This window comes from Mya arenaria, chromosome 5 (genome assembly GCF_026914265.1).
Source record: "Mya arenaria isolate MELC-2E11 chromosome 5, ASM2691426v1".
Taxonomy (NCBI): Eukaryota; Metazoa; Mollusca; class Bivalvia; order Myida; family Myidae; genus Mya; species Mya arenaria.
In genome coordinates this window covers 61,512,491-61,584,579 of record NC_069126.1, presented here as the reverse complement: position 1 = coordinate 61,584,579, position 72,089 = coordinate 61,512,491, and the positions used below count along the sequence as shown (strand labels likewise).

The window sequence follows — 72,089 nt, the reverse complement described above, 5'->3', positions numbered from 1 at the left end:
AAAGAATACCACTTCATAGTTGAGACTGGTCTATTGAGACTCGTAGGAGACAACAGGATTCATGATGCTGGTCCTTCAGAGATGTTTGGGATAAATGGATTATGGATGCTGGTCTATTACTAGATGTAGGAGATAACTGGATTCTGGATGATTGTCTATTTCGAGATGTGGGAGACAAATGGAATCATGGTGCAGGTCTGTTAAGAGATGTGATGACATTGATTTTTGATGCTTATCATTTTAGAGATGTAAAAGAAAAACGTATTCTGTATGTTGGTCTATTAAAAGTGTGGGAGACAACTGGGTTATTGATGCTGAACTGTTTATATATATTTAAGAGACAATGAAATCATGATGCTGCTTTATTTAGAGATGGAGGAGACCAATTGATTAGGGGTGCTGGTCTACTTAGATATGTGAGAGACAACCGGATTCTGGATGCTGATCTATTTATATGTGGGAAACAATTAATTTTTAAACGCAAGTCTATTTAGAGATACGGGGGACAACTAAATTTTGGAGGCTGGGCAATTTTGAGATGAAGGGGAAAATGAAGCTGTCCTATTTAGAGATGTTTAGAGACAACTGGATTCTGGATGCTGGTCTATTTAGTGATGAGGGCGATGACAGGATTAGTGATGCTGGTCTAAAAAGAGGTGTGGGAGACAAAGGGAATCATGATGCTCAGGTCTATTGGAGATTTTAGAAAGAACTGGAGTCTGGATGCTGGTCTATTCAGAGATGTCTGGGAAAACTTAATTCTTGGTCCTGGTCTTTTTAACGATTAGGGAAACCTGGATTCTTAATTGGGGTCTGTCTATTGGAGAGAGAACTGGATTCTTGATGATGGTCTATTAAAAGATGCTGGGGAAATTGGTTTACTTCATGCTGGTCAATTTAGAGATGTGGGGGAAAATGGATTTTTGATGCCGGTCTATTTGGATTTTGGGGGGAAAACTGAATTCTTGATGCTGGTCTATTAGAGATGTGGAGGAAACTTGAATATTGATGCTGGTCTTTTGGAGATGTAAGAAAAAACTGGATTTTTTATGCTGGTATATGTAGAGATTTGGGGGGACCTGGATGCTGGTCTATGTTGTGATGTTGTTGATGCTCACACTGGGAAAAAAAAACAAATGCCCAATAAATACTGTGAATGGTAGGCAGTTATTTTGTATACATTAGTGTCATTTGTTTAATGTTAAATGCTCCTACTGCACAAAGAAAGGACACTTGAATATGTCAAAAAAGTTTTCCTAGTTTAATGTGCATATATATATATTTGTTATGCTGTCTTCTCAATTCAGGAGAAACAAAATTTGGAATTTCCAAATCTGATGTTATTACTTTTGATTGAATATAAACATACACGTATTCAATAAAAGATTCATGGGTAGCTTATACAGAAAATGTTGTTGCAATGATAAAAGGAAACATTAGGGACATGGACATGCCCACTACCATTTAGACTCAGTTGAATATTTGAGGCAAAATTCATTGTCAGAGCAAAAGGGAAACCACAGTTGTAATTTTATAGTTTTAACTGAATTCAAGCTTTACCATCAAAAGGAACATATGAAAAGGGCCAATCCAAAGTCATTAAGTGCAAACATTTTGATACCTGAACATATCAAAAAGGCAAACTAAGGGTACACATAACTATTCAATGTTTTATCATGACAATCAACAGCAAATTGCCTACCTCAAACAAATGGCTCTAAAACCAGTACATACATAAGGCTGCCAGCAAAGAGTGCCAAAAAAACAACAGAATTGTTCAAAATCACATCATTCAGAGATCATGGCCATCAAGAAAACATGAACAAACTAAGAAAACAACAGATAGATTCAAAGTCACCCAATACATATATTATACCTACCAAAGAAACGACAACCCATAAACGTATCAAAGAACATAATTCTTCAAAATCGCTTAATACAATTAGACGATGGACACCGCAAAAAGCCAAAATAAAATATAATTACAACATAATTCTTAAACTTCTTAAATATAGAACATGTTTGATAAAAGAGCAAAAAACACACTCACAGATTATACATATACCGTGGCTACCAAATGAAGTCAGTAAAAATTAATATAATCTCTGCCAACAATGAGCCCAAAACAACACTAAACACATATAACTAATAAAAAACTCTCTATAGTCACTACACACATATCCCTTTTTTTTTGGGGGGGGGGGGGGTTACATAATCCGGAATGAAAACAAAATAACAGCACAGCTGAATTGCAAAAATTAAATGGAAACATATAACAGCAAATGCAAAAACAAGTTAAGGTTAAGCTGTTTTTTTCAAAACCACTTAGTATTTAAAACATGGCTAACAAAAAGAGCAGAAAAAACAACAACAAAAATGTTAATTTAACTGATGTTTTCACATTCACTTAATACATATATCATAGTTACCAACAAAACAGGCTTAAACAAACAAACAATACAACATAAACTTCAAGTTACTTAATACGTGCAGGATGTCAACCAAACAAATACCCCCATTGCAAACTTACAGTACAAGATATTACACATATACCATGGCTAACAAAAAAAGCACAACACAAACTAACAGTACTTAAAATATACATACCATGGATATACATATACCATGGCTAAAAAGGCACAAAACAAACTTACAGTATCAGATATTATACATCGATATACAATGGCTAAAAAAATACAGCTAAAACACTAACAGTACAAAATATAATACACATACCATGTCTTACAAAATAGAGCATCATTCTAACAGAACAAAATATTAAATATATACCATGGCTTACAAAAAGCGAGCAAAGAAAACATCAAATTACAAATCACCATATAATTCTTCAAAGTTACATATAACATGGCTCATGGCTACCAAAATAAAGCCAACATAACACTATTAATAAAAAGGACCTCTTCAAATCATGTAATGAAAAAAATATTGCTACAGAAAAAAACTTACAATAATAAAAACTCATTCTAAAAATCACTTAATTCACAGACAACGACTAACAAAAAAGAGATTAAAAACACATGACACATGACTCTTAAAATAAAATTAATACATGGCCACAATAAAAAAGACCTTAAAGAAATACACTTTATACATGGCTGTCATAAAAAGAGTCTCTTAAAGTACACTTGATACATAGCTTCCATATAAAGAGCCTCTTACAGTACACTTGATACATGGCTGTCATAAAAAAAGGCTCTTAAAGTTGATACATGGCTGCCATAAAAAGAGTACACTTGATACTTGGCTTCCATAAAAGGAGCCTCTAAAAGTAAACATGATATATGGCTTATATAGAAAGAGCCTCTAAAAGTACACATGATACATGGCTTCCATGAAGGAGCCTCTTAAAGTACACTGATACATGGCTTCCATAAAAAGAGCCTCTAAAAGTACACATGATAGATAGCTTATATAGAATTTTAGAGCCTCTAAAAGTACAGTGATACATGGCTTCCATAAAAATTGCCTCCCAAAGTAAACATGATACATGGCTTATATAGAAAGAACCTCTTAAAGTACACATGATACATGGCTTATATAGAAAAAGCATCTAAAAGTACACATGATACATGGCTTCAATTAAAAGAATCTCTAGAAGTACACATGATACATGGCTTATATAGAAAAAGCCTCTAAAAGTACAGTGATACATGGCCTTCATACAAAGAGACTCTAAAAGTACACATGATACATGGCTTCCAAAAAAGAGTCTCTTAAAGCACACATGATACATGGCTTCCATGAAGGAGCCTCTTAAAGTACACTGATACATGGCTTCCATACAGAGAGCTTCTTAAAATACACTTGATAAATGGCTTCCATAAAAAGAGCCTCTACAAGTACACTGATACATGGCTACAATAAAAAGAGCCTTTAAAAGTACACTGACACATGGCTTCAATAAAAAGAGCCTCTTAAAGTACAAATGATACATGGGTTTAATAAAAAGAGCCTTTTAAAGTACACTGATACATGGCTTCAATAAAAAGAGCCTTTAAAAATACACATATACATGACTGTCATAAAAAGAGCATCTAAAAGTAAACTAATACATGGCTTTCATAAGAAAAACCTCCACAATACACTGATACATGGCTTTCATAAAAAGAGCCCCTACAAGTACACATAATATATGGCTTTCATAAAAAGAGCCTCTTAAAGTACCCTGATACATGGCTTTCATAAAAAGCCTCTTAAAGTACACTGATACATGGGTTTAATAAAAAAGAGCCTTTTAAAGTACACTGATACATGGCTCCAATAAAAAAGCCTTTAAAAATACACTTATACATGACTGTCATAAAAAAGCATCTAAAAGTAAACTAATACATGGCTTTCATAAGAAAACCATCCACAATACACTGATACATGGCTTTCATAAAAAGAGCCCCTACAAGTACACATAATATATGGCTTCCATAAAAAGAGCATCTAAAAGTACACATAATACATGGTGTGAATAAAAAGAGCCTCTAAAGTACACACAATACATGGCTTCCATAAAAGAGCCTCTAAAGTACACATGAAACATGGCTTCAATAAAAAAAGAGCCTCTAAAAGTACACTAATACATGGCGTTCATAAAAAGAGCATCTAAAAGTACACATGATCCCTGGCTTCAATAAAAAAGAGCCTCTGAAAGTACACTAATGCATGGCTTCCATAAAGAGCCTCTAAAGTACACATGATACATGGCTTCCATAAAAAAGAGCCTCTAAAGTACACATGATACATGGCTACAATAAAAAAAGACTCTAAAAGTACACATGATACATGGCTTCCATAAAAAGAACCTCTAAAAGTACACTTATACATGGTTTCAATAAAAACAGCCTCTAAGAGTAAACATGATACATGGCTTCCATAAAAAGAACCTCAAAAATACACAAGATACATGGCTTCCATAAAAAGAGCATCTAAAGTACACATGATACATGGCTTCCATAAAAAGAGCCTCTTTAATTACACTGATAAATGGCTTCCATAAAAAAGAGCCTCTAAAAGTACACATGAAACATGGCTTCCATAAAAAAGAGCCTCTAAAAGTACATTTGATACATTGCGTCCATAAAAAGAGCCTCTAAAAGTACACATTATACATGACGTGAATAAAAAGAGCCTCTTAAGTACACAGGATACATGGCTTCCATAAAAAGAGCCTCTTAAGTACACATGATACATGGCTTCAATAAAAAAGAGCCTCTTAAAGTACACATGGTACACATGATACATAGCTTCCATAAAAAGAACTACGTAAAGTACACTAATACATGGCTTCAATAAAAAGAGCCCCTAAAAGTACACATGAAACATGGCTTCCATAAAAAGAGCCTCTAAAGTACACATGATACTTGGCTTCAATAAAAAAGAGCCTCTTAAGTACACATGATGCATGGCTGCAATAAAAAAAGAGCCTCTTAAGTACACATGATACATGGCTTCCATTAAAAGAACCCCCAAAAGTACACTGACACATGGCTTCCATAAAAAGAACCTCTTAATGTACACTAATACATGGCTTCCATAAAAAGAGCCTCTAAAGTACACATGATACATGGCTTCAATAAAAAAGAGCCTCTAAAAGTACACATGATACATGGCTTCCATAAAAAGAACCTCTAAAAGTACACTGATACATGGCTTCCATAAAAAGAACCTCTTAATTTACACTAATACATGGTTTCCATAAAAAGAGCCTCTAAAGTACACATGATACATGGCTTCAATAAAAAGAGCCTCTTAAAGTACACTGATACATGGGTTCAATAAAAAGAGCCTTTTAAAGTACACTTATAAATGGCTGTCATAAAAAGAGCATCTAAAAGTAAACTAATACATGGCTTTCATAAGAAAAACCTCCACAATACACTGATACATGGCTTTCATAAAAAGAGCCCCTACAAGTACACATAATATATGGCTTTCATAAAAAGAGCCTCTTAAAGTACCCTGATACATGGCATCCATAAGAAGAGCCTTTAAAATACTCTTGAAACATGGCTTACATAAAAAACTCCTATAAAAGTACACTAATACATGGTTCCATAAAAAGAGCCTCTAAAAGTACATATGATACATGGCTTCCATCAAAAGAGTCTCTAAAAGTACACATGATACATGGCTTCCATAAAAAGAGCCTTTAAAAGTACACATGATACATGGCTTCCATAAAAAGAGCCTCTTAAAGTACACTGATACATGGCTTCAATAAAAAGAGCCTTCAAAAGTACACTGATACATGGCTTCAATAAAAGGAGCCTTTAAAAGTACACTTAATACATGGCTTCCATGAAAAGAGCCTCTTAATGTACTTGATACATGGCTTCAATATAAAGAGCCTTTAAAAGTACACTGATACATGGCGTAAATAAAAAGAGCCTCTAAAAGTATACATGATACATGGCTTCCATAAAAAGAACCTCTTAAAGTTCACTCATACATGGCTTTAATAAAAAAGAGCCTCTAAAGTACACATGATACATGGCTTCCATAAAAAGAACCTCTAAAAGTACACATGAAACATGGCTTCCATAAAAAAGAGCCTCTAAAAGTACACATGATACATTGCGTCCATAAAAAGAGCATCTAAAAGTACACATAATACATGGCGTGAATAAAAAGAGCCTCTAAAGTACACATGATACATGGCTTCCATAAAAAGAGCCTTTAAAAGTACACTGGGATTATGGCTTTAATAAAACAGCCGCTAAAAGTACACATGATACATGGCTTCCATAAAAAGAACCTCTTAAAGTTCACTCATACATGGCTTTAATAAAAAAGAGCCTCTAAAGTACACATGATACATGGCTTCCATAAAAAGAGCCTCTAAAAGTACACATGAAACATGGCTTCCATAAAAAAGAGCCTCTAAAAGTACACATGATACATTGCGTCCATAAAAAGAGCATCTAAAAGTACACATAATACATGGCGTGAATAAAAAGAGCCTCTAAAGTACACATGATACATGGCTTCCATAAAAAAGAGCCTCTAAAAGTACACATGATACATTGCGTCCATAAAAAGAGCATCTAAAAGTACACATAATACATGGCGTGAATAAAAAGAGCATCTAAAAGTACACATAATACATGGCGTGAATAAAAAGAGCCTCTAAAGTACACAGGATACATGGCTTCCATAAAAAGAGCCTCTAAAGTACACATGATACATGGCTTCCATAAAAAGAGCCTCTTAAAGTACACTGATACATGGCTTCCATAAAAAGAGCATCTAAAGTACACATGATACATGGTTTCAATAAAAAAGAGCCTCTTAAAGTACACATGATACATGGCTTCAATAAAAAGAATTTCGTAAAGTACACTAATACATGGCTTCCATAAAAAGAGCCTCTAAAGAACACATGATACATGGCTTCCATAAAAAAGAGCCTCTAAAGTACACATGTTACATGGCTTCAATAAAAAAGAGCCTCTAAAAGTACACATGATACATGGCGTCCATAAAAAAGAGCCTCTAAAGTACACATGATACATGGCGTCCATAAAAAAGAGCATCTAAAGTACACATGATACATGGCGTCTATAAAAAAGAGCCTCTAAAGTACACATGATACATGGCTTCCATAAAGAGCCAATAAAAGTACACATGAAACTTGGCTTCCATAAAAAAGAGCCTCTAAAAGTACACATGATACATTGGGTCTATAAAAAAGAGCCTCTAAAAGTACACATGACATATGGCATCAATAAAAAGAGCCTCTAAAGTACACATGATACATGGCTTCCATAAAAAAGCCTCTTTAATTACACTGATACATGGCTTCCATAAAAAGAGCCTCTAAAAGTACACTGGTATTATGGCTTTAATAAAACAGCCGCTAAAAGTACACATGAAACATGGCTTCCATAAAAAAGAGCCTCTAAAGTACACATGATACATGGCTTCAATAAAAAAGAGCCTCTAAAGTACACATGATACATGGCTTCAATAAAAAAGAGCCTCTCAAAGTACACATGATACATGGCTTACATAAAAAGAACCTCATAAAGTACACTACTACATGACTTCAATAAAAAGAGCCTCTTCAAGTACACATGATACATGGCTTACATAAAAAGAACCTCATAAAGTACACTACTACATGATTTCAATAAAAAGAGCCTCTAAAGTACACATGATACATGGCTTCAATAAAAAGAGCCTCTAAAAGTACACATGATACATGGCTTACATAAAAAGAACCTCATAAAGTACACTACTACATGATTTCAATAAAAAGAGCCTCTTAAGTACACATGATACATGGCTTCAATAAAAAGAGCCTCTAAAAGTACACATGATACATGGCTTCCATAAAAAGAACCTCATAAAGTACACTACTACATGGCTTCAATAAAAAAGAGCCTCTAAAGTACACATGATACATGGCTTCAATAAAAAAGAGCCTCTCAAAGTACACATGATACATGGCTTACATAAAAAGAACCTCATAAAGTACACTACTACATGATTTCAATAAAAAGAGCCTCTAAAGTACACATGATACATGGCTTCAATAAAAAGAGCCTCTAAAAGTACACATGATACATGGCTTCCATAAAAAGAACCTCATAAAGTACACTACTACATGGCTTCAATAAAAAGAGCCTCTTCAAGTACACATAATACATGATTTCAATAAAAAAGAGCCTCTAAAGTACACATGATACATGGCTTCAATAAAAAGAGCCTCTAAAAGTACACATGATACATGGCTTCCATAAAAAGAACCTCATAAAGTACACTTCTACATGGCTTCAATAAAAAAAGAGCCTCTAAAGTACACATGATACATGGCTTCCATAAAAAAAGAGCCTCTAAAGCACACATGATACATGGCTTCCATAAAAAGAGCCTCTAAAAGTACACATGAAACATGGCATTCATAAAAAAGAGCCTCTTTAAGTACACATGATACTTTGCGTCCATAAAAAGAGCCTCTAAAAGCACACATGATACATGGCTTCAATAAAAAAAGCCTCTTAAAGTACACTAATACATGGCTCCAATAAAAGAGACACTAAAAGTACACATGATACATGGCTTCAATAAAAGAGCATTTAAAAGTACACTGATATATGGCTATAAAAAAAGAGCCACTAAAAGTACTAACAAGAGATGTTTGTCAAACATTATGCCCCCCCCCCCCCCCCGAGCGCCATGTTGTCAGGATTATTTGGACAATTGAATGAATGGACCTCCAAGTCAAATTTAAGGGCTATGGGTGCAGGCAGTGTCAAGTTATCACACAGACAAGCTTTTCACATTCAAGGTCACTGTGACCTTTACCCTATGACCCCTTAAATTAAAAGGGGTCAGCTACAGGTCAGGTCCAACCCCCTAGTCATGTTTGATGATAATAGGTCTAGGCATTGTTTATAGATCACTCGGAGAAGCTTTGTTACCTTTTTCATGTTAATGGTCACTGTGACCTTGTCCCGATGAAACCCAACATCAACAGGGGTCATCTGCTGGTCAGGCCCTATCCCCTGTCAAGTTTGATGACCATAGGTCCAGGAATTGTCAAGTTTGGCACTCAAGGTAACTGTGAGCTTGACCTTTGACCTGATGTCCCCAAAATCAATAGGGGTCATCTACTGGTCAGACCCAAACTACAAATCAGTTGCCATGGGTGCAGGAATTGTTTTGTTATCACTCAGACAACCTTTTATCATTCAATGTTAATGTGACCTTGACCTTTGGCCCGATCCCCTAAAATCAATAGAAGTTATCTACTTGTCAGGCCGAACCTCTAAGTCAAGATTGATGGCCATGGGTGCAGGTATTGTCAAATTACCAATTGGACAACCTTTTATCATTCAAGGTCACTGTGACCTTGACCTTTGACCCAATGTTTCCTAAAATCAATAGGGGTCATCTACTGGTCAGGCCCAGCCTCAATGTCATGTTTTATAACCATAGGTCTATCTGTTATTGATTAAACACTCAGACAAGCTTTAAAATCCTTTTACCACTTAAGGTCACTGTGACCATGACCTTTGACCCGATGACCCCTAAAATCATGTGCAAAGCAATATACCCCTCTTCTTTGAAGGGGGGCATAAAAATAAAAGGCTTCTATAAATAGAGCCTCTAAAAGTACACATGATACATAGCTTTTATATTAAATGAGCCTCTAAAAGTACACATGATACATTGCTTCCATAAAAAGAGCCTCTAAATGTACACTTGGTACATAGCTTTTTTAAAAAGAGCCTCTAAAAGTACACATGATACATTGCTTCCATAAAATGAGCCTCTAAAAGTTCACTTGGTACATAGCTTCTTTAAAAAGAACCTCTTAAAGTACACATGATATATGGCTTCCATAAAAAGAGCCTCTAAAAGTACACATGATACATGGCTTTTATATTAAATGAGCCTCTACAAGTACACTGATACATTGCTTCCATAAAAAGAGCCTCTAGATGTACACATAATATATGCCTTCAAAAAAGAGCCTCTTAAAGTACACTTGATACATGGCTTTTATAAAAAGAGCCTCTAAACGTTCACAGATACATGGCTTCAATAAAAATAGCATCTACAAGTACACTGATACATGAATTCCATAAAAAGAGCCTCTAGATGCACACATAATACATGCCTTCAAAAAAGAGCCTCTAAAAGTACACTTGATGCATGTCTTCCATATAGGGCTTCTGAAAGTACACTTTGCACATGGCTTCCATAAAAAGAGCCTCTAAAAGCATGCATGATACATGGCTTCCATAAAAAGATTCTCTTAAAGCACACTTGATACATGGCTTCCATAAAAAGAGCCTCTAAAATCAAAAAGCATAGCAAATGACACTGATATCATTTGGGAGAAACAAGGGTGCATTTGGTTATATCAGAAAAGACAAAGTAAATTGTTGCTAAAGCATAGCAAATGACACTGATATCATTTGGAAGGAACAAGGGTGCATTTGGTTACATCAGAAAGGACAGAGGAAATTGTTGTATCAGGAAAAATCAGAGGGTGTCTGCAATAATATTTCGAAAAACGGAATATATTTTGCTGGAAGGCACATGCTGTCTGTGGTTATGTTTGAAAGAACACAGTAAATTGCAGTTGGCATGAATAGGAGCCCATGGTTATTTTTTTGGAAAAACAGAGTTAATAACTGTTGCCAGGCATACAGGCACATGGTTATATTTGGAAGAACAGGGTAAATTGCTGTTTGCATGAGTAAGAGCCCATGTTTATATTTGGAAGAACAGGGTCAATTACTTTTGGCATGAATAGGAGCCCATGGTTATATTTGGAAGAACAAAGTCAGTTGCTGTTGGCATGAATAGGGAAACATGGTTATACATGTATTTGGAAGAACAGAGTAAATTGCTGTTGGCATGAATAGGGACACATGGTTATATTTGGAAGAACAGAGTGGATTACTTTTGGCATGAATAGGAGGAGCCCATGGTTATATTTGGAAGAGCAGAGTAAATTGTTGTTGGCACGAATAAGGGCCCTTGGTTATATTTGGAAAAACAGAGTAAATTGCTGTCTGCATAAATAAGGGCCTATGTTTATATTTGGACAAACAGAGTAAATTGCTGTTGGAAATAATAGGGGCACATGGTTATATTTGGTAGATAAAGTAAATTGCTGTTGGCATAATGATTTGCTAATGGTTATATTTTGAAGAACAGAGTAAATTGCTGTTGGCATGAATAGGGGCACATGGTTATATTTTGTAGAACAGAGTAAATTGTTGTTGGAATAAAGATTTGCCAATGGTTATATTTTGAAGAACAGAGTAAATTGCTGTTGGCATGAATAGGGGCACATGGTTATATTTTGTAGAACAGAGTAAATTGTTGTTGGCATAAGAATTGCCAATGTTTATATTTTGAAGAACAGAGTAAATTGCTGTTTGCATGAATAAGAGCCCATGGTTATATTTGGAAGAGCACAGTTAATCACTTTTGGCATAAAAAGGGGCCCATGGCTATAAAAATATTTGGAAGAACACAGTAAATTGCTGTTGGCATGAATAAGGGCCCATGTTTACATTTGGAAGAAGAGAGTAAACTGTTGCTGAAATGCATATGCTGCCTTTGATTTTATTTAGAAGAACAGTCAATTGTTGCTGACAGGCAAAGGGTGCCTGAGATTATATTTGGAAAAACAGAGTAAATTAAAGCTTGCAGGTATATGATGCCTGTGATTATATGTGAACAGTGTAAATTAAAGCTGGCAGGTATAGGATGCCTGTGATTTTATGTGGAAGAACAGATTTAATTAAAGCTGGCAGGCATGGGTGCCTGTGATTATATGTGGAAGAACAGAGGTACTGTAAATTAAAGCTGACAGGCAGTAGTTGCATTTAAGAGAACAGAGTAAATTGTTGTTGGCATGAAGATTGGCTAATGGTTATACTTGGAGTAAATTGTTGCTGAAATGCATATGCTGCCTGTGATTTTATTTAGATGAACAGTCAATTGTTGATGACAGGTGCCTGTTATCATATGTGGAAGAACAGAGTAAATTAAAGCTGTCAGGTATAGGATGCCTGTGGTTATATGTGGAAGAACAGAGTAAATTGAAGCTGGCAGGTATAGGATGCCTGTGTTTATATGTGGAAGAACAGAGTAAATTGAAGCTCAGGCAGGTATAGGATGTCCGTGATTGTATGTGGAAGAACAGAGTAAATTGAAGCTGGCAGGTATAGGATGCCGGTGATTTTATGTGGAAGAAAAGAGTAAATTAAAGCGGGCAGGCATAGGGTGCCTGTGATCATATGTGGGAGAAAGGGTAAATAAAAGCTTGCAGGCATAGGGTGCCTGTGATTATATGTGGGAGAACAGCGTAAAATAAAGCTGGCAGGCATAGGGAGCCTGTGATTATATGTGGAAAATAATAGTAAGTTAAAGATGGCAGGTATAGGATGCCTGTGGTTATGTTTGGAAAGAAATCTTTATTGTGGTTGACATGCATATGGCGCCAGTAGTTGCATTTAAAAGAACTGTAAATTAGTGTTGGCATGAAGATGGGCTAATGGTTATACTTGGGAGTCAATTTATGCTGAAATGCATAATTATGCTGCCTGTGATTTTATTTAGATGAACAGTCAATTGTTGATGACAGGTGCATGTTATCATATGTAGAAGAACAGAGTAAATTAAAGCTGGCAGGTATAGGATGCCTGTGATTATATGTTGAAGAACATAGTAAATTGAAGCTGGCAGACATAGGGTGCCTGTGATTATATGTTGAAGAACATAGTACATTGAAGCTGGCAGACATAGGGTGCCTGTGATTATATGTTGAAGAACATAGTAAATTGAAGCTGGCAGGTATAGGATGCCTGTGATTATATGTTGAAGAACATAGTAAATTGAAGCTGGCAGGTATAGGGTGCCTGTGATTATATGTTGAAGAACATAGTAAATTGAAGCTGGCAGGTATAGGATGCCGGTGATTATATGTGGAAGAACAGAGTAAATTAAAGTTGGCAGGCATAGGGTGCCTGTGATTATATGTGGAAGAACAGAGTAAATTAAAGCTGGCAGGTATAGGACACCTGTGATTTTATGTGGAAGAACAGAGTAAATTAAAGCTGGCAGGCATAGGGTGCCTGTGATTTTATGTGGAAGAACAGAGTAAATTAAAGCTGGCAGGCATAGGGTACCAGTGGTTATATGTTGAAGAACAGAGTAGATTGAAGCTGGCAGGTATATGATTCCTGTGATGATATGTAGAAAAACAGAGTTAATTAATGCATGCAGGCATGGTGTGCCTGTGATCATATTTTGAAGAACAAAGTAAATACAAGCTGGCAAGTATAGGACGCCTGTTTTTATATGTGATAGAAGCGGTAAATGAAAGCTGGCAGGTATAGGGTGCCTGTGATTATATGTGAAAGAACAGAGTAAATTAAAGCTGGCAAACATAGGGTGCCTGTTATTATATGAGGAAGAACAGAGTAAACTAAAACTGGCAGGCATAGGGTGCCTGTGATTATATGTGAAAGAACAGAGTAAATTAAAGCTGGCAGACATAGATGCCTGTGATTATATGTGAAAGAACAGAGTAAATTAAAGCTGGCAGACATAGGGTGCCTGTGATTATATGTGGAAGAAAAGAGTAAACTAAAGCTGGCAAGTATAGGGTGCCTGTTATTTTATGTGGAAGAACAGAATAAATTAAAGCTGGCAGGTATATGATGCCTGTGATTATATTTGGAAGAACTGAGTAATTTAAAGCTGGCAGGCATAGGATGCCTGTGATAGTATGTGGAAGAACAGAGTAAATGAAAGCTGGCAGGCATAGGGTGCCTTTTATTATTTGTGGAAGAACAGAGTAAATGAAAGCTGGCAGGCATAGAGTGCCTGTGATTATATGGGGAAGAACAGAGTAAATTAAAGCTGGCAGGCATAGGGTGCCTGTTATTTTATGTGGAAGAACAGAGTAAATTAAAGCTGGCAGACATAGGGTGGCTGTTATTTTATGTGGAAGAACAGAATAAATTAAAGCTGGCAGACATAGGGTGGCTGTTATTATATGTGGAACAACAGAGTAAATTAAAGCTGGCAGGCATAGGGTGCCTGTTATTTTATGTGGAAGAACAGAGTAAATTAAAGCTGGCAGACATAGGGTGGCTGTTATTATATGTGGAACAACAGAGTAAATTAAAGCTGGCAGGCATAGGGTGCCTGTTATTTTATGTGGAAGAACAGAGTAAATTAAAGCTGGCAGACATAGGGTGGCTGTTATTATATGTGGAACAACAGAGTAAATTAAAGCTGGCAGGCATAGGGTGCCTGTGATAATATGTGGAAAAACATAGTACATTAAAGCTTGCAGGCATAGGGTGCCTGTTATTTTATTTGGAAGAACAGAGTAAATTAAAGCTGGCAGGCATAGGGTGCCTGTGATTATATGTGGAAGAACAGAGTAAATGAAAGCTGGCAGGCATAGAGTGCCTGTTATTTTAGGTGGAAGAACAGAATAAATTAAAGCTGGCAGGCATAGAGTGCCTGTGATTATATGTGGAAAAAAAGAGTAAACTAAAGCTGGCAGACATAGAGTGCCTGTTATTTTATGTAGAAGAACAGAGTAAATTAAAGCTGGCAGGCATAGGGTGCCTGTTATTTTAGGTGGAAGAACAGAATAAATTATAGCTGGCAGGCATAGGGTGCCTGTTATTTTATGTGGAAGAACAGAATAAATTAAAGCTGGCAGGCAAAGGGTGCCTGTGATTTTATGTGGAAGAACAGAGTAAATTAAAGCTGGCATGTATAGGGTGCCTGTTATTTTATGTGGAAGAACAGAATAAATTAAAGTTGGCAGGCATAGGGTGCCTGTTATTATATATGAAAGAACAGAGTAAATGAAACTGGCAGGCATAGGGTGCCTGGTTTTATATGTGGAAGAACAGAGTAAATTGAAGCTGGCAGACAAGGGTGCCTGTGATTATATGTGGAAGAACAGAGTAAATTGTTGTTGTCAGGCATAAGGACATTATTCACTAAATTTGTTATCATTTTTAGTTCATGTAACTGCCATCCCTTTAATGAATTAAAAATAACAGATATCACTCAAAATATTGCATTTGAACATTTTCAGAAAATTAATTTCCTATAACCCAATGTTTTGGCAAAACAAAACATTCATATTTTTATCTCCAAGCACTGGTGAAAGGCAGAATTTGACCAAATAACACCAAATTAATAGTAATACTTTCAAATTCAGATGAAAACACATTAAACCCTCTTCCAAATTAGCAAAATCTGATTACCTCATTTTCAAGTGAGCATTTTTTGAAAGAAAATTGTCAAGAAAATCTATCTTTATATATTGTATCATTACCACCTTACCTTTCACATGTTACTTTAGATAAGTACATTCATACGTTTGATGACTCATACCATAGTTCATGGTTACCAAATTGGCGACAGTTCATGGTCAGATTCATGTTGTTAGCCTGGCTCATGTTGTCCGGGTCAGGTACTCCTTGTGTATCTATGGTTGGTTCTGGAAGTACTTCTGGAAGGCTGGAAACAGAACATAATTTGTCATGCTTCACTTTAAACAATGCAACGTTAATGGGAGAAATGCAAAAATTAAACTGGTGATCAATGTTAACCTAATAATACTGAAAACCTTATGACCCCTGAGCACAGCTTTGTCAGAAAATTTGCAAGATCCATTTAAGATGCATTCTTTGAGAAGAAATGCATTGGCAATTACCTCTGACCAACTGAGTCAAACAGCAATATGGGTCATCTTATAATTGTTTGAGAACAAATTACCTACCTATGAAGATTCATGGCAGTAAATCAAGCAGTTTTCAAGTAATTGTGTAAACAAAGTTATCAAAACATCATTGGCTGTGATCTTGAAGTTTAACCTATTGGCACTGTCTGTGTCATTTGATCTTGAAGTTTAACCTATTGGCACTGTCATTGACACATCAAGATCATTTTTCTACTTAAGTATCAGTGACCTTGACCATAGGGGCCCCAAACGCAATCCCATGAAAGGTATCGCTAATCTTTTCTTCTAAACAAAGTTTGGTCAAGATATGTCAACCCTAACTTAAATTATTCAGCTGCATATGTGAGTTTGATGCTGCCTGTCTGCCCGGCCAACCACCTGCCCAAACAACAACGTACGTCATTCTTATAACCAGGTATTACTATGTTTATATCTATCTATTATATACATTTAATATTACTTTTTTCCTATATTTCTTTGTGGGTAATCCTCACGTTCAACACATCATTTTACATTTCAAATGCACGTGCATTCGTTTCAATTGGACTTATAAGCTTATTTAAAAACACCTAAATGTATGGTCATTTCCAACACACTTGAAAACAATAAATACAGCATACTTATTAAACAACATGCTTACTGTTTATGCAAAGATTTCTTTTAATTCAAACGATTTTGAACTCATGTCAACAGTCGCCGCCATTTTCTTTTTAAAGGAAATATTTAACGAATTGACTGTTCGTAATCGTCTTCTGGATGTGATTTCCGCTGACAAATAAAAATGTATGGCAAGAACATATAAACTAATTATTTCAATATTTATTCTATCAAAATAAGTTTCTTGTTAATGTCACCACGTATATAATTCAAGCTAATTATAAGTGTCTATATTTCAACAGATTTATTTTCTAATTAATTTCTCATCCTCTCTTAAGCGTTGTAATCATATCATATGGTTGTACCATTCACTGATTATGAATTAGTCATCATCATCATCATCATCATCATCATCATCAATCATCATCATCATCATCATCATCATCATCATCATCATCATCATCATCATCATCATCATCATAATCATCATCATCATCATCATCATCATCATCATCATCATCATCATCATCATCATCATCATCATCATCAATCATCATCATCATCATCATCATCATCATCATCATCATCTGGGGCAAATTTAATTATGTCCAAACTATGGTCACGATAACGTCAAATCCCAGCCCCGTTTCTGAGTGTTATTTCTGTCTCACTATCAAATATGAAAAAATATCCAATGAAATGATACAATATGGTTATTGATACTGCGTTTTGATCCGGAAGGTTGAATTTGAATCGGGTGGAAATGTTGAGGTGCTAAGCGCATAAGGGCACGCTTTCAAATTTTCCAAGAATCGCTAGCACGCTTCATGGACTAAACGCTCGCGTGATCTCTCGCGCACATATTGCCTGAAACACGAACAAATGCGACCGATCTTTAAATGCGTGTTTTGATTAAGATTGGATTGAAAACTTAAAACATCAGTATATAAATAAAAATAATATTTATTAGAATAATTATTCTTAAGTATACTTTATTCACAATAGCCTTTTGACCAATATTATGTATAAGAAAATGCACTTTTCAAAAGAGTAAAGACGCATATGATTGGATCATTTAATGCAGTTAAGTGTAAATATGGTGATAATGGAGCCTGACGTGCAATGTTCCATTTGGATGAAAGTATATTATTGATCCGAAATGCAGTCAGGGAACATGCAGATATAATTGACAAATACTTAATAATCCAGGACTGACAACTGTCATCAAGCTAATTGTGCGATTATTTTTTCAATAGTGTATGATTTCATATAATAGCATGGTAACGTTACATACACATGTACGGCACGAGCATCGCTATTTTCCGCATCGTAAATTGACGGGCGTCATATTTCGCAATCATACAATGGAGTGGGAAGCGCTGTCAGGGCCGTGTACGCCAAGGGCACGAACATTTAGAATATTCAATAACGTGTTTGCTCATTTGATATGTTTAACCATCAGATGTATTCGTTCTACTGAAAATACCAAGTTATGCCAACGCACGTTTAGTTTTCTCAGCTGATCACGTGACCAAACTAGATCTACAATTCTGGATCTGGACATGGAACGGTACATTGCAGAGCCTTTCAGCTCAACGCAACGGGAGAGAGTGGGAGTCTAGTCTCAGCCCAGTAAACATATTATGTTGGGTTAACGTTAGAACCCAACAATGGATTATGGTTGGATTTGAATTTTTATTAGAGGCCATACCACAACGTTGGATCACCATCGGGGAACAACAATAATCAAACCATTTTGCCAACGTAAATACAACCATTACCCGATGTTAATCCAACCATTACCCGAACCAACCATTACCTGACGTTAATCCAACCATAATCTAACCTCTCCTAGTACTACTATCTGCTAAACCATTTCACCATCAGTCCACAAGGTATGCTCAGAGTATCTGAATTTGGTCAATAAATGACATAACTAGACATGACGTAAACAAATACATATTTTTTATTTAATCTTTGTTTTCTATGGTATTAAGAGTCAACATAAGACTTTTAAGTTTCCCTGAACAATAAAATGGATGGGCATTATTATTCACATACATATACATTTCCATTCAATTCTTGATACAATAATTCTGGTATACACGATTTTTTTAACAGAACTAGAGCTATTACTGAATGTGATGAATGGTGGTGGTGTGTAAGCTTATTTATACTCTCACTCGGGCCTTACCCATTCGGCGAGTGCTCCGTTAAGATTGTTAGTCATTTTAGGTTGTTGGACCATAGTGCACAGACAGGATGTAACACTGGTTAGAGCTACTCTGGTTCTTTAACGTGCACCAGTGTATAGCACTGTTACACGGGACCCCAATTTAACGTCCCTCCCGGAAGACGATTAGTATTTTAGTGATGCGACGGGGAATCGAACTGCGACCCCGTATCTGGATTGATAGTCAAGTGGGTTGTACCCCCATATAGATTTATAGATAGTGGAGGACAGCTTTTCTGGAGCTGTCGGTTGTAGAAGCACATACGATACTATCTGTCAATTTATTCCAGTCCATTCTAGTATTTGGTAAAAACGAATGTTTGTATCTTATGGTCTTACACTGCACTTGCATAAAGTACTCAGTATTATAAACAATGTGTCTCTCGATAATGTTATCTGAGCGGAAGTCACGGTAACTGTACGTTTATTTTGGCGGACAGTTTTTAAATAGTCGATAACCGCACGGCATGGTAACAGTCCCTCGACAACCTTTTAGAAGAAGTTCAAGCGATTCGCCCTCCTTCGATCTTGCAGGGATGGGAGCGTCAGGTCTTGGAGCATCTAGGTAACGCAGCCGGAGTGTTTCGTGGTATTTGTTGTTTCTGATGGAACGGTATTGCAAACAGTCGGCAAATAATCGTACTGTGGACTTGACCGACTCCTGGAGGTCGGTGTTGAGGCAAAGAAATAGTAATGGACTCAGTACTGGGCCTTGTGGTACGCCGAAATCGATATGGGCTAGCTCTGATTCTTCGCCTTCAACAACAATATTCATAATCCTTTTGGTGAGGAAATCGCTGAGCCTGTGGTTTAAATTGCCTTTGACGCCGTATTGTTCAAGTTTGTGTATATAATTCGGTGGGGTACGTTGTCGAAAACCTTGCTAAAATCCAGTATTGCCATGTCTAATTGAGTACCTGGGTCAGTCTTGGTAAGTAGATCATGGCCTGTTGTTATAAGTTGGTTTTCACAGGAGTAGCCAGCCCGTGATTTAAAGAAGTTAGGATGTTATTGCGTTCAAGGTTAGATAGAATATGTTTACATATGATGTGTCCTAACTTCTAGAATTTCATAGGTTACAAAAGTTTTGGTTTACGTCATCTTTCTTGTGAATTTGACAAAAGCATTTCTCCAGTCCAAAGGGCCTTCCAGTGTCTAATAGTGGGTGATACTTATTGCAAGTGCTAGCTGATGAGCACAGGTCTTTAACACCATGTTTGGAATCATGTCGGGTCCCTGAGCTTTGGCTGTGTTGGTCGTAAGCAGTCAGTTTCTCAACGCCTTTAGCAGGCCTTTAGCAGTAATGTTGAGGGCAGTAATTTTGAGTCCTCCTTCGCATTGTTGTGATAGGGAACTGTTTGTTTCCATCGTCCTTGGTGAACACTGACCTGAACTGGCTGTCCAGGATTTGAGCCTTGTCCTTGTTTCTGTTGTTGACAAGTCTGCCGATCTTTTTGAGCAGGGCCACACCAACACTATTCGGTCTGTGTGACTTGACGCGCCTCCGAAATGGATTGTTTTTCTCGTCGAGCAACCTCTGATTGTGTGGTAGATGCATTTTATCTCTGCTTTCTTGAAGCCTTTCTGCACTCCCTCTGATATAACTTGAAGACACCCCACTGGTTTGTCTTCCTCGCATGTTTGTTATTTCTTGATTTACATCTGGGACAAATAACAATATCTTACTCCCAGCTTACATGCACGTCTGGTCACTCTTCTCAAGTCTATTAAGCCAGGGTAGTGTTTGGATGGAATGTGCTTGTCAATGGATATATTAATGATTGATTTCAGGGTTTCTTAGAGTTTTTTGGTTACAGGGTGTTGATTGTCGGTGTCTCTGGTGATCTCCTCTGTAGATACATGTAGCTATCTTTTTATTAATCTTAATGTTTGGATATATATGTCAATATGACCCATGATACAAAGAATTCAAAACATACGTGTACAATGCAAATCAAATAATTTAATATGGATGGACGTAGTGTGTTCTTGCTTTAATTGCATTTGGAGACTTGATGTGACCGACCCCAATATCATGGTTTAAACATTTCTTTGATGCAGTTATGACTTCGCTCTTTAAATGCACACATCAATATTGCATGTTCAATTGCAATGCACTTCATGCTAATTTGAACATAAAACTTACTTTGTCTCGATTAAACAGCAGTGGATTCCATCAGGTGTCGCTTATTTATAAGCTAATGTAAATTGATTCAACTTTTAATCCCAGCATTTATTGATAAACGACTTGTTTATATTTAAACAAATTTTATATATCTTGATTGTCACTTGCAGTTCTAGTCTATTGGTTTGTCCCAGTAGCTTCCATTGCATGAGTTGTTCAGTTACAGTATCAAACGTATAATTCATCTGTAAGGAACTGACGAGAATTGTAGCAAATGTTCGTAACCGTCCGACATAACAGCAACTGTTAGGAACTGTCCAATATTATAGCACTGTTTGGCGATTAAAGCAACTATTAGGAACTGTCTGGCTATTACAGCAACTGTCTGACGATAACAGCAACTGTTAGGAACTTTCCAAGAAGTACTGAAACTGTTAGGAACTGTCCAAAGAATTTCCCATACATTTCTTTTTTCTCAAGCATTGTCTTTACATAGCACCAAGGATTTTTTTAGTCAAGAAGTTAATGGTATTTATCAATTAAATGTACTGCATTATTATCAATCAAACAAGCTGTTTGGGGCCTGAAGCCATAACTACATATTTTTAATCATATTATATTTAATCAAACAAGCGAAGACAACAACATAGCACGTTCGTTTGCAAGGAACTGTCTGACTAAGTCTTCCACCGACTCCTCGCTTCGCCGGACCTGCTTTTCCATCATAACCTTGAAATCTTCCGTAACTCCTTTATTCACACCTCGAGTCACTGTCCGCTGTCTGAAAACAATACATTCATAAAACAGTGTTAACTTTTAGAGAATAACAATATGTATTGATTTAAAATTAAGTTTGAATCAACTTTATTCCATTGTGACACAATCTTTATACTATGTACAAGACAGTCTTCAACAATTTTTAACTTCATGCCCAGGCCAAAATTTCTCGAAATATCTCAGGTCCCTCATAACAGGATTAAGGTAAGCTGACTGTTTTGGGTTTGGTACAATTTTCTTAATTCTCTCATTACAAAAAAAGTTGAGACTACTACAGAAAGTTTATTCTATTAGATAATGATGCTAAACTACTTTTTGTTATGCAAAATAAAGTATAAGCAACTTGTCTTAATAAAGTAAGGAATTTAAGACTATTATGCTTAAGAAAGTTCGAGAAATTTTGGGCCTGATTTCAATCACCTTATTGCCATTTGGCTAACATTCCAATAAAGTTTCATGAAGATTAGGAAGAACGTGTTGCATCTATGGACCTATATTTGACATGGCATGTGTTCGAACGCATCTAAGAGTTCAAAGGATACACCTTCAGAACAAATGTTGAACATTTGACTCCAAACAGTTCTCTTTATGACATATGTCATGTTCCGTCAAGACCCAGTTTTAAGCTTGTCTACGATATCATTGAAACAAACATTCTGTTCAAGTTTATCAAGCTTGAATCAGAGCCTCCAAAGTGATAAACTTATTGTGGATGACAGACACCAACAGATTCATACTTCAAAGTAATTACAAAAAGCTAAAGGCCAAAGACTAAATTCATCATATTAACTCTTCTTGGAATCAGATAAGTCCAAAGTTTCTCTTTCAATGTAAATTTTAAGAAGGTCATTGTTTTAGAAAAAACATGTGAACATGAATAACTAATGATGTCAAGATCACCTTGACAAGTCACATATGAGCAACTGGGGACAGTTAAGGTCATTATTAAATAATGATGGAATCACTCCTAATTCATCTCATGTATAATGAGTTCATGGATCACTGCCCCACTGGTTGAAATGTACAGTGTTCAACACCATAGAGGGCAGTAAATCAAGGGAATGGGAGTCCATCAAGTCTTCCGGTTGAATGGACAATTATGTAGGTTAATTTTACCACTTCACATAATTCTTCATTATAGATGATAAATCATGTGTAAGTAGCTCCTACAGAATTATTGGGTTGCAACTGTTGATGTGCAACCATCCCCCTAAAACCCAAAGATATATAGCTTAAATATTATTGAGCCAGGAGGGGGATGGGAGCTTGGGGTTTCCCCTTACTCAATCTACTATCAGTCTTATGAACAAAACCAGAAGTTTTAAGGCAGACAGAAGTAACAGACATGAAGCAAATAATATTCAAAGAGTTTTTACTTGTCATGGGTATTTGTAGAATTTACCGCTACACTATTGAAGAATATTGATTATCAAGATACTCAAAAAAATTATTTGATGGAGGTTGGAGAGAACTCAATTACCTACAGATAACTTCAGTTGAAACTTGTTACGTCAAACGTATTATCTCGAAGTTTTTCCCCCAGAGGTCCGAACTATTTCGAAATAAGGAGTTTTGGCTGTATGTATAAGTACACTTACTGAGCTATTGTGGAAGTTGATATGGGTAAAACATCTAGATTCACATTGCCTCCCTCCATGGTCTTCAGCAAGCAAAACTCCTCCAACATATCAACATCTGAATTGATGATTAAGGGGGAACATGTGTGAACAACAACCCTGGTCTGTTTTATTTGCCGGCAAACAAGAGCAATATGCCTGATCAATTATTAAAAGATGAGTTATTGGTCTTGCTATGCATGTTCGGATTGTCTCCATCAGAATATGAACTAAGTTTCATTGGAATATCTTGTTGTTGTTTTTAGTTATAGCTGAGGACATGACAATATGTTAACTTGTTTTCTTCAGTACCGGTGAGCTAAAAATGAAATCTCAGAATATGATGCCTTACGTTAAGTGTGTTTCAACACTTTTTATGGTTATGTGCTTAAATGTAGTACTAGTAAGAACAACTTTCATCTCTATGAATGATATCTTTACAAACACCTAAACATACCTTAAGGTCTAAATAAGGTCAATATACCTAAGTATTGAAGACATTTATAAATATAACACTACAGTATGCAATGCAGTCAATAATAATGGCAAAGATAACATGAAAATAACCAGGTCACATAGCAAAACAAATTCACTTTATTATTCAAAGGATACTGATCATATAGTTGAAGAACTGAGTATATGTGAATGAGCCCTGCTTTTGTATCTTCTTCACAATCTGTGCGAAGAGTTCTTCGTTTACCGGCCAATCAAATTGCAGTAAAACTAACATGTGACCCAGCAGTGCATCTGACTTCCCAGCAAACGCTTTCTCCTGCAAAAATATTGCAATTATATGTTAATACAATATGTGTTCTTGATAACACTAAATAGTAAATATGTATAAGAAATGTTGAAGATTTTTTTCAGAAGTTCAGTTTCTCTTCAATTTCTAGACCAGAAAAACAACAACAGTTGTGTCATATTCATTACTAGACAGTACATGGTTCCTTGGAAGATGTAAATAAGTTCATACTACAAGTACCTTTGGTATAATCATGATTAAAGCAGATAGGTAATAGTATGATGTTGCACAGTCCATTTTAATGTTAAAACTTGGTTCCGATCCCACTACACCATTTCAACTTCATTTGATGGAAAGACTGCTGATCTAAAAAGATACTGCCAAATCCAATTACGACAAGCCATCTACAAAACACATGTACCTTAAAACAGGTGATTAGCATCTGAATACAGTAAGGTATCATCTGTAGTTCAGAGCAGGGAGCCAGCACAAGGTGCCGACCTGAGCCAAATGTATACTGGTTCCCTGTACTCGGAGTGTCTGATGGTTCGGGTGGGGAGGATGGAAGAGCAGATATAACATCTAGTATCAGCTCACAGGCTTTCTGAAAATTGTTTATAGAAGAGGGTTGAAAATGCAGTGTACATGAAATTTGTAGTTGATAAATGCATTGATGTACATTTAAGGAATGAATTGCAGGATTGATATCATATAGGGGTATGAACGCAGTCGGGCTGGTTCAAGTGTGTGGAGTCCAAAGGACAGCATGCGTATTTAAACAAGCCCAGCTGTGTTCATATCTCCGATCCGAATATATCTGAAGATGTTGACGTATTCATCAGAAAATATTTGTTATTGCCGAAAGGAATGGAAGTTGAGGTGAAACTATTTGCTCATAAATATTTAACTTATCACATGTTGCATGAAACACACATACTGGTATTCAGTTGACCAATCAAAAAGTTGTGTTTTGTGAGCAAATAATTTCCAGGGGCAATTTAAAAAATACAAAATACACAAATCCGAATGAAATTTTCAAAGTGAGGATGAATATCTATGTCTCAATAGCGCTATGCAAGGTGTTTAAATCTATGGATATCAATAATTTCCCTTGATTATGAAAGCAGAAATTCATACTTACTGAATAATTGCTGAGGCAGTAATAACAGCATGCAAGCTGTAAGGAATGCCTGATCTGAAATACAATTATGCTAATTGAAGTAAACAAGTCAGACTTTACATAAATTTAAATTAATAGTGACACTTCCCTTTTCATAATTCATACAGTAAAAGCAATAACATTACAAATATCACACGCAGTGATGCTATTTTTCAATGTCCTGGGGGCAGTATTCATAAAACTCTTATAGTCAAATATCAGAACACATTCAGCACCTTCCACTAATATCATTGCTTCTTCCATCTATGTCAACATCACCTTCCTTCACATGTTCAAATTATTATTTTTTCTTTAAATCCATAAAGGCTTATTCACTATCCACACAGAAGATAAGATTGTAGCTTAGAATAATCTACATGAAGTTCAATGGAAAAGTCTGATTAATAAATTTATTATTAAGTAAAAATGAAATTTCTTCTAAAGAATAAAGTGTATAATAATTATTTGAATCTATGAACCCCCAAAATAAAAAATAATTATCTTTAAGTGACTATGTTGAAGACTTAATAAAATTTAAAATCTATTCCCTTGTTACTAAAAATAGAAAGTAGTGGAATCTCCAACAAAAAGGGAGACCATATAGCAAGACTTGCTGCCCTTGCTTCAAGAGTAAACATTACATAACTATTGTATTTGTAGAGGGTCACCCAAGTAAGCTTTCTGTAAAGTTCAATTGAATTTGGACAAGTAGTTTTAGAGGAGATGGTTTTTAGAGCAAAACAGGAAGTCGGCCATTTTGTTGTTGTTGTTGTTGATCAATCGTGACCCCTTGTTATATTTTTGTAGATGGTCACCCAAGTAAGCTTTCTGTAAAGTTCAATTGAATTTGGACAAGTAGTTTTAGAGGAGATGGTGTTTAAAGCAAAACAGGAAGTCGGCCATTTTGTTGTTGTTGTTGTTGATCAATCGTGAACACTTGTTATATTTTTGTAGATGGTCACTCAAGGAAGCTTCCTGTGAAGTTTCATTGAATTTGGACTGGTAGTTTCATAGGAGATGTTTTTTAAAGCAAAACAGGAAGTCGGCCATTTTGTTGTTGTTGTTGTTGATCAATCGTGACCCCTTGTTATATTTTTGTAGATGGTCACTCAAGGAAGCTTCCTGTGATGTTTTATTGAATTTGGCTTAATAGTTTCAGAGGAGAAGTAATTTAAGCAATTGTTGACGGACAGACGGACGGACTGACGGACAGACAATAAAATCTTCACTTCGTGCTCTGGTGAGCTAAAAACATACCTTTGGACACACATAAATAAAACAAACATACTGCTTTCTGGAATGTCTCAGGTCCCGTTTTAAAATTGAAACTCTTTGAAACACCCATATCATACGTGAAGTATTAAATGCATTTCCTATTAAATCTATAATTATATATGATTAAACCTGATAACATTAATACATGACACCCCCAAATGACACCCGAGAAAATTCAGCACCTGGACTGTACAGTGTATTCTATACTAATTGCTTTTAGATTGCTTGTGAAAGACAGCAAAACTCTGATATGAATTACTCTGGAGTCTGTTTCCTGGGCAGAAACCAATACTATACAATAACATGTCCTTATTAAGATGTAATGATGGGGATCGAACATAACAACCTCTTGGTTGAGGTACAGACCTCTAGACCTCTCTCACACAATTATTAATTCTGTTTTTGAGCCAATATAGTGGCTTTGTTTTTGCTTGTGTTTGATTTATGAGCCCGAGTACCTGCAGTTTGGCTTTTGGGTTGGCTCATACCTGCAGTTTGGCTTTTGGGTTGGCTCATACCTGCAGTTTTGCTTTTGGGTTAGCTCATACCTGCAGTTTTGCTTTTGGGTTGGCTCATACCTGCAGTTTGGCTTTTGGGTTAGCTCATACCTGCAGTTTTGCTTTTGGGTTAGCTCATACCTGCAGTTTTGCTTTTGGGTTAGCTCATACCTGCAGTTTTGCTTTTGGGTTAGCTCATACCTGCAGTTTTGCTTTTGGGTTAGCTCATACCTGCAGTTTTGCTTTTGGGTTAGCTCATACCTGCAGTTTTGCTTTTGGGTTAGCTCATACCTGCAGTTTTGCATTTGGGTTAGCTCATACCTGCAGTTTTGCTTTTGGGTTAGCTCATACCTGCAGTTTTGCTTTTGGGTTAGCTCATACCTGCAGTTTGGCTTTTGGGTTGGCTCATACCTGCAGTTTGGCTTTTGGGTTAGCTCATACCTGCAGTTTTGCTTTTGGGTTGGCTCATACCTGCAGTTTTGCTTTTGGGTTAGCTCATACCTGCAGTTTTGCTTTTGGGTTGGCTCATACCTGCAGTTTTGCTTTTGGGTTAGCTCATACCTGCAGTTTGGCTTTTGGGTTGGCTCATACCTGCAGTTTTGCTTTTGGGTTAGCTCATACCTGCAGTTTTGCTTTTGGGTTAGCTCATACCTGCAGTTTTGCTTTTGGGTTAGCTCATACCTGCAGTTTTGCATCTGGGTTAGCTGATACCTGCAGTTTTGCTTTTGGGTTAGCTGATACCTGCAGTTTTGCTTCTGGGTTAGCTCATACCAACAGTTTTGCTTTTGAGCTAATGTAGTGGCTTTGTGTTTGCTTGTGTTTGAATGGTTAGCTCAAACATGTACCTGCAGTTTTGCTTTTGAGCTAATGTAGTGGCTTTGTGTTTGAATGGTAAGCTCATACCTGCAGTTTTGTTTTTGAGCCTATGGAGTAGTTCTGTAGGTGTCTAACAGCATCCTGGAAGGCCCCCTGGTACAGAAACATGTCCGTCTGGAAGTGTCCCATCCAGCTCCACGTCTCCATACGCCAGTTAGTGCAAAGCACAACGAACTCTGGAATATTCATTTTGTTGAGAGATGACATGCATATTACATGAAGCTACATGCTGTTTTGAATAATTTGCATGACATTTATACCTCTAATTACATCCCAGGGGCTTACATGAAGCATTTTGAATTTTACACCTGTATAGTTGAGGAAGCAGTGAAAACATTAAAGTATTTCATTAGTGTGGTCTCAAAATTGTATACAGATGGGAGCTGGGATGCTAAAAACCAACAATTTGCCGGTCTGGAATGATTTTGACCACGTCGAACCAATTTTAGTAACAGAAAATTGTTCAAAAATCAGTCTGAAATTTGTTCATTTTTTTATATTTTTGGTCCAAAAGGGCTTAGTCAGAAAAAATTGTTATACACAAACCTGGTTTGTCAATCACTCATTCCCCAAACACCCTAATAAATAAATTAGGTGAATGTACAAGTCCTTAGCATTATTCCTAATTTTGGGATTAAGCACTAGTCTTTTTGGGGAACCTAAATTTATTTGTACACCCAGTTGAACTGACATATGCTTAGAAACACCTCTGTATCCAACTGGGGATATAATCTGTCATGTGATTTACTAGAGCTACCACAGAAGTTGATTAATACCCCTGCATACCAAAGTGTTGGAATGCCAATTAAGTTTCAAATCTAACCTTGTGTTACAAAGATATGGACCAGACACAAACTTCCATCATTACAATAGAAAAGTATACAAAGTTCAGATGGTTACTGTGACCTTTCGCTCAAAGGTATGGACACAAGTCTTGTGCCCGACACGTCAACATGCTATGGTGGTCACTTCCGTCAAATGATTTCAAAATCCAACCATGAATGAGAAAGATATGGGCTGAACACAAACAATTATCAGTAAGGCTTATATAACAAACCAAACTAAGTTCAGAAGTTGCTGTAACCTTAACATTGTATGTAGGGACATGGGTCATGTGTGCGACACATCAACATGCTTTGGTGGTCACTACTCCCAACTAATTTTAAAATCCCACCATGAAGTCAGTAAACCATTGAATTTAGCAGATTTTAAAAAGCTTGCTGAATGGGTAAAATGGTTCTTATTTTATTTATTGCACAGGAGTCTATAAAAGACACATGCCTAGCGTGTCTAACAGGACATTTACTGTATTTTGATAATGAGCTTGCAAAGGTTAAGGGTGATAAATCGTCCTCAATCACAAACCCCTTTGAAGTTCTGATGACGAGTTGAGCAGCTCATAACACTTGAAAGCTGTAAGAAAATTCTGTATAACCCGCTGTGAGCAGGGAACCGTATCTATGGCATGGACTTGTGGGAGAAGAGATTCCGCCTTTAACCGCTTCACGGCTGGTCTGAAATGAGAGAAATGTCATTGTATTCAACTCAAATATGCAATCAATATTAGCTTGCAAGACTGAAAACATGCATTGAATAAAACATGCACATAAACAATGGTAATTTACACTAATTCTGTCAACTTAATTGAAATATTTTATAAAAGGGAAATAAATCAAACGTAACTTGGTCTGACAAGGTTACAGAGATAATGCTATTATGCAATAATGGCTTGCATGATAAATTCTAATCATTATTTTAACAGAATTTTGCAATAACCAATATTCAATGGTAAGCTATCATACTGTGTTGGGGAACTGGCTTGTTCTGACTTAAATCCCTCTATAATAACAAGTGGTACCGAATTGGCATTACCTGAAATGACAATAACAAAAACAGTTTATGTATAAAAGCATGCCTATCTTCATAGACTCAAAGACTAAGTTAAATCAATATACTAAAACATATTCTTTAAATATTGTAACTAATTGTACATGTAGATGTCCTTTGTAATTCACAATCAAATTCCATGTTCAGCAAAAGAAAAATATATCCAGTTCAATAAAATTGTTTTGATCAACTAGTATTCTTAACATATGTATGACAACTATACAATACAACATGACAATCATCACTTAAATTGTTCCCTACTTGTTGTGTGGAAGGCATCAGGGTCAACACTGCAGATGTAATGATAGAGACACTCCAGGAAGAGTACAGTGGTTGTGTATAGGATCTGCTGGGACCAGGTGTCTCCCCCCTGGCCCGCTCGGTTAAACACACCAAGTATGTGCTGCCACTGGTATTCCCTGTGGGGGTATACATCGTATTCAGTGACATTGTTTATTACTACAGGTTTAAGGAAATGGAGGTTGTATATAAGATGTGTTGTGAAAATCTTCCCTTCATGGCCTGCTTGGTTATAAAGCAAAGTTATAAGAGGCTATAAATTGTATATATAATCTGCTGGGAGCAAGTATAACCACCATGGCCTGCTTGTTTAAAGACTCCCAGTATGTGCTCTCAAATGAAACTCCCAGTGGGCATATAGACCATGTTCAGTGATCTGAAATTCACACACTCCTTGGTTAGTGAAGGTTATTAACATAACATTAGGTATATTACCAATGCTTGCTATGCAGAAAAAAATCCTTGAACACATCAAATGTATCAAGATTATAGAACAAATTAGACCTTGATTTCTCATAGAAGTCCTTTTCCAGTGCCCATCCCTGCTTGTGTCCAATTAGGTAGAGAAGTTTGTACAGGCTGGCCCAGGGGTCAGGAATTACTGCCTCCCGGTCCTGTAAACCTGGTATCTTGGCCCGTCTGCTTGTCTTTGTAGGCGAAAGGAGGTCTAAAAGACAATAGAACACAACTAAGGTACACCAGTTTCTACAGACTGGCACAAAGATAAGGGATCACTGCCTGTCTGTGTTGAAAACCTTGGATTCTGGCAGGAAGTCTCATCTTGGTGGGGGATAGGTGTCATTAAAAAAATAGAATATCAATGATGTGTAATGGTTTGTACAGATTTGCCAAGGAGTCAGGTTTACAGCATCTCAGTCTCAAAATTACTCATAATAGCTTTAACATAAATCCAAATCCCAACCCACCTGGGGAAAGGGGTGTGGCAGGTTCTGATGCTGAAGGGGGCGTGGTGATGAAGCTAATGTAGAACTCCACACTTTTCTGTAACCATAGATACAGGTTAGAGGACTTCATCTTGACCCCACTGCCCTTCTGTAGAACCAGGGGCAGAACATCACAGACTGAAAACATTTAGACCATGAATCAAAGAAAAGCATGGAAAACAGATTCAATTATGTCAATTCACTTTCCTACGATGACCAAAAAGGCAAAATTGCAGTATTTTATTTTTAAATAAACTATTTATTCACTGAAGCAATTAATTTCACCATCTATTTGTCTTTTCAGCTCTATGCTTTATTTGACTCACTGTTTTTTTTATATTAATTTTTTTAATCATATTCATTTTTTCATCAAAAACAGGCTTAAAAAAGAACTTTGTGTTACCCAACCCTACCTACGAAAGCGCTTAATTAACAGCCTACCTTAGTAACCCTGCCTGTTTTTGGAAAAGATGTTACCCTAACCACACAGTTTTTTTAGGCCATATAATTGAATTCCAAGTTTCATGATAAAATGGTTAATAGTCATACAGTTGAAGCTATAGCAAGCATTTAAGTCAACACAAGTGAAAACTAGAACTTCCCAAAATCAAATGCGCCACCTGTCCAGAACACTCATTATTTTTCTTGCCATGACCTTATGACCATATTACCCCAAAATCTTTTTGGGTCATCTCATAAACTTGACCAATGTGTGACCTAAGATTGAAGACTCTAGAAAAAGTCATTCAAAAGTTATTGCTCAGAAACAAAAGTGTGATGGTGCCATTGCAGCAGATCCTGCCGCAGACAACAATGGACAATGTAATCTCAATGTGTCTGCCATGTGCTTTGCAGGTGACAAAACTATAATTAGAATGACATTATTATGTGGTTACAATTTCCAATGTGCAAAGTTTAAAAGCTATATAAATCTATAGAACTGGACATGTGATATTTTAAGAACAGCTTAAAACAAACATTTGATATAATAATAATAAATTCATTTTTCGAAGGCACAACATTTTGCCAGTGAATTTGTGTATAAAGGTACCTAGAAGTTTCCTGTAGCAGTTGACTGGTGACTGGAACTTTGCAAAACTCTCCGCGGCCAGGAGACTGTCCACCAGCTTCAACTAGGGACAGAAAGAGTGTTTGGAGTGAGACATAAGCAACAGCGGCAAGAATTGTGAATAAACTAAGGTTATAAATGGATTGCGCATGGTGGGTTAAAGGCCTAACCATGTCCTGATGCCTTTTTCTGACCACAAGATTATATTTTACCTTCAAAACTCATGAAGCAGATATTATAAATCATATATCTAAAGTCTAGGGCTTGTCGTTCTTAAATAAATATTATTTTCAAATGATTTTGAATCCTGGAAAATTGTTTTATATACCCCATGTTCCTTTACAAGTGCCGGAAACTTCCTGAGGACCAGCAGTAACAGTCGACATTGTTCCAGTTTGTCCGTTATCCTCTCCGCCACTGATAACAACATCTGGCACTGAACCTGGGCTGGTATAGCAGCAAGAACCTCTGAAATATTTGTACCATACGACATACGTACATTGTATCTTTGAGGCTTATATTTAAGTTTAAAGACCTGTCTATTCAGCCAATATAATGCAGAAACATTTGAAATCTCTAGTGCTTGGCACTAAAATTTTCAACAAGTTCTGCCACAAAAAATCAAGAATCTGAGTAAGTCCAGGGATAATTTTACTAGTGCAGAGCTTAGGGGCTTGTGCTTATATATTGATCACTGCCCTTTATCTAAATACCGTACATATAATGTTTTTCTTGATATACCTACCAGTAAGGAATGTGTTTCCAGCGTCCCCACTCTCATTCTGAAGAGCTTCTAGGATGCTGTGGACTTCTGACCATAGACGTCTGTCTTCAGGGAAGGATGAATACCTATGTATTATAAACACAGACTATTTAGAAATTGCCATATAATTGGGACACGATTATTGTCAAGTTTGTTAAACCAGAGCTGATGAAGGCAAAAACAGAAGTTGTTTTGTTTGACTTAACATGCATAATTGAGATTGACTGGTAAGTTATTATTGAGGGTAAGAGTGGGGTTGTGGTATAGGTGTCTGTCGCTCACCCAATAAGTTGTGGGTTCATTAGTGACCTATTAAGAAACTTTTTCATGGTCTATCAAAAAGGACACAGGTACTGGTTTCTTCCCAGGAAACAGACAAGAAAGTGATAGTTGTCTTTCTAATCAAAAACTTAAATAGATTAGTAGAAACAACCAAAGTTATAAAAATGTACAATCATGATATTTAGTTGGATCTAATTATGAGCTCTTTTTAAAGCCTGATAGCTTGACTTAAATTACTGTTCTTTAGCAGCAAATTGTGTAAAACTTGGAAAACTTCTCAACCGGGTTATCTTTTGGCTAGCTTGCATCATTACATAATTTAATAAGTCAGTAGTAAATACCAGATAAATATTGCCCAATGAATTAATATTTTAGTTAACTTTGACCAAACCAATGAGCTCCCCAGATTTTTACAATTTATTATTTAATTGACTACAGTTACTCCAAAGTAACATATTCAACAATCTAACTGAAGTCAAATAATTAAAATTTATTAGAACCGTGAATATACTTACAAGCCCTCCAAAAGTTTGGCTGCTTCCTTTGAATTTTTACCAAGTTTTTCCAAACTGTATGCCTCAAACTGCAAAATTAAAGATAGTGGATAATTTAACACCTCAACGGAGCAAACATTTTCAACCAAGGGCTTTAAAACTAACTCTTAACATGATGTAAACGGCACTCATAATACACAAAGAGAAAACACACACTTCCTTTTAAATGAATGTCTTGTTTAGTATAAATACAACTTTCTTTTAGCTTGATTGTGATAAAAGCTGAAAGCTTTTAGAATCACAACAACAGAAGATGTTTCCTGGGTTACATAGAAACCAAAATTGATGTCCATGTTGACAGGTCATGATATTTTTCCCTTGGTGAGGAAAAATGCTTTTCAGGCTAGCTCAAAATCTATTTCTTATAAAGCTGGGCATGTTGACAGTTTCTTATGCCAAGCGCTAGTCTAAAATAATAGACGTGTTATACGGGATTCTTCCAATCCCTAACGTCTAAACGGGTTTGTGCAAAAACTGGGTGGGTTTGAAAAATATTGAAATTGTATTTAGTGAAGTATTTTATGTTTAAAATGGATAATAAAGGTTTATATACATATTTTACCATGAGAGTACAAAGCTATTTTGCACAAAACATTAGCATAAAATGCATTACAACACATAATCTACCTTTCCAATAAAATGAAACTTGACTGACACAGACAACAATTATGCCAAGTGGAACAACTCGACCCAATTGTAATAACTCGGCCACCTCCGACAAGCTTCGTGATAGACCTCGTAAATACAATCGTAACATTTTTTTTTTACTCGGCCATGACCGAAGTGCTCCGATTGTTGTAAAACGATGAACTGCAGCCTTGCGTTATGTTTTGACATAATGAAATGAAGAAAACCCCATTAAACTCATAATTATCCGTTGGATATTTATTTAATGTGTACGGAACTAATACACAATAACATTTTCTGGTAATATTTCTTGTTTTTTAACAATCGGAATAACTTCCCACTTTTGGAACAAAACAATTTGTACGTGAAGGATTTGCCATATCAAAAATCGTAAAAAAAATCTGTCAACGTACAATTATTTGGACTTGTCAAGCACTAGTGAAAGAGTTCGGGCTTGTTGATTCATAAGTCTAATTTCAATGACTGTGAATCTACCACCTCTTGTGTGAAAGGCGGACAACTAGACCTTTCTCATCCTTTTAATCATTAATGCCTTGTTTGGCATTAGGACATTGCCATATTTATTGACAGAAGTGGAGTTAATAATAATTAAAATGGAACCTGAATGTTGAAACTGTGTGGGAAGAGGGATTGAGCCGTCAGCATCCAGGCTTTGGCAGCATATGGGTCTGTCTTGAAGCAGCCCCGAGCACGCATTACCAGCCAGTCTTCATTCGACATCTCAACAGACATTGCTGTAGCCATCTAGTCTCATTCTATAAAATAGTAAAAACACTGATTATGATCGAAAATCATCAAAAAGGTTGAAGTCGGTGACCATCGATAGTGATTCTGTCATAAATATGCACCAGTCAATTGTAACCACAGAAAATTTGGCTAATGTACTAAATGTCTGAGTAAATCATTGAATAAACCGTCTCCGTGTCCTAGTGGTTAAGCTTCCGCCAACGGAGCGGAAAGTCAAGGGTTCGATCTCTGGCCGCGTCATACCAAAAGTCGTTTAAAATTGGTACAAGTAGCTCCCTTGCCTGGCGCTCGGCATTTAAAGGGTAGTGCTTGGAAAAGTGGTGTACTCAGTAACCCAGGAAAGTTGTACCCCGTGTATCGTTGCTTTACACCAAGCACGTAAAAGAACCAAGGGGTCTCTTCGAAAAAGAGCTAGGGTATCGCACCCGGACTTCCATGTATGCCACCACTGTCTCTTCAGCGTGCTGTCCCCTCAGCAAAAACAAAGGACCCCGTTGGAAATAAGCGCTTGCACTTTCACGTGTTATCCTTGACCGCAAGGTCTAAAGAAATACATACAATAGTGTCCGAAAGTTTATCAGTCCGAAATCAGCTCGATGTAGAAATGGGCGAAATCAAGAAAACGAAAAAGAGGCACGACTCAATAAGAAACCGTCATTAAGATAATACAGAGAGTTTTCATTCTACATATAAATATTGTTCGTTTCTTAAACAAAACCTTACAAATTTATATGTTTTCCGAAATTGTCCAAAGGACTGACTTTTCGATCTCCTTCATTAAAGAGCATTGAAGAAAAGTTAAACCGCGGGAGAAATGACGGACAGAAAACTGCGGAGAAAGTCTGTAACTGTAACATTTGCAGGAGATGACGATGTGCTGCAACACATTGTTGACCCAAACAACAAGAAAGGTTGCATTTAACTGGCTCTTGAATAGCTTGAAAACTTTTGAAACTGGAAAACACATCCGAAAATATATTTATCCGAAATTCTAATCAATTTAAACACATGAAACTTGAAATATCTTTTGTAGTGCAAAGACAGTTGTGTTGTGACTATTTATGAGCTTACCCATGATGCTTGTAGTATAACGAATAATGGCATTGTTGTCGCCTATGATCTGGATGTGCTGTGGACTGCAATCATTGTTACGTCTACGTTATGCACCTGAGTCAATTGTAACCACGGCCCCCCCAGGTTTGGGGAATAGCCGGGGCTTTGACTTTCGGTCCAGCCAACCCCGGGTAAAATCCCCCTCCTGCGGGGACAAACTGATGGTTAAACCCCGGCCAAATGCCCCCGCACCCCAGAGACTCTATATAAGGCCTTAGTCTAAAATAATAGACATGTTATATGGGATTCTTCCAATCCCTAACGTCTAAATGGGAATGTGCAAAAAACTGGGGTGTTTTGAAAATATTGAAATTGTTTTAAGTGAAGTATTTTATTGTTGAAATTGATCATAAAGAGTAATATTCATATTTTACCATGTAAGTGAAATATTATTTTGCACTAAACAAGCATTTAATGCATAAAAACAAGTTGTTTACCTTTCCAATAAAACGAAAGTTGACTAACACAAACAACAATTATGCGAAGGGGAACAATTGCCGAAATGTTCCGAGCGATTTAAAACTGTGCCCAGAAACCTTGTAGGTGCCCTTCATGTATATATTGTTATGTTTTGACAGAATGAAATGAAGAAAAGCCCTCAAACTCATAATTATAAGTTAGGTATTTATTTTTTGTATATGGAACTAATATAAAATAACATTATCTGGTAATATTTCTTGTTTTTATGATATTTTATAGACGCTATATGCTTTAACCCGGAATCCTGATCGGAACAACTACCCACTTTTGATACTAAACAATTTGTATGTGAAGGATTTGCCATATCAAAAATTTAAAAAAATCAGTCAACGTACAATTATTTGGACTATATAAGGCCCAATCTCCGCTCAATTTGGCGCTATGACAAAACCACCGTGGTCACCTGGCCCTGCGGGGGCACCTGGAAAGTAAAAACACGGCCCTTTTCCCCGGCTATCCCCGGTATACCCCCGGACCTGGGGGGGCCTTGGTTACAATTGACTGGTGCATTACTGTCTGGGTGCTTCTTTCTCTGTGTACATTTTTAATTCTTTACTTTTAGTGCAAAAACGGAAAGTTGGTAATGGTTTTCATTATAAGTGTTTTAGTCTGTTTGTTTCATGCAGGTGATCACAGGATGAAGTGACTATTTCTTGCTTAGCTTCAGTTCAAATGTTTTGCACTTCCCTTGTCAGTACTCCTATCATGATGACTGAGTCTGAGCACGAAACATCGTGCCGACCAAAAAATTGTCCCTGCCCTCACTCAGTTATAGCCTGGTTCTTGTGTCTAAGTACTTAAGGTATTGGAGGATAAATTGTGTTGATGTTTCTTGGATTTTACATGTGTCACAGCAGTTGTCTGTTATGTTGAGTAATGATTTTGGCCCTGTGATCTCTGAGGTGTGTATGTTCACTCAGTGGCTGATTAATTAAATGATTATTTTCTGTTGTTTCTGCCTGACTCAAACCCTTTTTCCAGGTTCAATTGAAATGTCGTGTATGGAAGCAGATTTTTTTTTTTGGAATTCCATCAAATTTGTCATCAAATTCCTGTCAGAAGTTTGCAGCATCCTTTGCTCCTATTTCTGAATGAAGGTCAACAAGCTCTATCTTTTTGCCTGATGTTTTTGTTTCCCAGTATCCAGTGCACTTGCAAATTGTTCTTGTTTTTATCAATATTGGACAGATGTGATTTTATGTCAAGTACAGTTTCAATGTTTTTTTTGTAGGTACCTAGTGCAAGTGAAAGCTGTGTGAATGCTCTGGCAGTCTGTAAATATTTTCATCATCCTTTTCTTTAGCCCCAGTGAGACTAAGGATGTCAGCGCTATTTTTATGCTGACAAGTTCTCCAGTATAATTGTTTCTGTGACTTGACACACCCTTTTTCAAAAGTACTGGATTACTATTGTAACCCTTAAGGAATATAGCAGCCCCTCTATCGAATACAATTGCATTGTCGCTAATGGTCTTGTCAATCTGGTCTCTCAGTCAGACGCACCTGGGTTAGTATGTTTTACTAATATTTATATTATTATGGTATATAATTCTCAGCTTAGTGGCTTTTAAATCAGGACATTTAAAATTGGTCTGGCATCTTTTAAACTGGGCCTTTATTCTCTTAAAGACTGAACAATATTTCTTGCAATATGGGCCATATAGGTGATTCACTGTTATTGCCATTATCATCAATATTATTATAATTGAAATTTCTTTTAGGAATGTTTTATTATGAATTACTTAAATGTTGTAAATGTGCTACATACATGTATGTGTTATATCAAACATGTATTAATTCTGCTCTTTTCATTTAGACCCAAAAGCAAAGTCACGAAGGAAGAGTTTCCCCCAGGCCAAACAAGCGCCCATTATTGAAGAAATCAGCAGTGAGAGTGATGATGAAAACCTGCCTGTCAAAAAATCCATAGGTTTACTTTTTCTGTTCATTGTTTTTAACCCATTACATATTGTCAAAGATTGCAGATGAAATAGTATTGATTTAATTTAAAACTTAACATTCAACTAATTCAGGCTAATGACCATTCTCAAAAAAACACATTTGGTTCGGGTAACCCGACCCTACCTAAATAACAAAATAGGGGCCAACCCTACTGTGTTTATAGACAGTTGGTGTCAGAAAAAAGTTTTAAAAAGAGTGTGTTTTATTATACCGGTATATGTACATTGTAGTTTAAAACCTTTACAGCTTTATACAGAATATATATCACTTTAACACCATTCTCCAGTGAAGACAATAACATTCTTACATTAAGCCTAATAAAAGGAAATAAAAAAAATAATTTAAAAGTCTACCTACCCTACGGTACATGTTTTTGAAAAGGATGTTACCCTAGCCAAACCAATTCTTTTGGACTCGTCTTCAAAAATATAATTATTTTTGAAAATAAAAATCATTGATCATGTGTAAAGTTTTCTGCTTCAATATGATATAATGTATAAACATCTGAAAGCAACCAGCACTACCGTACTCATTCCTATTTTAAATTTAGCTCATGCACCAGTAGGATTTCCAGATGATTGCATTGATAGTTAAGCTATATTGTCAGCTGCATGCATGTTACTTCATAATGCTGTTTTTGATGTTGACAACTTCAAAGTCATTACTTAAATATTTATGAAAATGCTTTTTCTGCACGGTGCAAGCTTTCAGTAACTTAGTTTTACTTCAACTTTAATTTGCAATACCTACATTCAAGATTTTAGCCAGGGAAATATATCACCCTGAATTTGCTATTTGCTAATCTGAATCTGAAAGAATCCCTCAAAGACCTGCAAATATTTCATTATCAGTATGTATTGTTTTAACACAAAAATGAATTATTCTGTACCAAGCTGCTCTATTTCTATTTGTCAGCCCTTGAAGATGAAAGCCAGGTTTGTGGAGATGAGGTTTACATGTTCCGTACCCCGAAGAAGTCGGGCAAGATGGCACAGCTAGCATCAGAGACCCGCACACCCAAGTCCATACTCAAGACACCCAAGTCAAAAGAAGGGACCCCAGGAAAATGTAATGGTTACACTTTTTATGTAATTGAAGAAAGTGTAATTATAACTTTATTGATGCAATAGACAGTGTGACAAGGCTTTGATATTGCATTTAATATGCAAATAAGGCCTAAAAAAAAAAATACATTTGGTTTGGGTTACCCGACCCTACCTACGGAATAGGCGCCGACCCTACCGCTTTTATAGTCAGTTAGAAAAAAAAAAGGAAAAACTATAAAAAAAAAAAAAAAAAAAAATCTCGTTTTTTTTTAAATTGCTTTTTAATATTAAGTTTAAACCTTAAATGCTTATACAGAAGATAGCTTTAACACCATTCTCCAATGATGAAAATTATTTTCTTATATAAAACCTAAAAAAAAAAAAAAAAAAAGCCTACCTACCCTACCTATTTTTTTTAAGGATGTAACCCTAACCAAACAATTTTATTTTTTTTAGGCCTAACTTAAAAATATTTTAAGACACACAGTGCCACTCAAAAGGAGAAGTTACCTAAGTGAGGAGATAATTCTTTGATTATTCATATTGGTTATGCAAAAAGGACATGCAATCCAGATGAACAAAAGTTTCATTAATAAAGGAAAGGAGATGAGTTAGCCTTTTCATTACAATCTATAATGATATTGACTTATAACTTTATTATTTCTTGCATGATGTCAGATTTCCAAAGACAATGGCGGAAAATTGAAGATTTGTTTTCTCCATTTCCCTGCTATTCTTACTCGGTTCTCCTAGGAGTGGAAGTAATGTGTTGTTAAATTTACACATTCTGCTAACAATATCTTCTCTTTCAGATCTAGCTACAATCAAGCATCTACTTTTCACAAACATTCCATTGATTTGTAAGAAAGTGATCATGGCATATAAATGCATATCAGCATTCACAATTGTTCCAATACTTTGTTTTTACAATTTTACAAGTCCTGATTGTTTCAAAGTATTAAAGCTGGAAAGTATTAAACATAATCCATAGTCATTGCTGAAAAATTACAGAAAGTCATCTGCATTAACCTGAAGCGCAAGGATAATTGGTTTTCTAGAATAAAAATAAATCAGCAAAATTAAATTCGCTGACCTTTGTAAAATGCAACATTTTCACCCAAGTCGCCCTACAGGACGAGCCAGGAAATACTATTAAAGTTTGTTTTACTGTTTGCAGCTGTTGGTTTTACGCCCTCCAAGGAAGAGCCTCATACCCCTACAACCAGGAGCCTGCGACAGAAAAAGCCAGCTGCCTCTACACCGTACAGACTGCACAAAAGACATGGAGCAGGTCAGTCCTGCTTTGGCTTGTTACCTGGTCTGTTTTTCTTTTGATTTTGTTTACATAGCCAAGGCTTCATTGTTGTTGCCAGCGTTCAATTTCTTTTTTTAACCTTGGCCATAACTGAAGATATTCAAATGAAACTTGGTTCACATGTTACCAGAGAGAATTCAGCCAGGCCCATTTTCCTGTCATTTTGGGAATAGGGCTTGGCCTTTCTTATTTGAAAAAATTACCCATTTTGATTTTAATTGGAAATTCCAATTTTGCTTAGAAACGAACAAGTTATCTTTAAAAACTAGACAGAAAAGGGAGAACAATTGATCAAGTTAATTAATTTAATAAAACACAAATTGTTTTGTTAGTGTATTTTTGGGGGTGGGGGGTAGGCAGGGTATACATATTTTTCAAACATTTGCAATGGGGCCAAAGATATGCCCCAAATCTGTTCATAAAAAAACACTGAATTGCTCCTCGTCTCTATTGTAATTAATACATCATTTTGGTATGTATAGTTACTGAGGTGAAGTAAACTTAGTTGGTATTTTAATTGTTTTTGTTATATATCCACTTCAAAGCCTTAATACATTAAGTCCTGATGTTCCTGAATTTTTTTAGAGAATTTTTGAAAATCTAAAAATTTGTTTTAAAACATTGATAAAGAGCACCACTTCCCCTTTTCCCCTTAATATCTCAACCTTTTCAGTACATTTTGTTAATAAAAATCCTCCTTCCTTTAACCCGGGATTTTTTTGTTGACTTTAAATCCTGTGATAATGACAGGACCCGAGACATGTACCTTTCTACTCGACAATGCCAGTGGAAACAAATGTTGCTTATGTAGCTATTTAAGTATTATACCTCCTCACAGGCAAATCAGACTCAGAACACAGCCGTGACACATCTAAAAGTGACAGTGAATAGAGCATTGACCAGCCCTTATACACTCTGACCTTACCTAGTGCTATTCTTTCTCTTATTTAATGAAATAATAATAGCTTAAGTCATCGTCCCCCTTGACAACACCAACAGCTTTCCTTTTCCTTACTTTATATTGTTGTAGCTAATTGTGTGGTTTCTTCACAGGCAATTCAGATTCAGAGGAAAGCCTTGACACATCTGATAGTGACAGTGATGGGAGTGATGACCAGCCCTTGTCCACCCTCACCACGCCGAAGGGAGCTACTCCATCTACAAGCACCGCACCCATCGCCCGTGCACCGCGGAGGAAAACAGAGGAAACTGACATGGTGTGTACAAGAGTTAGAGTTGAGACATTCCAGAGCTCTAAAAATATTTAAGGGTCAAACTGCATTTTACCACTTATTTGACCTTTTTTTGCCTATATGCAAGCCACAGTCGATTTAACTTTCTTATATTTAATGCATTTGGATACGCCAAAAGTACACAGATCAGATTATCAATTTCTAATACCTTTTTATGCAGTAACACACATTATCTGAAGCTTTGGTATGCTCAAAGCTAGGATTTGCTTTATGCAACTTGCTAAAGCTGAACTCATAGCTATAATTTTAAAATTGTTCGAGAGAATTGAATGACAGTAAGGCTGGCTATATGTTTTACTATTACTGTGTGCACCCAATGTCAAGTTTTAATAAATGTTAACTTAGTTTGATAAGCCATTGTTCCTGCAGAAAACAAGTGTGGAAGATTATTTTGACATCCATTCTTCCGATGTGGGGCCGACCTCGGACGCCACTTTGGCCAAACTTGACCTACCTCATCTAGACCAGAAGTCACTGACCACCCTACTGACCGGTGTTGAGTCCTCGCACCAGGCGGAGTGTAGGCAGCTGTACAAGGAACATAGTGAGATGTTTAGGACCTGGATGTACCAAATGTGGTGGGTATTTCTATTTAAGAAATGATTCGTCATGAAAGTGTTGATTCACTGTGTCCATTGACAGAACAGTCGAAACCTGTTGGTTATCGTATCCTAGGGACCGGCCAAAATACTTGGAACCTCACAAATAGTGATTCAACCATGAATTCTTACACAGAGTAAAAAGAATGAGGAAATCAAGCCAAGCGATATCAAGACAATTGGTTTAGACTGTATTCTTGTGCGTTTTTTGAGGTTATGTCGAAGATTAGATTTATGTTTTTGTAATCAAAGAAATTAGGATTTTCCTTGCACTGACCAACTCTTTATTTTCAAAATAGACCTACCTACTACCATGCTGCGAATAAAGCTTCTAGGACAATTGAATATGGTATTAAATCTGCTGCTTGAATAACAGCAGCTTTAATGATGTTGTTTGTTTCAAAAGATGGTATATCCATTGCCATATGAATGCAATTAAAAGGATTTGTCATCTAAGTGAGCGCAATCAGAGTGTAAATATATGTAAATATTTAGTTTATTGTTTATACTAGTTTATTCTAGCTCATGTTTGATGATCGCTTATAGCTTACTAAAAAATCACTCTTGAGTCAAGTTCCTGGGTATCGGTACTGTGTCCATGTTGAGTGACCATGAGAAAGTATCCCTGGTGGGGCTTGAACCGACAACCTCTTGGTTGAGAGGCTGACAGGCTGACAAGAACACTCTCACCCTGATATGTAAAAAGTAAAGATGAATTTGTCCATTTATATATGATTTGCTTATTTTAAGCAATGGATTTAACATTCTCCTGTATGGGTTTGGCTCCAAGCGGAATCTGATGGAGGACTTCAGGAATACCACGTTGAGCGGATTCTCCCAGCTAGTCGTGAATGGATACTTCCCGAGTCTCTCTGTTAAACATGTGAGTATGTTTAGAACTGCTATTTGTATATGTCAGAACTTCAGGGTGATTTTTAAAGCTGATATTGGGTTACATCCCATTGCCAAAAAGGATTTATTTTTTCTAATGTTTTATAAAAAGTCCTGATTAGACCTGCAGACCTTTCCAGCATTGACTGAGAAGATGCATTTGAATATATAAGCAATTTAAAGCATGAAATTATAAAAATATCTAACAAAAACAATCATGATTTTTTTTCTTATTTTTGTTATTTTTGTTGGTTACACAAGGCCTAAAAAAAATTTGTTTGGTTAGGGTTACATCATTCTCAAAAATAGGTAGGATAGGTAGGCTTTTTTTTATTATTTTTTTATTAGGCTTTATATAAGAATATCATTTTCATCATTGGAGAATGGTGTTAAAGCTATCTTCTGTATAAGCATTTAAGGTTTAAACTACATATTGAAAATCAATTAAAAAAAAAAGCGAAAAAAAAAAATTACAATTTTTTTTTTTTTTTTAGTTTTTCATTTTTTTTCAAACTGACTATAAAAACGGTAGGGTCGGCGCCTATTCCGTAGGTAGGGTCGGGTAACCTGAACCAAATGTATTTTTTTTTTAGTTTTTAATTTTGTTGTTGAAATAAGCTATTTGGACCAACTTGCATAAAATTAAATCCTATTTTATCATACTAAAGCATTAAAATCGCTCATTTTGGGATTTTTTTTTGAAGCAAAGTGGGAAATTATCATCTTTGGCAATTGGAAACTAGCCTTATTTCTGCCCCTATTCTATTTGGTGAAAAAAACCCTGTGTTATTCAGTTACGCTACATTAGCACCATTGGAAATTGACTGAATTTTTTTTGTCATTATGAATATGAATAAGGTACAGGAGAAAACTCTTCTTCCAGTGATATCACATGAGGTAATTATTTACTAAATAAAGAAAAGAACACTCAATGTAATTTCATAGGCTTATATTTCGAAGTGATTCCCCTTCCGCACTAATGAAACTGCCGTATTATTTGTTTATGATTAGCAGATTTTCCTAATGATACATCCCATGGTTACTCGATTTCACGTATTATAATACTGGAGATATACGCCGATGATATTACATGAAAAAAATATTTTGTCTTCTTTGATTGTCACTTCTGGATCAGAGATGGTCTAGAAAACTTTAATTGGAAGCTCTTTAGTACAAAGCTTATCTTTTATTGTAAATGTCATTCCAAGTGAAACAAAACATATCGGATATCATCTTATGCTTGATTAACTGTTTCATAAAATGCGAGTACCGTTTAAAAATATGAATCTAAACATAATCCTATTACACTATTTCTAAAATATTCGACATTATAAAATATTTAACATTTTTTCTACTGTATCCCACATAGATGATACATTATCCTTTTATGGGTTTTAAGAGACCAAAAAATAAATAAGTAAATAGATAAATAATATATTAGAAAGTATATAACTTGTTGATTATAACAAGGCTTTAAAGCTGCACTCTCACAGATAGACCAACTTAACATTTTTTTATTTTTTGTCTTGGAAAGAGCAAATTTTTGCGTAAATATCTGCAAACCAATGATATAAGATTGCTAACAAAAATCAGATCGTAGATTTTCATATTTTTGTTCAAAAATTAATGTTTTATGGCTTAAACCATTACTTTAAAAAAAATGCATAAAACATCATTTTTTCGTACTTAAATATAAAGATCTGCGATCTGATTTTTTGTCAGCAGTCTTATATAACTGGTTTCTATGGATTTTTGTAAAACTTGGCTCATTCCAAGACATAAAAAAAAGTTGTCAAAATGTTCAATCTGTGAGAGTGCAGCTTTTAAAGCGTTATGCCTAATAGCAATTTTGAATCGCTAACAGTAACCCTAAATGTATCAATTTTAAGATGGTTTTCAAAAGAGAAGGTACTTGAATCATAATTTATATCTCTAGTGAAGATTTTAATAACACCCTGTGCTCAAGCAGAGTAAAGCGTGACGCAAAAAAAAGATTCCTGTCAAATGACGGTCCCATTTTTGTGCCAAGTTAGACAGTCTGCAATGATGATTAAAGTTACATCATCTTTGTTACTTCAAATCTTTCCATATTTAGAAAAACCCTGACGACTTATTTATGGCCTATTAAAGACAAACTTCTAGAGAACTGAATATACATTGAAAAACAATAATGACATTAACATTGGCCAAACTTAAGTTTCAGCCTCTTTCATCCCACATGAATTTTGCTAGCAATCACAATAATATTTTAAATTGTCATAACATGTGCTGTTAATATCTTTCTGGCCTCTGTGTTGCGTAACAATGTGTCTGGTCAACGCCCACATAATTTTAGTTTACAAAAGAATTTATTCATATGTCATTTGAATGTAATGACTCAAATTGCACATTAAATGTTAATGTATGTGACAAATAAAGAATATATATATATATAATATATATATGGTTAGTTAATGGGATTTTTGTTAACAATAGAAATCATATAACATTTTTGATTATCATGAACATATACTGGTAACACCATTATGGACAAATGGGCAATTACTTCTTTGTAATTATTGCCAATATTTATTTTCCAGATACTTAACTCCATAACAGAAGACATTCTTGACCACTCTGGAAGTTTTAAAAGCCCCCTGGATCAGGTGGAGTTCATAAAGACAGAATTTGAAAAGTCTGGTAAGATCTAATACAATTAAGTTAATATCATGTTTTTTTTTAATTTAAATCGTTACCTAAGCCTTAAAGCTGCACTCTCACAGATATACCATATTTACAACTTTTTTTTATTTTTTGTCTTGGAAAGAGCAAATTTTTGCTGAATATCCGCACTCTAATGATAAAAAATTGCCGACAAAAGATCAGATCGCAGGTTTTCATATTTCTGTTCTAAAATTAATGTTTTATGGCTTAAACCGTTACTAACAGTTTAAGAAAAAATGAATAAAACATCAATTTTTGAACTTAAATATAATAATCTGGGATCTAAATTTTTGTCAACAGTCTTTTATAACTGGTTTCTATGGATTTTCGCAAAAATGGCTCGTTCCAAGACAAATAATAAAAAAGCTGTAAAAATGGAATATCTGTGAGAGTGCAGCTTTAAAAAAATGTACAAATGGTAATTATTTTGAGAAAGTTAGTCTGACAGCTGTTTTATGCAACAGAGTGACATTTACTGAAATGATTTTGTAACCATAATGTTATTCTAATTCAAATATTCTCTGTCTTCTCACCAAGGTGATGGTTTTTACCACTACCTTGTAGCCACAACATATGGTACAAAGTGTAGAAATGAGAATTTTATTGTATATAATATTTTCTGTCTTGTTTCCAACAGATGTATCTGATGATTTCTGCCAAATAGTCCACAATATAATTTGGGCAATATGTAGATATGAGAATTTTATACTGTGTAATATTTCCTGTCTTGTTTGATCAGATGATTTCTACGTGATTCTGACAGTTAATTTGTTACATAATTCACAACATACTAGTAAACTGCACAATGTGACAACTAGACATCAGAATTTTGTTATAATTTAAGTATTTTCTGTCTTTTCTCCTACAAAGGTGATGATTTCTTCCTGATAATCCACAACATAGACGGTACGATGTTGAGGAACGAGAAAACCCAGAATGTTCTATCCCTGCTCAGCCTGGTTCCCAGCATCCACATCATAGCCTCGGTCGACCATATCAACTCCTCACTCAGTATGTTCAAGTTTTGTTGACTAAGTTAGCATGTTTTTAGAGAAGACAATATGGTGAAAAGACATTAAAACAACATGGCTTAAAAATGGAAAACCCAGAAGGTTTTGTCTCTTAGATTCAGTCTCTATTTAAGGCCTGAATTTCTTATAACAATCTGAGGACATTTCAAGGAAATTATGATCAAGATGATGCTGATTAACTCAGTTGTTATGAAGTTAATTGAGCCAGTAATTTGGCTATTTGAAATTTGATACTTAAACCTGTTACACTTAGAATTACAAAGATCCTTAATAAATACACTACTAATATAAAGCCTCCATAGACCACATCAACTCAATATATCATTGTCTCCTTGATTTATTTATTAAAAACATTAAAATTAACAAAAAATAGACTGAACCACATAAGATAAGAACAAAGCACATGAGAATGAACCATATAAAATTATTTGAATTTTCAACTTGGTCTAGTTTGTTCTTGAGGATATCTCATTTCATGAATACATTTACAGTCTGGGACCAGACTAAGTGTTGCAGATTCCGGTGGTTATGGTACGATGCCACCACATTCGCCCCCTACACTGAGGAAACATCGTATGAGAACTCATTACTCGTGCAGCAGACGGGCGGACTGGCAATGAGCTCACTCACGCACGTGATGAAATCTCTTACACCAAATGCCAAGGGGATCTTTCTTCTCCTTGCGAAATACCAGATGGAAAATAAGGATAATGCTAACTATATTGGTATGTAAAATAGCTAAGTATCAGATGGAAAATAAGGATAATGCTAACTCCATCAGTATGTGATTAAGGTAATTGTATTTTGTCTAGCCTGCTTTCAGTGCACTCAACATAGCTGTCACAATGGCAGTTCCCTGTATGTAAGTTTGTATGTCCTGCCTGAACTTTATACGGGCTGTATCTTGACCATGCATCATAGGACTCTCAAAAAACTTTGAAGGTTCACTATGATGAAGTGGCATGTCACGCATATGACCCAGGTCTGTACCTCAAAGGTCAAGGTCACACTTCAATATAATGTCAAAATAAGTTCTCAGTTGATAGGACCATATTATCCTAAATTATGTTATGGCCCCTGATTGACTTAGGTTAAAGTTTTAGGGCAGGTTAAAGTTTTAGGGCAAGTTGGGATTTTCACTTAAAACTCCAATACCATTCATTTAATTGACTTAATACTTCACACAGATGTCTAGAGCCCTCACATAATGAGGTTAGATAACTCCATATTATCTTTTATACAAATTATGGCCCCTGAGTCACTATGGAACTTAGGTTTTAGGGCAGGTTGGGATATTGTTTAATAACTTCTATACCCTTCATTCAATTGACTTAATACTTCACGCAATTGTTCAGGACCATCACCCAATGAGGTCACATAACTCCATATCCTTAATACAAGTTATGGCCCCTGATTGCCTTAGGTTAAAGTTTAAGGCAAGTAATGTTAAGGGCAAATTGGGATTTTAATAAAAAAACTTCTATACCGTTCATTAAATGCACTTAATAAAATTCAAAATTATTTAAGACCATCTTACAACAAGAAACATAACTCCGTTTTAAGCATAAATACAAATTATGGCCCTTGAATTTTTTTTTTTTTAAATTTTCTTTGAAAGGCATATTTGTATATTCTTAACCACATTTTCATAATGGGAAATCAAGTTATTTGAATGACTTGCGTCATTGTTTGGGCGGGCTGGTGGTAGGACAGCATCAAAGTCACCTTATGTATCGAATAATTTTAGTTAGGTTTGACATAAAGAGACCAAACTTGGTATTATTATATCATTATTATATTCTAAGTCAAAGCAGCGTAGGCGAGCGCGCTGCCTTACGACGGCTCTTGTTTATATAACACCTAGTGGAACAACACCTAGTGGAATGAAACCAAATGACATGCCATGATAATCATCATAATTATGTGTTGCAAGTGCATGAAAGAGCATACATGTCTGTGTCAAAGCTCTTTCATAGGGCTTGTTATATTGCCATTTAGCACCTAGTTTACGTCATAACCATTTAATACTATAACGAAAAAAGAATATAACCAACAGAGATGCTAACAAACTTTCAGTTCGCTGACCAGTACTTTTGTGTGTTGATTTGGAAATGCCAATAAATGTATTTTCGACTGTGGCTTTAGTTTGAGTGAAATAAAAAACATATTAATATCAGATTTTCCTGTTTTAAAAAGAAAATAATAAGATTGAGGCCAGAAAAGCTAAAAAAAAATCTAGTCACTGGTACTTTTGTAATGCAGTTGAGAAATGCCAAAGAAACTTTGACCTCAGCTGGAGTTCAAAAACAATCCTATTAAACTCCTCTTTATGTATTTGAGTATCATATTTCAAGAATGTCCTTTACAGTTCATCACAAATATCAAGTCACACTAGACACATATATTTTTGTCTAGTAACTCACAATGGTATGTTTAAGGTTACTGATATTAATCAGTATAAATCCTTTTACATGTCATATGTTTTCTTCAGTTCCAATACTGGTTATGATACTCAACAACTTAAGAGTTCAGAAGTGTAACAAAGAGAGGCTGATTTCAATATCTATTGGGCTTTAAACACTTCTGGCCTTAGAGAACTTTGTGATCTGTTGACTTAACAGTACATTTCCCAACTTGTCTGCCAATTTGCAGGCATGTTATTAAACGAGCAATGTTAGGAATATCACGGTCAACAGTGGCCTTCCGGGTAATTGTAGGGACTGGACCCTTGTTGGGTATCATATTCTTAGTTTAAACATGTACCTGCCGCAATGTCATTTATGTTCATTTTCTATACCTCATTTGCCATATATTATGGTATGAGAGAATAAACGTTGATTGACTTTGACTTCACTTGAAATTGGACAGAAAAAACATCATCAATTATCGAACTTACTTTTTATGAATCACAGAGGATATTTTGATTAATCATTGATTTCTAAATCATGACTGATTCTTGTTGAAAGGGAGATAAATTTGTATTAAACGTTTAAGTTATTAAAATGTATTAAATAACTGACAGTCCAGTTCATTCAACACACAAGCACTCAAATCTTAGCCTTAGTGGGTGTGAATAAATTAAAGGTGTCAACTTCATGTGCATTGATAATTGTCTATTTTTAGAATGTTAAACTTTAATTTTAATGAACGCCATGTTTTGTTATAGGTAGCAATTATCAATTTCGAAAATCATTATCTCTTATTGATCAGTGAAGTTTGAGGAAAACAATTAATTTTTGACAATTCTTATATCATAATGTTTCATTGTGAACTTTCCAATACCATAGAATGAAGAGTCCAAGGGCTTATTTCAATAACATATCTTTGTTGTAAACCCTAGCTGCTTAAGTGTGCTCTGGAACACCAGTAGAGTAACAGGCATAATCTATACCACAATTGTTTTAAATGTATTTTGTTTTAAGACAGTTTATGCCAAAAAAGGGATTACGCCCTTGAGCTTTTAGATATTTATTGAAACAGTGCCCAAATTCCCTATCATCCTCTGTAAAGTGAATGCTTATCCCTACCTGTACCAGCAAAGCAGTCAACATTGTCCTTGTGAACAATAACATCTTTGTACATTTCTGAAGACAGTTAAACCAAGATTAGATGACCTACTAGCTAGGTCTTGACGCAACTTATACCAAGTGCCCCATGGTGTTGACCTCAGTTAATCACATACTTGATTAAGCTAATTAACTTATTATAAACTTATTAAAGATACCTCTTGTCTGTCCATCTACAGGTATGTCCCTTCATGACCTGTACCAGCGGTGTCGGGAGAGTTTCCTGGTCAACAGTGACCTCACTTTGCAAGCACAACTCACAGAATTTAGGGATCACAAGATGATCAGGTCCAAAAAGGTGGGTACAGAAATTATGCAGCAGATCAATAACTGATTTACTGTGTGAGTAGTACTTACTATGTAGGTTATAATATATATACAAATATTATTTATGATTTAAAATAACATTTGAATCTCAGTTGTTGTTGTGTTTTTTTTTTCAAAAAAAGTGGAGGTAACATTATAGCTTTGTATCATCGTTGTTGTTGTTTTTTGGTGTTGTTGTTGTTGTTGTTGTTGAAAGCTTAGGCCTTTATAGATTAACTGTTGGTTCACATGTTCACTATGACAATAAGTAGACATATATAACAAGTCCCATAACTCTTGCTGAAATATTGATTGAGTTATTCCCATTGATTGTGAAAAATGAACAAGCTATGGCATATACCTTGCTATATGTCATTTATATGTTATAAATAAAATCTGTTACATCTGGTTTGCATAGACAAAAGATGCTTACTCATCATTTATATTTCAAAATTTAACACTATTTTACGAACTTGATGCCGAGTTTTTTAAACTTAGTATGCAGATGACCCCTTAATGCTATTGGGGAAAATAGGGGCGCTCTGAAAAGGCAGCATATTGGATTGGCGGAATATTAGTTTTTAATCTCTGTATGTTTTTATCCCTTGCTTTTATCATGCTCTTGTTTGCTTCAGAGCTTTGACGGTGTGGAACATCTAGCGATTCCTATAGATGAGGGTACACTGAAAGAGTTCATTGAAGAACAATGAGACTGACCACTCACTGGACAATAACTTTATGGCCAGAACTGACCACACACTGGACATTAACTAACATTGCCACAACTGACCACTCTCTGGACAATAACTTCATGGCAACAGCTGACCACTCACTGGACAATAACTTTATGGTCAGAACTGACCACATACTGGACATTAACTAACATTGCCATAACTGACCACTCACTGGACAATAACTACATTGCCACAACTGACCTCTCATAGGGCAAAGAGTAACATTGTCACATGGTACATTAAGGTCATGATGTGTGTAGGACAGCCAACACTCATCATCAGAGACAAACACCAGCCAAAATCCCCCATTATTTTTGGCTGACAAAATCTCCCTGAATGATTTTCAACTTTCTTTACCATTTTTTAAAGGTTATTTACCAAAATATATTGTATAAGTTGTTTAACTTTGATTTCTTTACATAATCTTAACAACGTTTTACTCCAAAACAATATGAAAAATAGTTCAAATGCATTGGGGGAATTTGTTTGCTGTATACAAAATTTGGTGGGATTTTTTTTCCAGAGGGGATTTTGTCGGTTCATGCATAATTTGGTACAGGAGGATTTTGTCTGGTGGCATTTTGAACACTCCATTATCACTGGTTGCTGACCAGGCAAATGCAAGAATAAGCATTCATGTAGTTCAGGGGATATATCTTTTGTCTTTACTAAAGAAGTTAAGAATTTATTTGTATGAAAAAACTGTTTGTTTGATGATTATATGTCTAGTTAGCAAGATAAATCTGAATAAACCATGTATCATAATTTCTGATAAAACAATCTTCTCGACAAGTTATAATCAGATTGAGTGTTTAATGGATTACTGGTAATTTAATGGAACAATGTTAACATTTCGTATGTGTATTTATAAGTCACCAATTGTGTTCATTTTATGATTTACATACTCAAGTGTTCTAATACATGTTGCCATGTCTATTTATTGCAATAGTTTGTTTGTATTTTGTACATCAATCAATTTCATATGAATGCATTAATTTGTACTGTTTTCATTATAATTTGTTAATAAAATGAATTCAAAAATGAACTCTTGATTTTGAAATTTCTTCAACGAATTCCAGCTACACCTACACTTGTATGTTTAAATAAATACATTCCGGTAGAAAAAATATTTGAAGGCACAAAATTTAAAGAATGACATATCCGCAGCCTCGCTTTTTATTGAAAACCGCAGTATTGCTTTGATTAAAAAGCTCCATATCACTTTTATCGAAATCAGCAGTCTCGCTTTTATTGTAAACTGCCGTCTCAACCTCATTGAAAACTGCAGTCTTGCTTTATTGTTAATCAGCCTCCCTTTGCATGAAAACTGCAGTATCTCTTTGATTGAAAATCTCATTCTCGTTATATTTCAAATAGAAAACTGCTGTCTCTAATCTTAGAGTGGAACTATTTTAAACCCTAGTGAACTGTTTTGCCGGCGTACCAAGGGAGTGACCCCACGATTTGTTGATATGTATATTTTGAAGCATGTTTGATTTGTCTGTTTTTATTTTGTATATTGTGTGTCTCTCTTTTGAAGATATGTTTCGCCTTAGCCGCCTTAAAACAGGACCTCTGTATCTTTTTGACTTCCATGGTTCTGGTGTCGTACTCATAAAGCATGTTATTAGTGAATATTTTCAACTTAGTGAAAAATATGTTATTATTTACAATAATTATTTTAAATACCCTCTTCTTTTCTTCAATTTTCTCCCTAGTCATATATTGTTCAGACTATTTTCTTTTTCTTATTTTGGGTGTTCAAACAATTTCAGTTTTCTTTATATTGAAGATAGAAAAAAGGACACTTAGTTGAAAATTGTCACTAAGATGCTTTATGAATTCGGCCCCTGGGCTTGTCCCTGAAGTTTCCTCCTGACCCAAGGGATATACAAGTTAAGGCCCATATCTCCAGTATACCCCCATACCTGGGAGGGCGTGGTTACAATGACTAGTGCAATAGAAATACTATTTTTCTATCATAAGAATCAAAGGTCCCATTATTCCATAGAAAAATTGTTGTTTTTGTTAACCTGCTCAAAATACTGAATTTTGTGACCCATATACTATAGTTTCATAAAGAATCTAATAACATTTTAACAAACATACAGTATTTGCATTAAATGGAACAACAGATATACAGTGGACATTTATTGTTAAAATACACACAAAGTAATGAGTGGGTCCCATGGAAAATGTGATAGAATGAGAACTCTCCGGTCAAAACGAGGTTGCTAGGCATCCGGACGAGAACGGTTGTCATGGTAACATGCAGCATCGGTTGTTACGGTTCATGTTAGTCGTGCTGAAATGAGATGCAGAACATGTGAAATTAGTTTTGTAATGGATATAACACGGGTGAAAATTAGAGCTCAACATATTCTGAACAACGATAAAGCGTGTCCTTGAATCTACGAAAAAAGCCCCTGTTAGATAGCATTGCCCACAGACGTTCAAGTTATTTCGACTGTCAAGGCGAAGCTATGTATGTAGACTAAGGCAGGGTTCCGTCAAATCGAAAAAAAATCGTGCTAATGACTGCATCAGCATGAAAACAGGGATTACTCGGTACAGATTCTTATTGGGGTTGTTTCTCGTAATATATGCGTGGATGATGTTTTATTATTTAAATAAAAAGCATACGTGTAAATCTCGCTGCAGTTCTAGCAATTATCGCCAATGCTGGTCGAGGCAGATGTTTTACCTAAAAAACATGGGCGAATATTTCGAGTCAACAGAATCATAACATGTTCTTCTCTGTTCTATTTCTTACCTCATGGGCTCTTTAAGACGGTGGTCTCTTGAGCATCATCAGCGACATGGCGTCCTTAGCACAGCAGCCGACACCAAGCGGGCTGCACGTGAGCATACCGAAGTGTGCGGGGTTTTGTTGCATGGCAACCATATCGCACATGTCCTTCATATCGCGACAGGGCACCATGCGGATATTCTCGGTATTCATGCACAGGTACACTGGGTCATTCATGACGCTTGACTGGCTACCGAAACCACCCATGCCCATCATCATAAGCGGATTGAACTGGGCCGCTGAAATAGAATATTATATTTAGAGATGAACAAAATCCCCTACCCAATAGTACCCTATTAGTCAGAACTGTTGGTGCACTATATATGTCATTTATAGCAGGTCAGGCAGTATTTGGGGTTGAAAAAAATTATTATGGCGAATACCCCACCAACCTGTGGGGTAACACTCCACCTTTGGCTTTACAATGTTGTTTGAGCCATACTGGGGGGGGGGGGGGGTCGGGGCGAAGCCATAATGCAACTATTATATGACGCGGCGGGTAGACCTTTATAAACTCAAAATAGAAGAAGAAAATCCGCAACGCCACCAATTTGTGAATAGTCTGATAAAAGTCCTCTCATATGATATTCAACCATTCTTGCCATTTTCGAAGGTTATCTGCAATAAATAATGGGACAATCATGTCAACGCACTTATCGTACGATCGCTTTTTTGTTTATTATTTCTGAATTCGAAGGGGTGCTGGACACAATCCTCCTCCGTTCTCACCCGTGCTTGTTACCGATATAGGCTATATTTTGTCCAATGAGAAGGCGGTATTTCTCAAGTTTTCCAATACATTTATTTCAGTAAATGAGCAGTCAGCTGTTATTGATTCTTGAATCAGGTGATGCGGTAGATATAAACTGTGACCGGCCAAATTAGTAGGTATCCAACACAATTATAATGCATACCACTAAACACTTAAAGATTTTTAGTATGTATATACTGAAAACAATTGGTTATGCGACTGCGTAACATTTGCATTTTGTGTGGAATTAAAAGCACTAAGAACTATTTCAGGACGCCAAAAGCTCATGTCCGTGTCAGTTGTGTTATCAGTTATGGTAACAAATACTGGTCGGAATTAGATTTGTTTTAAATGCAATCGGCTTTTAAGTTATTTTTTGTGTATCGATTTAATGTTTGTAACCAAATTGAGTATACATCTATCAATAACATCTATCGTTTCATCGCCGTATACCCACGACTGACCCATTCCGTTTCTCGATTTATCATTCCATAACGAAATAGTTCAGTCTTGTGCGTCCGACGATTTCAATGAAATGTAAACAGCCTTCAGAACAAATAGTATATTTAGCTGTACCACAATGCTCTATTTCTTTAAACTGTCAACTTATGACAAACTTATGAAGCGTAACATCACGTTAACGTTACTAATATAGCTCGACGTCACGTTTATTGTCAGTATATATCATCAATGACAGCTGCCTTCATTGTTGTGTGTATGTTTTGTAATTTCATGGAAAATGTCATTGTTTTTAATGTGTATGTAGGAAGTATGTCGTTACAATACTTATTATCATGGTCGTTAAGTTGTTGATTGTATCAAAGAACACTTTGTTTAAATGATGCACTCGTCAAAGGTTAAATTAAAGATGCACTCTTACTACCAACTGAGATTTACCAAAATTAATACATTTGTGTCAATATACCATAAAGGAATGAATGCATGTCGAAAACAATGGTTCTTATGAAGAATATACCGCGTTGATTTTGAAAGAAAATCGGCCAAAACACGATAGTTCAACCTTATGAGACGATAGTAGATCATAGTAAATCTTTTAGCATTCACCAATCATTTAATATTTGTGCTTTTTCAGCTATTAGATACACGGTTACAATCTTGATAACAGTAATTAATATTTTCCATAAATGCATTATTTAGTGATTAGTTAAAGGTTCATCACTCAAAATTTATGTTTGTTATACTTGTGTATGTATTGATTTTGAATAAGAATGTCACTTAAAGGATTTATCGCGATATTTCTTGCGCATATGCTGTAGCACAAACGCATTATTTCCTATTGAAGCCCGTCGTTGTTTTTTAAATTTTACAGTTATTTCATTTGTCCACACACCTTCCGTTTTTTATTTCATCGTTTGACCAGAACTAGTATACCCGTGATACCGATAACAAAATAATCCGGGCCGGTGTTCAACTCACATCTTAAGACATTTATTCAGTAAAGTCGTGTACATGGAGTCCATGATTACGTTATTATCTCAGATGACAGTGAGATACTTAACTGAAGGAAATGATTTAAGTAAGTAAATGACTTTAAATGTTTTATGTTTACCGGCCCAGAGCTATAGAATATATTTTCTATATAGTTTTGTTCAACTGACGATAATAGTTTTTCGGCGCTTTATAAAATAAAACTTTTGCATAAAGAAAGAGTGAGCTTTGTTTGTTTAAAATTCCTTTCCCTGAATTTTCGAGGTATTAACATGATTGATACTATTAGTGGAATTTTGGTATCACAATTCAATACCAAACATTAATATCGTTAAAATTAAAATTAAGAGGATATTTTATACAATAAACACAAAGAGTAACATTACAAATATATATGAACTATAGTTTGATAAAAACATTGGGAAAATGGAAATGTGATATATTCACTAATACATATATAATATCGATTATGATCATGAACTTTTAATTATAAACATTTTTATTAACACATGACGTTTTTCATGTTAAGCCCAAATTGGTACAACCAAAAGAAAAAAAAAACCACAGCTTAACTTTTGGCTTACTGATAAGCCCAAATATTTACATCACCTACCAGTAATGGCCACAGTTATTCCAAGAACAAACAATTTCAGTAACATCCTTCTTATTGTGAGCTATATCCAGTGCACACAACTACCTGGACTCGCCCTAAAACTGACGCACTGCTATCTGACAGCCCTCCTTAACAAGTGCGTTCCGTTAACGTATAATTATATTATAATTAAGACAGTGTTGTTACAGCGCGACTGTACTGACAACTGCGCAATATTCGCAGGTAAAAAAAAGATCAAAGGGCACGTTTTAAAGAAAGTATTGCTGTCGAAGTTTGCAGGAATGCAACCAACAAGAGTACAAGGTATGACCTAGGATCATCAACCTTCAGTGGTAGGTTCGACGAATAGATGACTCGTATCGATTTTATAAAGTTGATGGTTACGGTCAGGTTCAACAGTCCTTCAAACGATGGTCATCACAATAACTTGAGAACGGTTTGACATATGACCATCAAACTTCAGTGGTAGGTTGTTCCTGACCAAAAGATGCTTTTCATGTCGTGTATTTATTTGTTTTTTGTTTTTTCCGTTTTTTGTTTGTTTAACAAACATCGGTTTTTTAATGCGTATAATTGATGTTGCCCCTCCGTCCCTGATAGCCAATTTCTTCTTTTTTTGTTAATAACTGTTTAACAAGGCAATTAAGAGCCTCGCTCGACCTGACCAACATTTTGCTAAGAGAGTCTGTCTACGACTCAATTCAAGTGCAATATTTATTTGCTTAAGGCGAACGGCCCAAGACAATAAATATGTATATTACAAATGTGCAAAAGCAACAATGGTAACATCGGTTTAACATGTACAATATGATTCAAACACAATACCAAAAAAAGATATAAAAAAAGAGAAGAGGATAAACGTCATAAGGAAGTACAAGTCGGAATACAAGTTTGAATGTGTATTTTTACTTTTTCGAAACGAAATAGAAGGTGCAGGAGTACAAAATGCGGTGAAAAATTATGTACACAAAAAAAGTAAATTAAGTAGATCGAGCATGTTCAGTCTGTTTTTGAAATCACAAACCAGGCAGCTTTAAAAAAATCAGGATGGAAAGTAGCTAATGGTCTGAGATGGAATAACCATTCTTTGATTCACTGGCATGTGATAATTAAAAGAAATAAGGCATATTAAAATGAGTAAACACTTCGGAATTGGTGTACATTGCCCTTAATATAAGAGCAAACTTTTAATGCGGACATAAACATTTCCGCCTTGCTTCTGGAAAATTAAATTACGAATACTTTTATTATCAAATATACATGCTTGCTTAAATATGATATTACTAACAACATGTCTATTAACTATCAAACAACCTTTTCAACGAAAACGACATAATTAAAGTACTAATTTTAACAAAACAACACACCAGCTGATATTTATGACTAATATAAGTTATTTGTAACATGTGTTTGAAAGAAAAAAAACCCCATCAACTCTAGTCTGATAACTTCCTACGAGCAAGCCCTGTGACATCATTACTTACGAGCTTGTTTTACTTCGCTGTCATATAATTAACATGTGTTCACACTTTCAATTCTTTGAATTAAACTAGGATCATGAAGTTCTTTTTCGTCATCAATCTTCTGCATTAACGTAATAGTTTTTGTTTTTACCGTTACGCAACGTTACATCTTGTCACTAATATAGTGAACGCGTTACTATATAAATCCTAAATATTGTAGTTCATTACCAATTCCAGAATAATTTATATATAATAACAGGATACAAAAGTAAGTCAATAATGTTTGATTTTATAATGTATAAAATTTTATTTACTATGTAAATACTGCCTTTAACTACCGACACAAGTTAAAATTATTAAGTAAACCTTGGTGAAAAAATAGACTGACTTATAAAAAAGTCTATGCACCATTTGTTTGATGCGTGTCCAAATAGAACTATCTTAAAGTCATTTATAAAAACAAATGAAATAATACTCCATTGTGATTGGTCCACTAAAAAGTGCCATCGAATAGAGAGATATACATGATATACGTTTTTTTTTATATTGCTCTTATAAAGTTTGGACGAATAGTGTTTCATTACTAAGCTAAGAGTCTATATGAAAACGTTCTGTATAAAGCATGCATGGTCTTTATTTATTTTTATAACACCATTTATATTTAGATAGAGTTTAAATGAATGTGTAGTTTCCCTCTGTTTACAGCCAAGATTCCTCACACAGCCATCTTTGTGTTTGAATTTTTGTGAGGCCAATTACAATCGAGGATTTTTCAATTTTTCTCTTCATTAATTTTATGTAGATCGATTCTGACAAATGTATCAAAAGTACTTTCATAGGGTATATTTTAGTCTATCTATTTTTATACCAATGATTACTTGTTCAACTAGTGCCAGTAGCAAGGGGTCCAAAATGGCGCTTTCTTTTGGTATTTTTAGGTTTAAAAAACCCCGAGAGGAGCTTACTGGTCTGGTCTCCATTTATGCGTGTAAACTAATGACCAGGCCCCAATTTCTCGAAACTTCTTAAGTCTCTTATAACAGGATTAAGCTAAACCCACAATTTTTGTCTTTCAGTATTTTGTGGTTTAAATACTCTTTTAAATGTTTTAATAGTTAAGATAGGAATTTTAGTTAAGATTATCACAATAAACCATTTTTCATTTATCAAAGTTTAATTTAAGTATGTATTTTGACTAATTGAAATAAGCAACTTAAGCTTGTTAAGCTTAAGAAGTTTCAAGAAATTGGGGCCAGGTCATAATATCCTTTGAAGATACAAAAATACCCAAATATCCGCCATATTGCTCTGCACTGAACATGTCCCTCACTTAAAATTCCGCAAAAATGATTTACAATATACGTTGGACTCCCTGTGTAGCAAAAGGCAGCATATACTTAAAGAGACACATATTTTGCATTTTACATATTGGTAATTTTTTTGACAACAGCAACAAGCAATATAGCAAACACACGTTAATTTGGTTCGGTTTCAGTTTCAGTATGTGCTTTGAAGCAATGAAGGTAATCGTCGGAATAGCGATGTTGGTTGCAGCTATTCAAACTGAGGAGATTAAGAAGCCCGCCAGTGATATAATCAAACCGCCTTCACATCTTACTAAATGTGCTTCTGTGTTGTGTAAACCCCCCAAGTGTCCAAGCAGAATGGAACTATATACACCAAAGAATGGATGTTGCCAAATTTGTCGACCAAGACTAATACCGCCAAAGAATTGTGATGCTGTTAAGTGTAAAACTCTTACATGTCGAAAAGGATGGAAAACCTACAAATCAAAGCTTATGTGTTGTCCAATATGTAGGCCAATCGTACCGATTAGACCGCCAAAGAATTGCGATGCTGTTAAGTGTAAACCACTTACATGTCGAAAAGGAACGAAAGTCTACAAATCCAAGTTGATGTGTTGTCCAATATGCCGGCCAGTCGTACCGATAAGACCGCCAAAGAACTGCGATGATGTTAAGTGTGAAACCCTTACATGTCGAAAAGGATGGAAAACCTACAAATCAAAGTTGATGTGTTGTCCAATATGCCGGCCAGCCGTACCGATAAGACCGCCAAAGAATTGCGATGCTGTTAAGTGTAAAACTCTTACATGTAGAAAAGGATGGAAAATCTATAAATCAAGAACCATGTGCTGTCAAATATGCCGGCCAGACTCCGTTATAAAACTACCAAAGGATTGTGCATTAGCTGTCTGTTCCAAGCCCAAATGTCTTAAAGGACAGACTCTTTACACACCAAAAACTCAATGCTGTCCGATTTGCCGACCGGATATATTACTACCTCCAAAAGACTGCAAAGCAGCTATTTGCAAAGTAAAGAGCTGTCCTAAAGGGCAGTCACTGTACACACCAATAACTGGCTGCTGTCAAGTTTGTAGACCGGACATACTCTTACCTCCAATAAACTGTAATCCAGCCATGTGCCTAGTGAAGACATGTCCTAAAGGGCAGTCTCTTTACAAACCAATAACAGACTGCTGTCCACTCTGTAGGCCAGACATACTTTTACCACCTAAGGACTGTAAAGCAACTTTGTGCAGAGTAAAGACCTGTCCGAAAGGGCAGATACTTTTTAACTCGAAATCTGAATGCTGTCCAACTTGTGTGCCAGACATACCATTTAAACCACCGGTTGATTGTGTGAAGGTTGTATGCAAAATCTCGGAATTGAAATGCCCTAAAGGACAGGAGGTCTGGAAGTCACCTATGACTTGCTGTCCTACATGTAGACCTGCCAGTAAGTATTGTAGGTTTAGTTAGCTATAATACCAAGTATACTAATTCATAGAATGCTTATAAAATCACGTTGAATTCTGTTTCTTGTGTATTACGAGTACTGGTGTCTGTGTTGTAAGGCTGTGAGTGAGAGGCGGACACCCTCTATTGTGTTGTCATTGTCGAACCATTTAAAACATATTTCTTTCCATATTTTAGCGTCAGTACCTGTTCAGTGACCTCATAAACTCCACCCATCAGTTACTTCCCTTTGCCGTTCAATAATCACTGCCAACAAGCAGATCATGTGATGCTTATCAAAATAACGTGTCGTCTTTTCGAAAAGTCACAATTTTCATTCATTTGAAATAATTTTGTCATTTTTTGACTTCGAAAACAACGTTTTTTGGAGTTTTGATGGAACTTAAAAAAAGAAATATTTGGAAAAAAACAAAAGCCAAAATTTAGCTATTTTCGTAAGTGGTGGCTGAGATGGGAGATCATTGCACTTTCAGGTTTATTGGCTTCATTGGCCATTCACTATCAATGAATATTGACAATAATAAAACCCAGTAAAAGTGACAATTGTGTTTTGCCACCAAATGCCCAATAACTTAACTAAATATTTTATAAATTTTATACTAGAATGGTAGTGCTCTCTGATGTCGTCAAGAGATTGATGAAGTCTTCAATATTGCCCACTCATGTTCAATATTATTGTCAACATTGCTGATTGTGGATAAGGCGCTTACACACGAACGTTTGTCGTGTTTGTGGTTGACTATGTTACATTCTTGAAACTTCTTATGTCCCCTGTAGCAGGATTAAGCTAAGCTCAAAATTTTTGCCTTTCAATAATTTGTGTAATAATTACTTATTTAAGTGTTTTATGCTTTAGATGGAACTCATCATTATGTTGATCACACTAAACCTTTTTTATTAATCAAATTCCAATTCTAGAATGTACTTTGCCTTGTTGAAATAAGCTATTTAAGCCTGTTCAACGTAAGAAGTTTTGAGAAATTGAGGTCTGTGCAGAGGTTTGATTACAAAAAAAAATGTTCTACGCATAGCATCGTCGCTCTGGTGTACGAGAACGCTATGTTTAAACTAAGCGGTTTGTTAAATGTATATGCTACCATACCTTCTTTAATGAACAAACGTTTTCTTCTTTCCTGCCAGGAACCGTTTGCTTTCATAACCGTAAGCTATACAGAAACGGACAGTCCTTTGAAGATGGATGTAACACGTGTACATGCTTAAGTGGAAAGATTACATGCACGGAAAAACCTTGTTAAGGTAATGTTTTTCTCATACTTTATATCAATAATGTAAATACGTTCAGTATAAAACTATTGACGTGGTGGTTATTATGGGGAGACATCTTGATTTTGCTCGAGTTGTCTGTACGTCCGTCCGCCCGTCAGTCCGTCTGTCTGTCCGTCACGAATCGTGTCCGCTCCATATCTATTAAACCCTTCAAGGATTTTGAAATTATGATACAGCCAGCGCGGCTTAAGGTCAATGTCACACTTAGAGGTTAAAGGTCATATCATTAAAATATGATCCCCTTGAACGGTTTTGAAATAGCTCATTACAACTTATCACCGTATTCGGACGATGTGCAGAGCGCAGGTTTCAATTATCAGGGTTCAAGGGTGTGTGTGGTTCAAGCGTTCTATCTTTTTTCATACATATTTTCGTGGAACTTAGACAACCACATGGGAGACATATGTTTTTGATAAAAAAACAACAACAACCGTCTTGTATTTCATTCGATCCACATTGGCTTGCTGGTTTGTCTCTCACGTTCAATGTTGCAATGTTGAACGCAACAGTATGTGCAAGGGTTACCGTCATTAAACGGGCGACGAAAATTGAGATAATAACTTGTGGTGCTTGTTTTTTACCATTGAATGTAACAAAACCCTGATCTTTTTTCAGGCGCAAAGATGCCATCAACAAAAACTGTTGTGAGGGTATTCATGTGTGTTTAATAGAAAATCCAGTTTTCTCCGGCGATCTTTAACATCCAGACTTCTCTTGAATGATTTTATACACCAGCCTTTTTCTTTTGTATTGTATTATTATATTGTATCTCTATTTTACTTTAAATTGTTCTTTTAACTGAATTAATTTTATTTTTAACCTTTGCTCTTATTGAATGTATTTCATTTTGTCTTTAATCGCTTTGTATTTGAAAAAAAAAAATTAAAATTGCAGCTAATGTACATTTAATTAAATGTTCATATAATACAATTTTTAACTACAGGGACATTAAAGGCCTAGCTTAAGGAATATTTGGCAGGATAATCCCCTGCTGTGCATCTCCTGCTAATTGTACTGGTGTCAAAGTAGGGGCCAATTTCCTGTGTATTCGTTTATTGGCTCAGTGCCATTAAGGGTCCATTTCAATAATAAAATTTCCAAAACTGCACAGCAGGAAAACTCAGATCGGAGATCTGATAAGAGGGATCAAGGCAATTAGATTAAGATCAATAAACAGAGGTTGTGTGCTTTTTTTTGGGGGGGGGGTCACTTATAGAAGTCTTAAACAACGCCTTTAAGAACTTTTGGTTATTTGAGCACGCTCATTAACTCTAAATGATTGAACGTTTATGTTTAACTTGACAACAATTATCAAAAGGGATTTTAATATTCATTGCATGTTCCCTGAAATCCAATGAATTTGTACTGTAAAATGTTATATGTTAAATGAATAAATATGATATAAAATGATACTGTGTTATTGTGTATCTCGTATTTCGTATGTATCAAGGAACTTTCAGCAACATTCTATTAACGCTGTTAACATGACACATGGTAACTAACGAGCTCATTGAATAATGGCACATGGAATCCAGTAAATTTGTGCTAAACTGATCGCTCAAAGGCGACAACCCCAACATTAGTTGATAAAGTTACTTTGATGCATATCCATGGACTCATATTTCTCTGACCGTTCCAAGCCGGTGACCCCATGCTTTATTGATAGAGTTATTTAGATGCTTTCCATGGACGCATAGTTCTCTGACCGTTCCAAGCCGATGACCCCATTTTTTATTGATAGAGCTATTTAGATGCATATCCAAAGACTCATTGTTCCCGGTGGTGATAATTTAGTAATAAATGTAGTTTCGGGCATGACGATGTAGTTTCTATTTACGTCGTGTGTCTCTCGGTCAGCGTCTCTTGGACCTCATCATTGTGTCTCGAATCAAGGTTTTGCCTTACTTATTTGACTTACCGTCATTTGACTTGGTTTTTTTTGTTAACCCTCACTGCGTTACAGTATGGAAATATTTATTCGATATGTTTTAGCGTGTGTATACCACGTGATAAATGGCGTCATAAATGCTACGTCGGAAGGCAATATTTTGCTCGTAATGAAGACTTTAAAGAAAGATAACTTCACTATTTCTTCACCATTTTAAATGAAACAATTAGCACCGTTTACGCCGCTTACGGATCATCAAATTTTGTCTTTTACCAGAGTTTGATTGAGAGTTTAGTTTCTTAAAACACTTCGACAGACCTTTCCACAATATGGCCGACTGGCGGAGCACTGTCAAAACATTGTTTTGGAAACAGGTTTGTCGAAGAGTCTGATGAAACTAATCACCTTATCAAACTTCGGTAAGGCCACACCAAATTGATAACTTGTTCATCGGATCTTTTCCAAAAAATAATGGGGCGAGCTAGCGAAATAATAATAAAAAATATTTGTTTTGCATTTTGCAAAAAAGAGGAGCGAGCGAAGAGCGAACAAATATATATATATAGTCATTTAACTCACTTTTGTTCACATTTTATTCACTTATTAACTAAAAAATGATATTGTAAATAGTAAAAGGATAACATCCAGTGAAAGAATGATAACACTAAAAGATAATTCTATACAAATATTAGTTTTGATATCAAACAAATGCTATTTGAGATCAAGCAAATGTATTTCTTTAAAATATTTAATAAATGAGAGAACTTAAAACCATTTTTCCAGTTTTTTAAAACTTTTTTATTTATTTTTTTCAAAATACCCTATGCATGGCTAAGTTAAAGCCTGGACACAAACACCAATGGTCACAGCCACCTGCCTGCCCAATGGCATATCCTAATCTATTTACTAGGTTTTCCACTTTTCCTTAGGAAAACTTGGTTAAAAATAATTCTCTATTAAAATATATTGTCATATCTCATGCCATGGAAATGACTAGACAAGGTGACTTGAAAAATAACTCACAAAATGAATATAGGCATTTGCAATCAAATATAAACTACAGCTATCATTCTTGAATTGACTACATGATTGGCCTTGGTAGCCATCTAAGTTCTGGAAGAGAATTTACAAAAAACCTACACTGTATTGTAAATTATTTCAACTGAAAATATGTCACAGAAAATTCCAGCCAGCACCAGATTGATATTAGGCTTTTTCAGAATTTAACGCCTATCTTTTTTAATCTTGCGGATTTTCCTTTATTTTTTAGATATCTTGTTCAAATTTAGACAAGTAATTAAGAAAACATAAACATATATATAAAATTAAAAGACACTTTTACTTCTGTTGTACTGCAAATACTGATTGTGTCAATTTTCATATAAAGCAAAAAAATATTTCAAGAAAATACAAGAATATGCAATATTTTTTTCATAGAAAAAAAACAATCAGCATAAATATTTAATACTTGAATGATTTTCATATATAGTTTAAATATACACATGAATATCTAAAAAATCTACAAACATTTATTCGCAACACAAAGTGTGATTAATACCTTTTTTCCAATCACACAGTCTGACACCATTTTTTACCCTTTTTGACTAATAATTACAAACTATACACAATCTGGCTTGTTTGATGTTTTTTTGTGTGAATGGTAACACTCATGGGATTGCATGAAGCACATATGAATGTCAGTCATATTATTTTTTAGCGTCATCCTACTGTCCACGAACATTGACTCATTGGTGACCAAGGCCTCCTACCCAAGCATGCCGTCGTTGCCTCATGGGGACAGGAATTTCATGATCCGCTATGTCGGAGGAATCTGAAATTTTAATAAGCAATATTATACATAAATGTTCATTGTAGTATAATGTAGTATGCATTACTGAAACAATTTGATGATAACACAAGAAAGGTGGTGCTCGTTTCTTGATCAAACTTTATTTTTCTATTACTTTACATGCATTGCATATGAATTAAATAAACACTATACTCAGATATGTAGCAAAATAAAAACAAACATGCATAAATCATAAAATGTATATTGTATTTTTGAAGGAAACAAATAATACAAAAACTACCATCATATTTGCTTTATTAACAGCAAAGAAGTTAAAATACACACCTGAAGTTTTTACCTGGACAGGTGTAGTAGGTATAGATGACAGATTGGAAACTGTCTTTTCACTGTAAGGTTCATCCGAATTCACTTTGGATAATCACTGTTATTCACGGTAAAATTCAGCACTTCTTGTCAAGTATATATACGTTTACTTTTAGCGGGATAATTATTTTTATTTTTTTCCGTTTCTGAGCAAAAACAATATTCGTTAGTGAATAGAGAGTTACGAAGTGCGGATAAATGCAGATTTCAATCAAAATTATTGTTTATATGATTAAACAAAGTCAGGCAATGACAGTAATGTAGGAAAGACTTCCATGTGCAAGAAAACACTCTGAACTTATGACAGATTTTGAAAAAAATAAATTAAAAAATCCCTACCTACCCTACCTGAAAAATTTGAGAAGGTGACCCTAAACAAACAATTATTTTTGGCCTAACATAAAATAAGATTTATTTAAAGCTGCACCCTCACAGATTGCTTCTTTTGACAACTTTTTTTGTCTTTTACATTTGAAAATGAGTTTTTGTGGCAAAAACCTCACATACGCTTTAAGAAAAGTGAACTTATCGGCAGTTGCCCAAACAATTGAGATATGTTGAAGTGTAAGTCAACTTATATGACTTAATTGAAGGCACTGATGATTTGTGAGAGTGCAGCTTTAAACATTGAGAACAATAACAATGATGAGACAGGGTATGATCATGTGAAAATAGAATGCAGCACATACATCAATGATTCGAAAAGATGCAAGAAGAATTAAAACTACTTGCATTACTTCATGTAATAGCACATCGGTAGCAACATATTTTAACAGCTAATAATGTTTTTAAGCATTTAATTCTAATAAGGCAAAAGGGTGCCTTAGCTTCACTCCACCAAGCCAGAAGGGTTATCAAGTAATAGAATACAAACAAATTTATCCCAATACTATTGAACATATGTTTCTGAAACCTTTCATAAGTATATTAATTACAATGACGGCAACAACTTGTTTCTAAAATCATTTATACAATAAAAGGATATAAATACTGTGGTGTTTGCGAGCTTAAATATTATATGACCTGATTATGTAGAGTATTTCTCTTCACTATCTGTCGATTTCAAACAAATTGAGGCAATCTGTAGGATATTATATGCAGGTCTTACTGCCTATGTTAGATTATGAATGAAGAAAACGCATATTATAAGCAAAGTGTTTCGATGATAAGGTAGGAAGGTCCGGAAGACGAGGGTTATCAAACTATTTCCCCCTCTTCTATATTTGACCTTCTATTTTATCATGTTAACATTTACTTAGATCATATATTTTTTAAATCTAATTTCACCACTGAATGCTAGTAAAAAATGTATATTGGTGTAGATGAAACTGCCATTTAATGGTATTATGCACTTGAATTTCATTTTTGTCAGTTTTAACACTTTTTGCAGAACCACTTGAGAGCAATGCTCACTAACTCATCTGTCACCCCAGCACAAACATAATGTGTCATCCATCACACTGAACAGACTGCTCATTCTCACTTTGTGGCTCATCCAAACAATCCAAACCACATATACCACAGAGGAATACAAGTGTCTTTGACTCAGCCTTTCTGGTTTTCTTTTTCCGCTTCAATGGCTGTGTGCTGATTGGAATCAAAGCACGTCGTGCTGATATTGCAGGACGTTCAACATTTTGCTCAGCAGCAACAGGGATGGCGTTGTTGTTTGGGTAAGATCCTGTGGTTTTCAGCAGTGGAGTCTGGTTTTCACAGATAGCCTGGAACATGTGTTTAGTCCAAAATGAACTAAGACTCTTTTCTAGCGAAGACCAAAATTGCATGTCAAAACATACTCTGACAGTAAGACTGCCATGTGAAGTATAAATGAATAGGTCACAGAAGCTTCGGCCAAGAATGCCCATTTGTCCCTTGGAAATAGTAGGGGTGTTTTGAATCGAGCACTATTTTGTCATTCTCTTCAAGAAGATATTTAATATTATCTACTGTTGGAATTTGGTCCTTCACTGTCTCTGGACACTTAACTTCACATAGGCCTTTGCCACAACAATCACATTGGACAATTAAGTCAGGACTGGCAGCCAAATATGGGTGTTTCAAGGAAACAGTCAACCCACTCTCAGTAGCATTAAAATCCCTGTGTTTCTTCATGGAGAGAGTTTATTTCTTCTTGGCCATTGGTTCTAATGACGTTCCATGCTTCATGGCAAGACTTGGATTGAAGGATTTTTTTCCTAGAAGTGTGTCAGTCAGGGCAGTCACATTTGCGTCTTCATCCTTTTGAAGAGTTTTAGCACGACTGGCCACCCGATGAAACAGACTGGCAGTAATTCTTCCCTTACGCTGATTGTGCCATTCTTTGGAGGATACTTGCTCTACAGTTTGCTTGCTTATGTTATCACTTTCTTCTTGTGTCATTGATAAGGCTTTCACCACTGATTCTATGGAATAATCAGGTTTTTCTATCTCGCTTAAAGTCACATCAACAACTGATTTTGGCAGTATGACCTTTGGTGTAACATGTCTTTTTCGTTCTTGCAACTGTCCAAAACACGAATCACTGGCATCTACTTTTAGAATACTATTGAGAACCTTCCTCATAGACCCCTCATCTTTAACCATTTTTTGTCTGTTCCTTATTTAGTGGAGTAAAGTTTTGTCTTTGTTTTCTCTTTTCATCTTCCTGGCATCGCTCTTTGCCATAGGATGATTTGCTCCAACTAATTTCTCTTGCCTTGAAAGGCCTCATCACTGGCTTTGTGCTAGGAACATTCCATGTAGCAAGGACACTGGTTTTGGACTTCTTGGTGATGCCTCTTTTCACTGCATCTTCGACACGAAACAGAACACCAGCAACATGATTGCAGCAGCCTAGCATGCCAGCTACACAGCTGCAGTAAGACACCAAAACTCTCCCACCAACACAAGCTGGTCTGTCTTTTTCTACCATGTGTCATATGCTTTTTTGTTTATTGCCATTGAGGGTGTCACTTTGGCTTTCATTATACATATGTCACTTGTTTCACTAATGTCATGCATATGCACTTCTTTGAACCAGCCACATTCAAAATACCTATATGCTTTTCCTTCCTTGTATTCATTCAACAACTTATGGACTATCTCACTAGAAGCCATTCCATTCAAGTACTCTGCAATGTCTGTAATGTAAACCGAGGGCCAGGTAGCTAAGCCATCCTTCTCACATTTCCAGCCAGATGTCAATGAAAAGGGGTCCGGAATCACTTCACCTCCAGGTTTACGCTTAGCCTTGTATTCATGCTGAAGACGATGTTCTGCGAGCTCAGCGTTGGCGTCTACTGGCAGGTTTTCTTCCCAGGCACAAAATGCTCTGAAAAATCAAGATCTTGTTTTGAACAACTGAAACAAAATTAAAAAAAATATTTATACATTTCATGAACATGTAATAAAAAGAATGCACCAGTTAATTGTAACACCCCCCCCCCCACCCACCCCCAAGGTCAGGGGTATACTGGGGGAAATGGACCATATTTTAACGTTTCAGGTTGCCCTGCAGTGCTGAGTAAATGCAGTGGTTTTGTTTTAGCTTCGAAATATAGCGGGGAATGGGCCTTACCTAGGTATCCTGGGGTGCGGGGACATTTGGCGTGGAATTTTACCAGCAGTTTGTCCCCGCAGGTCCGGGATTTAACTGGGATTGGCTGGACTCTAAGTCAAAGTCCCCACTATTCCTCAGACCATGTGGGCGTGGTTACAATTGACTTGTGCATATAAGCATATACTGTAGGTACAAGCAATGAGAAGCAAGTCACAGTTCAATATTTAGTTCTTCCAATGACTTTTGACAATTTTTACTCATCTCAGGGTGACTTATCAAACATCCTTTATTTAAATGCTGAAGCAATAAATAAAAAATAAATATAATAATGATTATATATACAGACAATAATATGAATAATGATATTTCTTTCATTAGTTCTGTTAGAGTTATATCTGTAATATGCACTGACAGAAATAGTTTCCCACACTTGCTAAAAAACACACACACTCATACAGGTGACAGGGGTGGGTGGGGTGCTCTATATCTAACCTTTTTATTATTTTATACTTACATTACTTTATTTAAAGCATACATCTTTTAAAGTTAAATGTTGGAATGACTCTCACAGCTTTAAAAATATAAACCGTATCACGATAAAACAATCATATAACATTTCCTGTAAACAGAGAAAATACATATATGTATATATACAAACCTCGCTGATAACTCATCAAGGTTCCCATCCACTGGCTTCTTTCTTCTAGACAAATACACTTTAATAGCATGTAATGACCACATTTTAAACTTTTCAACCGTCATTTTACTCAGGTCATCCATTTTCACACTTTATATCTGTCAAAAATTAATCAGAGCGTAGCATAAACATATATCAAGCAAGATGGTGAATTTTTACTCGTACATCCGGGTACTTGCAAAAGTTGTAACGAGTCTTCCGAAAACTGTTAAAGCGTGTATTCAAACAAACACATTTGTCCAAAATTTAATCAAACTTTAAATGGTGGTAGAATTGTCATTCCATGCATTTGTCGTA

General features: G+C 35.6%; 2 protein-coding genes across 4 annotated transcripts; one reads left to right on the top strand and one right to left on the bottom strand.

Moving 5' to 3' along the window:
• Positions 1 to 21,289: 21,289 nt before the first annotated feature.
• On the bottom strand, positions 21,290 to 38,696 carry LOC128234969 (integrator complex subunit 10-like). Of its 3 annotated transcripts, none has more exons than XM_052949625.1 (17): positions 36,418 to 38,696; positions 35,200 to 35,354; positions 33,913 to 33,980; positions 33,098 to 33,201; positions 32,681 to 32,820; positions 32,335 to 32,416; positions 31,266 to 31,421; positions 30,844 to 31,006; positions 30,301 to 30,458; positions 29,955 to 30,024; positions 29,518 to 29,666; positions 28,180 to 28,328; positions 25,487 to 25,540; positions 24,767 to 24,949; positions 24,216 to 24,375; positions 23,586 to 23,682; positions 21,290 to 21,991 (listed from the first exon to the last, which is right to left on the bottom strand). In XM_052949625.1, the coding sequence occupies exons 2-17, from the start codon at positions 35,341 to 35,343 to the stop codon at positions 21,835 to 21,837; spliced, it is 2,034 nt and encodes a 677-aa protein (XP_052805585.1). In that variant the 5' UTR covers positions 35,344 to 35,354; positions 36,418 to 38,696; the 3' UTR covers positions 21,290 to 21,834. The 3 variants fall into 3 exon arrangements, with proteins under 3 accessions (XP_052805585.1, XP_052805587.1, XP_052805588.1); XM_052949627.1 differs by lacking the exon at positions 36,418 to 38,696 and adding an exon at positions 36,070 to 36,120; XM_052949628.1 differs by lacking the exon at positions 36,418 to 38,696 and adding an exon at positions 35,772 to 35,999.
• Positions 36,124 to 53,377, top strand: LOC128234970 (origin recognition complex subunit 2-like). The gene is made up of 12 exons (XM_052949629.1): positions 36,124 to 36,257; positions 38,755 to 38,868; positions 39,816 to 39,968; positions 41,124 to 41,237; positions 42,315 to 42,478; positions 42,884 to 43,092; positions 43,864 to 43,996; positions 46,584 to 46,683; positions 47,578 to 47,718; positions 48,230 to 48,463; positions 51,484 to 51,602; positions 52,246 to 53,377. The coding sequence occupies exons 1-12, from the start codon at positions 36,161 to 36,163 to the stop codon at positions 52,318 to 52,320; spliced, it is 1,653 nt and encodes a 550-aa protein (XP_052805589.1). The 5' UTR covers positions 36,124 to 36,160; the 3' UTR covers positions 52,321 to 53,377.
• The last annotated feature ends 18,712 nt before the right edge of the window (positions 53,378 to 72,089 follow it).

Bases quoted from the DNA above. Each gene is read 5' to 3' on its own strand.
- LOC128234969 (XM_052949625.1), bottom strand. From the start codon at position 35,343: ATGGCTACAGCAATGTCTGTTGAGATGTCGAATGAAGACTGGCTGGTA. The intron at 30,025-30,300 runs GTAGGGAACAAT...TTGTCATTTCAG, and splicing joins TGATGCCTTCCACACAACAA to GTAATGCCAATTCGGTACCA. The intron at 24,950-25,486 runs GTAAGTATGAAT...AACAATTTTCAG, and splicing joins ACTGCCTCAGCAATTATTCA to AAAGCCTGTGAGCTGATACT.
- LOC128234970 (XM_052949629.1), top strand. From the start codon at position 36,161: ATGACGGACAGAAAACTGCGGAGAAAGTCTGTAACTGTAACATTTGCA. The intron at 36,258-38,754 runs GTTGCATTTAAC...CTTTTCATTTAG, and splicing joins TGACCCAAACAACAAGAAAG to ACCCAAAAGCAAAGTCACGA. The intron at 48,464-51,483 runs GTATGTAAAATA...GTCCATCTACAG, and splicing joins GGATAATGCTAACTATATTG to GTATGTCCCTTCATGACCTG.